This window comes from Crinia signifera, chromosome 9 (genome assembly GCF_055691185.1).
Source record: "Crinia signifera chromosome 9, ASM5569118v1, whole genome shotgun sequence".
Lineage (NCBI taxonomy): Eukaryota > Metazoa > Chordata > Amphibia > Anura > Myobatrachidae > Crinia > Crinia signifera.
In genome coordinates this window covers 128207098-128261220 of record NC_139225.1, presented here as the reverse complement: position 1 = coordinate 128261220, position 54123 = coordinate 128207098, and the positions used below count along the sequence as shown (strand labels likewise).

The 54123-nt window shown below is 46.9% G+C and overlaps 1 protein-coding gene across 1 annotated transcript; it reads right to left on the bottom strand.

Annotated features, from left to right (window-relative positions):
• Positions 1–8064: 8064 nt before the first annotated feature.
• CCNP (cyclin P) lies at positions 8065–45665 on the bottom strand. Its single transcript, XM_083160608.1, has 9 exons — positions 45533–45665; positions 40942–41064; positions 36266–36347; positions 34990–35147; positions 34816–34914; positions 30382–30537; positions 16753–16911; positions 12514–12686; positions 8065–8775 (listed from the first exon to the last, which is right to left on the bottom strand). The coding sequence occupies exons 2-9, from the start codon at positions 41062–41064 to the stop codon at positions 8589–8591; spliced, it is 1137 nt and encodes a 378-aa protein (XP_083016734.1). The 5' UTR covers positions 45533–45665; the 3' UTR covers positions 8065–8588.
• Between the last annotated feature and the right edge of the window lie 8458 nt (positions 45666–54123).

Sequence of the window (54123 nt, the reverse complement as noted above, 5' to 3'; positions counted from 1 at the left end):
GGAAGTGGTCAGGGTCGAGGGTGTAGCTACAATGGCAGCCGCGGCCCCCTCCACTGCTCCCAGGGTTTCACCGGGCACACCACAGGCGCAACGTCCTGCGCCTGGGGCCAGGCCTGTGGGAACAGGACAGACGAAGGGGAAGTGTTATGCCTATAACAACTCCTCTTGCCAGCTGGGACAGAAATGCAGGTTTAAACGTGTCTGCATCAATTGTTCCGGGAACCACCCAGCCTCCAATTGCTTTCGGGGGGGGGGCAGCCCTGGCAGGTTCCTCCTCCAAGGCGGGTCCCTCCGGGAACCCTCGATAGGGCTCATACCCCGGTTAGGGTCGAGGCGATGGCCGGCTGGCTTAGCCGATACCCAGATAGGGCGACTGCAGAGTTTTTGTTTCAGGGTTTTAGTCAGGGGTTCCAGTTGCCAGTTCAGGGCGTAGTTAGAGGGGGCTCCTTCAGAAACCTGCAGTCTGCTCGTTCTCTCCCTGAAGTGTTAAGGGATAAAGTGGACAAAGAGTTACAGTTGGGGCGTATGGCTGGCCCTTTCGATCAGCCCCCAGTTGATGGCTTGGTTATCTCCCCGGTAGGAGTCGTGCCCAAGAAGGTCCCTGGCAAATTTCGCCTGATTCAACATCTGTCTTACCCTGCGGGTTTCTCTGTCAATGACGCCATCCCAGAAGTGTGCTGTTCAGTGGCTTATCAGTCATTTGACAACGCTCTGGCTATGGTTAAGTCGTACGGCGGGGGGGCCCTTATGGCTAGGATCGATGTTGAGTCTGCGTTCCGGCTGCTCCCATTGCACCCCAATGCTTTCAGGTTAATGGGCTTTCGCATAGGAGAGGAGTATTTCATCAACAAATGCTTGCCGATGGGGTGTTCAGTATCCTGTGCCTTTTTTGAAAGGTTCAGTACCTTTTTGCATTGGTGTGTGGAGCAGTCGTCAAGGGAGAGCGGGATCGCTCATTACCTCGACGACTTTCTGTGTGTGGGGCCGGCTGGGTCCACCCGTTGTGCGGCCATCCTAGAAAATATCCGTTCTCTTTTCCATCAATTCCGGGTTCCGATTGCGGAAGAGAAAACGGAGGGCCCTGTCACGTGCCTTTCCTTTCTGGGGATCCAGATTGACTCAGTGCAGGGGCTTTGCTCGCTGCCACTGGATAAGGTCACAAAACTCGGGGAGGCCATAGAAGTGTGTCGCCAAGCCAGAAAAGTCCCATTACGTCAAGCTCAGTCTTTGCTGGGGCAGCTGAATTTCGCCTGCAAAGTTATCCCTATGGGCAGGTTGTTTTGTAGGAAGTTAGAACGTGCCACTGCTGGGGTGGCCAGAGCGCATCACCTAGTCCGCCTGTCGAGCGAGATCAGGCGAGACCTGGAGGTCTGGGCTGCATTCCTCCAGCACTTCAACGGTGTGCGGATCTGGTTGGCTCCGGTAGTGGACAATCTTCAGTTGCAGTTGTTCACTGATGCCGCAGGTTCCACTGGTTTCGGTTGTTTTTTAGCTGGTAGTTGGTGTGTTGCTCCTTGGCCCCCTGATTGGTTTGAGTCGGACCTGACGCGTGACTTGCTGCTGTTGGAGTTGTTCCCCATTATGGTTTCCATGGAAATCTGGGGGCCTCGCCTGGCAAACAGGAGTCTGCTTTTCTGGTGTGATAATTTAGGGGCGGTTCACGCCATTAACAACCAGAGGGCCAAGTCGCTTGTTGTGTTGCGCGTGTTGAGCCATCTGTTTCTTCAATGTTTGCGCTTCAACATATTGTTCAGGGCGCGACACGTGCCCGGGGTCGAGAACGAGGTGGCTGATGCCCTTTCTCGCTTCCAGTGGCAACGCTTTCGGGAACTAGCCCCTGATGCTGACTCTGTGGGGGTTCCCTGCCCCTCTTCTGTTTGGCAGGTGATTGGGCCGGAATGGAGGGGTTAGCCGAGTCCTCCCTGGCGCCTGCTACCCTTAGGACATATCGGCAGGCCTGGACGGAGTGGGAGGAGTTCTCTGGAGGGGCCATGCGTGCAGGTAGGCAGGGGTACAAGCGCTTGTCGTCCTTCTTGTGGCATTTGTACAGCTCTGGCAGGTCCAGGGCAGTGGCGTCCCGCTATTTAGCAGGGATATCCTTTTTCTGTAGGCTTAAGGGCTACCCTGACTACACAAAAAGTTTCTTAGTTACCAGAGCAATGAAGGGCTGGTCCCGTGTTTCCCCAGTCCCCCCGGACGCCCGGCGTCCTATAGATGCTTCCATGCTCCCGGCCCTGATGGATGGGGTGTGTCGCTGCGCTGACTCAGTATACGAGACCCTCTTATTTCGCCTGGCCTTTTCTTTGGCATTCCATGGGGCTTTCCGGGTATCTGAAATTGTGGCACCGGCTAAGACCAGGGAAGCAGTCCTTTTGCTGTCAGAGGTGCGTTTAGATTCTGGGACACTATGGGTAAGGCTTAGGCGGTCCAAAACAGATCAAGTGGCTAGGGGTAGATGGGTATCATTAGCGCCCGTGAGTCCGGAGGGGGTCTGCCCGGTGGCTCTTGCCTCGCAGTATGTATTAGTGCGGCCACCCCGCGAGGGCTCTTGGCTCTTGCATTATGACGAGTCCCCGGTGACTCTTTATCAGTTTCGCTGGATGTTGCGTCGCTGTTTGGCAGGAATGGGTCTCTCCCCTCGGGAGTTCGGTACCTATTCCTTTCGCATTGGGGCGGCCACATCTGCTGCTGTGGCCGGGCAATCTATTGGGGACATTAAGGCCTTAGGGAGGTTGTGCTCTGCTAGCTATAAGAAATATATTAGGCCTCACCTCCTGCCCTGAGCGCGCTGTGCTGTCTTGTTTGTTTGTTTGGATGCTGAATGATCCTTTGTTACCCCTACCCTTGTCCTTCCTACTCGGGGATTAGCTACGCTCTGCTGTTGGGCCAGCGTCCAGAGTTTTCTCGCTTTTTGCCTGACCTGACGGACTGAATTGACCTTTTAATTCGGCTATAGTCTTAATTAAGAGTCCCTCAGCAGGTCCAGTCATTTTTTCTCCGGCCGAGTACACCTTTCATTCCGCATTCCCCTTCCACGTATTTGTTACCCCCAATTGTTTGTGACTCTCCCCTTTTGTGTCCTGGTATGGCTTCAATTGTGATTGAAGCATGTCTCCGGCACCAATATGTGCCACAATCAGAATCTACAAATTTTTTCTTTTTTGGCAGATCCTCTAGTCCAATACCATGTCCCTTCTTAACAATTTAACCATACTAATGGCTTCTTTTTTCTACTCCTTTATAGGTGTGGGGTACGATAGGTTAAAGGTGTGGGTAGTGGGTCACTCCTTTATCTATTGGGCTGCTAGGCTGGTTGCCTCTGGGGGGGGGGGCTGAGTTTCCTTGCTCCCAATCCATTAGGTGGTTGGGTGTTAGGGGAATGACTTGGGGCGCCTTGAAGTCATTCCTTATGGTGAATGTTCACAGGTTCTGTGTGCCCGAAGTCCTGGTGCTTCATCTGGGTGGCAACGACCTCGGGAAAATGTCCCAATTGAGATTGCGGGTCCAGATCCTGAGTGATCTGGAGGCCATTTGTGCAGCCTGGCCACACTGTACGTTAGTGTGGTCTTTTATTGTGCCGCGTATCTGTTGGAAAGGGGTCAGAGATGCTAAGGCGGTTGACGAGGCCAGACAGAAGCTTAATTCGGCTGTTACAAGGTGGTTTTTAACGGCCGGCGGTGCTGTTATACCTCATACTCGGATTAAGTTTAAGTGCCGTCACCTGTATAGGCCTGATGGGGTTCATTTAGTTCCAGAGGGGCTGTTTATGTTTCTGGAGGATCTGCTTCTGGTTGTTGCTAGGGTGTCTTAGACTGGTGGCGGGGCTGTACCCTGGATCAGGGTTCATGCCTTGGCGGGAAAGAACGGCAGGTTAATAGTTTATTAGCCTTCATTACCCGTTTATGCAACGTATATAGATTGTTTTCGGTGCGCTCGCCTATTCATTGACTTAGGCCTTTCGCTCGATCTCCCGCTCGGGGGCAGCGAGACCACCTGGCTGGGTGGTAGTCAATGTAGTAGGTCGAAAGGATACCGCTTGGTAGGGTAGTTTGATTACGTATGCTGAGTTTGGGGGTGGAGTTTAGTTTAGTAGCCGTTCTTTCTTGGCCACCATTTATTTAAATTAGTTTAATCAAATCAAAAACTAGCTTAAATATAACTAACAGCTAACAATTTCTGCCAAACCTATGTCTCTGAGTCTTTATTTCAGGTTTAATGTTAAGATAAGTTAAGTTAAGGTTTAACATGCTAGAGATACACACACATGAGGTGCTAGGATGTTTAATGCTCGCACAGGGTCCGTGGTCACCACTTCCGGTGAATCAGATCTGAGGGAAATGCTCGCACAGGGTCCGTGGTCACCACTTCCTGTGAAGCAGAACTGTGGGAAATGTTTGTAGCAATGTTGGTTACACACTATGGGCCTGATTCAGTACAACTCACTATTCAGTGGTCGTTCGCTGCTTAGCGAGTGGCTTAACGCTGGTCACCGGGTGAATTAACTCCTGCCCCCCCCCTTCCTCCCCTCCACAAATCCCTCCAGAAGCATGCAAATGGATCTGTACACTGACACATCCATTCGCAAGCGAGTGTACACTAGTGGCCCTGCACATGTACATATTCGCACCAACGGTCCTTGGAGAAAATACGCTGGGGACTTATCACTGGTTAATCAAGCCCTATATGATCAGTCAGTCAATCACATCGCTTTCAGGTGCAGACTGTAACTATATATCGTACATACAGCATAGCCTGTACTCAGGCTGCTCATTAATCCTTCCAGATGACCTCATGAACTTGCCAACCTTTTCACCCTGTTGACCTTTTGATTGGGGGTGATCTATTCATCCACACATAGGGCAGGGCCTGATTCGGATGTATACCCAATGATTTATGTACTTGATCTGTGGATCTATGCGCAGTATCAGCACTGCGCATGTGCAGATCAGTGGATGCCAGTGACCCCTAAGTTGCACAATGTGCAGATCAGTGAATGCCGAGACGTTGGAAGCTCCCCTAGGCTACAACATGATGACATGCTTCAGACATTGGTAGCGGTGGAAGATCGGTGAGCATTTGACAAAATGGGGCCACCTCTTACCCATTTTGTAGCTGTACCGAAACCAGAGTCTTCCAATGCAGATGTCTAGCCTCAGCTGCAAGCTCCTGATCCTTAGTGACCTGAGGGTAACGCAGATGTCTGATGCAACCGTACAATGCCCAGGGGCTCTCACCTAGCGAATAGCATCTTCAACATTCCACCAAACAGCTTGTGGTGGGCCCAATTCAGACCAGCTCCGCTGCCTAACAAGTGGTTAACCACCGCCCCGGGCAGTTCGTCGGTAATACATCCAAGAACACCCCCCCCGAATGCGGCCGTATGGGTACAGAAATAATTCAATGGTCGCCAACCGTCAAATGATTTCTCTGCCGTTTAGCTGTAGATGGCCGACTGCTGGGGGGGGGGGGTTGCGGATGTCACATGACGTCAGCCGCCCCGGCCCGAGCAGGCATCGGCCTACCTGCGTCGTGTCATCACAAAATGCACCACCCTGGTGACCGCCCCCTCTGGAGCCATTCACTCCCATAAACGTGCATGTGTAGATCCCCCTCCATTGGAAATCATAAAACATTTTTTTTAAAGCGTCCTGCCTCCCAAAACCAGCTGCTCCACACACTCACGTGGTGGGTAGTGTGGCCAGGAGCAGTGCAGAGAGGCCGGGAGTGATGTGGGCGCACAGCCGGGGAGGGGACAGCCGGGCAGCCTGCTCAAACGCTGCCTGGCATTAGACTGCGCAGTGTTATCCTGAAATCCGATTCAAATCTCGGCAATTTTAGGGCGAAATCCTAGGATATTGGTCACCTTACATACAAGCATATGCAGATAGTCTGGTCATAACAAGAATCACATAAAACAGCAAACTCTGGGCATGTGGCTCACACAGGCAGCTGGAGCATCCGCAGGTCAGGGCAAACACTGGAAATTCATATATACATCATTATCCAAACATTTTATTCTGACCTGTGGTTTGCCTGCCTCCCGTGTGAGTAGTTATATTTCCAGAGCGGTTTGCTGGAGCAGTAGTAAGTGCAAGCGCTGCCTAACCGCAAGAACACAGTCTTCCTATTAACAAGGTTCATGATAGGAAATGCTGCAGATTATAGGTTTATTAGCATCACCTTGGTAGTTGGGAGTCACGTGTAAAATTTGGGGGGTCTGCAGCCATTGGATCAGAGAGCCTCTGCTTTATTTTCATAAGGTTTTTCTTTTTTTCCCACGGACCAGCTGCACTTTCCTGTACATAACACAACATCACTTCTGCATTCCTGTATAATGGATGTAATTCTCATTAATGTAACTGTGATCCTTGCAGCACCACTTCTGTAATACTGTATACTAGATGTAATTATCAGTATAGATCACAGAGCAGCACAGCACCACTTCTGTAATACTGTATACTAGATGTAATTATCAGTATAGATCACAGAGCAGCACAGCACCACTTCTGTAATACTGTATACTAGATGTAATTATCAGTATATATCACAGAGCGGCACAGCACCACTTTTGTAACACTGTATACTAGATGTTATTATCAGTATATATCACAGAGCGGCACAGCACCACTTTTGTAACACTGTATACTAGATGTGCTGCTCTATGATATATACTGATAATTACATCTAGTATACAGTATTACAGAAGTGGTGCTGTAATTATCAGTATATATCATAGAGCAGCACAGCACCACTTCTGTAATACTGTATACTAGATGTAATTATCAGTATATATCACAGAGCAGAACAGCACCACTTCTGTAATACTGTATACTAGATGTAATTATCAGTATATATCATAGAGCGGCACAGCACCACTTTTGTAACACTGTATACTAGATGTAATTATCAGTATAGATCATAGAGCAGCACATCTAGTATACAGTGTTACAAAAGTGGTGCTGTGCCGCTCTGTGATATATACTGATAATTACATCTAGTATACAGTATTGCAGAAGTGGTGCTGTGCTGCTCTGTGATATATACTAATAATTACATCTAGTATACAGTATTACAGAAGTGGTGCTGTGCTGCTCTATGATATATACAGCACCACTTCTGTAATACTGTATACTAGATGTAATTATCAGTATAGATCACAGAGCAGCACAGCACCACTTCTGTAATACTGTATACTAGATGTAATTATCAGTATATAATTATAGAGCGGCACAGTACAAGTTCAGTAATACTGTATACTAGATATACTCATCAGTATACATCACAGAGCAGCACAGCACCACTTTTGTAATACTGTATACTAGATGTAATTATCAGTATATATTACAGAGCGGCACAGTACAAGTTCAGTAATACTGTATAATAGATGTAATTATCAGTATATCTGTCACAGAGCGGCACAGCACCACTTCTGTAATACTGTATACTAGATGTAATTATCAGTGTAGATCACAGAGCAGCACAGCACCACTTCTATAATACTGAATTCTAGATGTTACCAGTATATTTTATGGAGCAGCACAGCACCACTTCTGTAACACTGTATACTAGATGTAATTGTTTTATTTATTTACAGTTTCTTATAGAGCGCAGCAGTCATAAAACTGGGAAGTAACAAACTGACAAAGGTAGGAGGGCCCTGCTTGCAAGTTTACAATCTATAGGGATAATAGGAGGGATACATAAGGATAGCAATCTATAGCATGGACGTCCCACCAGATTACAAGACAGTCCCGATGAGATGCAATCAGATATAAATGCTACTGGAGAATAATATGGGGGTTCTGGAAGAGGTGAGTTTTCAGGGAACACTTGAAAGTTTTGAGGCTAGAGGATAGTCTTAATGTGCGTGGAAGGACATTCAATAGGGTGGGTGCTGGGGAGGAGGTGGAGCCAATATGATGTGACCATGAAGGGGTGCGGCCAGGGATTTAAGGACATAGAAATTGTGCGCCTATAAACTCCTAACAAGTTAATCCTGTTCTGCATAGTTCTCCCCGTTTGCTGATAATACGGTATGGTTAAATGAGGAAACAAAAAAGGAGATACATAAAAATTATCACTTTATTAACCATGTTCCGCTTCCTTTTTTTGACAATTGTTGGAAAAGCAAATTTCTTTTTTTTTCCTATATACATTAAATGAATAATGACTGGCACACAGAGTATTAAAAAGCATGCACACACAAGCATGTGACAGACACACACACACACACGAAAAAAACAAATGCTTTCACAAACTGGAAATATATATATATGAACTCACGAAACAAAGGGCTATAATCCTCAAAGCTTGGAGAGAGAAAGTGCCAACCAATCAGATCCTGACATTTTTGAAACAGAGCCTGTAACCTGGCAGTTAGAAGCAGATTTGCTGGCACTTTATCTCTCTCCAAGCTTTGATAAATCTCCCCCTAACCTTTAAAAATAAATAAAAATAACAAAATATTATTACACAAGTTTCCATTATGTCACATTCATCACGGCATCGACCGCGCTCTAGAAGTGTGGCCATCATGACAGAGGCGACAAAAATGACAACCTTGTCAATTAAACCACATATGAACAGAATTAGCCGGTATTAGGGCACAGGAAGCCCATGCAGCGGGCAAGGTGCTTGGAGTTTCCCATGGCGGGGCCTGTGCTTACTCCAAGTTGCTGAGGGCGTGAATACTTTTGCCAGATGGATTTGGAATCGGTGCTGGCGCGGAGGGCGGCTTTAGCCATAAGATACTGGGGGCTGCTCAGTTCTGCATCACTGAAAAAAAAGAGGAGAACACAATACTAAAGAAGCAATGACCTACAGTAGAAGTTTGTTGCTGGACAAATAACAATGATGGCGCTTGACTCCGTATGATGGATGACGGCGATTTACGACCGTAATAGTTATAAACAAAAAAGAAAGAGAACGTGTCAGTTTCTTTGTTCTTAATCCAAATAACAAACAAACTCACTAGATAGAATAGGAAGATCCCGTGCATCAAGGTTTCTTTATAGGGTCACCTTCTGTGTTGATCTTACAATATGGGTAGGTAGCGTACCATACTCACAGGGGAATAGAGAAAAGGACTCCTGTAAAGGTTTCTTTTTGGTCCTCTCCAAATATTCGAGATATTATACACTGATTTTTCATATGGTAGTTTTTAAATACCAAAAAGAGAAAAAGATAATGTTTGAATCTTTCAAAACTTCCTAAATACAGTGGGGGGTATGTGGGAGAACCTATCTATCTATCTATCTATCTATCTATCTATACACACACATACATAGTAGTAGTAGTAGTAGTAGTAGTACGTTTATTTATAAGGCGCCGCAAAGTGTCCGCAGCGCCGTACATAGCAAACAAAAAACAAATGACAAGGTAACGTACAGGGTGTGTTGAAAAATACAGTATAAATAGGGGTATAGCTGGTAGAAATAAAATCAGCATCAGTTCAGAAGTAGGTGTCAAAATTGTCGAGGTGACCAAAGATGAAGTAGAGGAAGGGAAGAACAGGACAGGAGCACAGGTGAGGTAAAGAGGTAGGGTGAGTACGTGAGGCAGGAGGACCCTACTCATAAGAGTTAACATACTAAAAATAGGTGGGTGGACGAACGAAAACAGGATAAGTAGGAACGGAGGGGAACGGAGGCAGGATAGGAGGATCAAAAGAGGTTAGGAGGAGGGATAGGCTAGTCGAAAAAAGTGGGTTTTGAGGGAGCGCTTGAAGGAGGTAAGGGAATCAGAAAGCCTGATGGGTGGCGGGAGGATGTTCCAGTGCAGGGGGGCAGCGCGAGAGAAGTCTTGGACACGGGAGTGGGAGGAGGTGATTAGGTGAGAGGTCAGTCGGCGGTCAGCGATGGAGCGAAGAGGACGGGAGGGAGTGTGGATAGAGATCAGTGAAGTGAGGTAAGGAGCGGTGGAGGAGGAGAGAGCCTTGTAGGTGGTGGTGAGGAGTTTAAAGAGAACTCGGAAAGGAATGGGGAGCCAGTGAAGAGATAGACAGAGGGGGGAGGCGGAGGTAAAGCGTCGGTTTTCACATACCACATGAAAAGCCTGTGTTTTTCCCTCTGCGCCTTACTCTGTAGGAGACCTCACAGTCCCAGTGCTGCCTTGACTAGGCTGCTGCTGCTGTTATCCAGCCTGCGAAGCATGTAATGAGCTCCACCAATCAGAGCTCAGCACAAACGTCTCAGCCTCTGCCCTCTGGTGCAAAGTGTCATGGGACTTAGTCAACTCCCAGTAATGCACTGCACACTTGGCTCCCAATGCTCAGCACCATTAATCATTGTCACATTGGCAGATAGGTGAAGCTGCAGCACTACCCCACTCCCATGCACAAAACCTTTAGCTAAAAAAAAAAAAAAAAATACATGCCAACCACAGGGGGCCCCTAGCTAGAGGGGGGCCCCTAGCTAGAGGGGGGCCCCTAGTTAGAGGGGGCCCCTAGCTAGAGGGGGGCCCCTAGCTAGAGGGGGGCCCAGGGGCACTGACCCCTTGTGCCCCCATTATAATCCAGCCCTGGGTGCAACACCGTGTATATAAAAAGGTTTCTTTTAAGGGTATCACCTCAAGTGGAGCAACCCTGTATGGCAATACGTACCGTTACTTACAGCATGATATGTAAGTGAATACATATAACGGTTTCTTTTCTCTTCCTTATTTGTGCTTCTCCTTACTAGATAGACTCCTAGATGGAGTGATTTGCAAATAGGAGGGGACCGTCTTAGTACCACACTTTCTGGTGTCTTCTGCTGCTGCCAGGACTTAGTGCAGGCATGTCCCAACTGTGGCCCTCCAGCTGTTGTGAAACTACACATCCCAGCATGCCTTGCCATAGTTTTAGCATTCCCTAATAGCAAAACTGTGGCAAGGCATGATGGGACTTGTAGTTTCACAACAGCTGGAGGGCCATAGTTTGGACATACCTGCCTTAGTGTGTTAGTCCTGGCAGCAGCAGACACCAGAAATTTGTTATTTGGATTAACAATAAAGAAACTGACACATTCTCGTTCTTTTTTATTTATAACTATTACGGTCTTAAGTCACCGTCATCCATCATACGGAGTCAAGCGCCATCATTGTTATTCGTCCAGCAACAGATACCTACAAAGGAGGTCTTCCAGTGATCGACCATTAACGTTGAGGCTGCAAGGACTCTTAGTTTGCGCCTTGGGACATTCTTTTCTTTAGCAGCCCATACATGCTGCGATGCCAGCTGTGCGTTATGTGCTTTGAGGTGCGCGCTCCCGCGGCACCTCATCGCACAGTACAAAAAGTACATACTTGCACATACTTTTTGTACTTAGTTTTCATCACATTGCATCGCATTGCATGCACAACGCATGCACAGGCAAAGCAATGCGATGTGATGCGTGCTAGTTAAGCACCGAACGAACGCACGTATCGCAGCGTGTATGGCCAGCATAAGACCTACAATAGAAGGTAGTATGGTGGGTGGTTGACCGTCAATAGGGAGACACATGAAAAAAAGGTCAACATGGAAAAGGACTGACATGTTTCAGGTCAACCTCTTGACCAGGTCCACCGAATGCATGTCAATCTATGCGATGGCGTAAGTTTTTGTGTGATTAATATTGGTTCCCCCCAACCTTAAATTTTACATTATATATATATATATATATATATATATATATATATATATATATATATATAGATAGATAGATAGATATATATAGATAGATATATATATATATATATAGACATTGGATGGGCTCTGCACACACTAAATTAACTGATAATAAATAGTGGAGATTTGGTTCATGAATTGATCAATGCATTTAAGCCTGCAGCCCCCGTCAAGGGACCCCACTGTTCTGCAGGTCCTACCACTATCGCTGAAAATGGCTGCAATACACATAGCTATCACATCAATGTTTGATACCAGGCATGCTATCAGGTCTGAAGCTCACAGCAGACTTTGCTTTTATAGGTGAGCAGCTACCAACACACCTGTCACTAATCATCTAGGGAAATGGCTAACACAAGCTATGGAATCTTAGTTAAAAACAGGGTGCATGAGAGAATGTGACCACAATAAGACTAATTTAAAAAAAATTAATCTAATAAACAATATATACACTTAACATCGGCACTCACCTTTCCTAGTTTTGGGGTGCCCTATGGCTTGTGACCACATTGTTTAAACAGACTGTCTGTTTAAACAATGTGGTCACAAGCCATAGGGCACCCCAAAACTAGGAAAGGTGAGTGCCGATGTTAAGTGTATATATATATATAGATATATATATATAGATATATAGATAGAAAGAGAGAACACATATTTCAGAAATCCATTACAAAAGAGATATTGACGGTTTTCAATTAACTGATTTAAACTTGCAGGGGAGGAGAAGTGCTTCCTTGGGAGCAGGAGCCCGCGGCAGAAGACTCCATTGCCTCCCAGAGTGCTGCCTCTGAATCTGTGTGTCAATCAATAGTATTTTACCTAGACCTGTCGAACTAATGAGAGCGTGCCAGTAAGGCTACCCATACCTGTACGTATATAGTACTCCATGCCACATCTGGTCAGGACTCAGGGATCCAGACTCAAGAGAAACCTTCTGTGCCAACGTCAATGCGCCAGAAGCCAAGAGCGCCGGTTCGATCATGGCCCCATCAGCCTCAAGCAGAGTTAGCTCCATGAAGTACATGGCAAGATAACGAACCTGGATCCAAAGAGGAAGAAGGCGAGATCATTTGAAATATATATATATATATATTTTAAATGATATATTATATCTATCAGGTATACATTACAGCAGGGTATTAAAGCTGCACACATAGGGTGATAATGGCATGTACAAGGTAGTAATCACAAGCACATATATAGAACAATACATGGTGCACAGAACTAAACATAACAATAACTGAACAAAAACAGAGCACAGGTAACAATCAGCAGCACAATTATAATATGGTTTTTATTTGGGTGGTTACTGCGCTATGTGGTTTAAGCAGCTTCTTTATAACAGAATATTTTGGGGATAGTAAAAAGCGCTAAAAGAAAAAAAAGGTACTCTTTACCTAGCACGGCGCCCATCGCGGGCATTGAATGCACTAAAAAAATCGGGTGCGACGCGACCGACGCGATGCCCGCGATTTCCCATAGGGACCAATGTTAAATTTCTCAATTGACCCGATTTTTCTGTTCAATGCCTCAATTGACATGATTTTTCCATAGGAATCAATGTTAAATGGCCCACAGAGGCCAAATAGCCACCCTGAAGTGTGAAATGGCCCCCACAATTGTTAACGCCACCCCACGATCAACGTGAACCCGAAGCGTGGCGAGCGCAGCGAGCCCGCGAGGGGCGGCAGTACGCGTCCTACGACCTTTTCATACCCCCACTATCCACATCGGCGTGGAGTTGAGAATAGAATAGTGTGGCGAGCGCAGCGAGCCACCGAGCCCGAAGCGTGGCAAGCGCAGCGAGCCCCGCGAGGGGACGAGGATACCTGTGAAGCCCGCGAAGGGACGCGTTTACCTGTGAAGGTATCCGCGTCCGCTCGCCACGCTTCGGGCTCGGTGGCTCGCTGCGCTCGCCACACTATTCTATTCTCAACTCCACGCCGACGTGGATAGTGGGGGTATGAAAAGGTCGTAGGACGCGGGCTCGCTGCGCTCGCCACGCTTCGGGTTGACGTTGATCGTGGGGTGGCGTTAACAATTGTGGGGGCCATTTCACACTTCAGGGTGCCTATTTGGCCTCTGTGGGCCATTTAACATTGTTTCCTATGGAAAAATCGTGTCAATTGAGGCATTGAACAGTAAAATCGGGTCAATTGAGAAATTTAACATTGTTCCCTATGGGAAATCGCGGGCATCGTGTCGGTCGCGTCGCACCCGATTTTTAGTGCATTCAATGGCCGCGATGCCCGCGATTTTTTTACCTGCGATGCCCACGATCAAAATCGTGGGCGCTGTGCTAGGTAAAGAGTACCGAAAAAAATTCTGAAAAAATGAAATGATTAATTTCGAGTGGTACCTGAAAATGAAAAAGTGATTAGTAGTAATGTTTACACCCTTTTGGGGAATATGTAAAAAGGATTTGTAAATGGACTGTCGCTCTCCCTAACACTAACCCTTACGTGCTTCCGGTGTGATGATGGTAACTCCGTGTGCCAGATTGTGAACAGCCGGGATGCCGCCTGATGTTATTGCGGCTCTGTCCCGTCCGTTTGGCTGTATGAGCGGCAGGGCGCACTGTCAGAGTCCTCCTTACGGGTCCAACGTGTTTCGTGCGTCCTGCGCACTTTCAAGGAAAAAGTGTGCAGGACGCACGAAACGCGTTGGACCCGTAAGGAGGACTCTCACACTTGCTCCCAAGCTCACCCTGAAACCCTGCCCGGCGGCCGCGGCAAACTTCCGGTTCCACGATCTCCAACTTCCGGCAGTCAGGGACGCGCACTGAGCCAGCCGCAACAACATCAAGCGACGGCTCTGACAGTGCGCCCTGCCGCTCATACAGCCAAACGGACGGGACAGAGCCGCAATAACATCAGGCGGCATCCCGGCTGTTCACAATCTGGCACATGGAGTTACCATCATCACACCGGAAGCACGTAAGGGTTAGTGTTAGGGAGAGCGACAGTCCATTTACAAATCCTTTTTACATATTCCCCAAAAGGGTGTAAACATTACTACTAATCACTTTTTCATTTTCAGGTACCACTCGAAATTAATCTCATTTTTTCAGAATTTTTTTCTTTTAGCGCTTTTTACTATCCCCCAAGCACAATTATAATACACAATACAGCTGAGGGAAGCAGGGGAGTTTTCGGCATGTTTCAGGATGTAAGTTGTCAGTGGTAGAAATAGGGGCATTAGCAAAACCGAACGTTTTCAAACGTTTGTTGCTTTTTGGGAAGGGGGGGGGGTGAGTTTTGAAAGTTGCATATATGGTGTACTTACAGTGCGCACCGACAAGGGGGTAATGTCCTTCTTTTCTTTATATAAACATTTTAAGACTACTTTTTTCCTCCGTATGTAACTTTATAGGTAAAGACAGAACGGGTGTGGTATGTCGGCCCGTCAGTCGGGATTCCGACGCACAGTATACCGAAATCGGAATCCCCACCACTGGTACCCCGACAGGGGGCGAGCACAAAAAAGAAACTTGCGGGCTCGGTGGCTCACTGTGGTATAGTGACCATCGGAATCCAGACTGACGAGAAGACATCCGGCACCCACAGAGAACGCCTCCATCATTTGACATTATCCAGAATAAGGTTATTCCATAAACCAAAGATCCACTCTGTCTATTATGGTTCAGTAATAAGTGCAACAAGGACTCTCTCCACCTGTGAATGAAGGACCCAGAGAGAGATACCAGCGGAAGGGTCTAATAAGTGACCATTAAGCACTTTGCTTCTCCTCATGTCTAGAACTAAAGGTGCATACACACGGGTATGGTAGTCCGGCAATTGGGAGATCGACGATCAGTATCCCGACATCAGAATCCCGTCTGCCGGTACTCTGACCGGGGGTGGGCGAGCGGAAAGAAGCCCCTTGTGGGCTCACTGGCTAACTTCGTTCACCACAGGTTCTAATCTCCCTCTATGGGGATAGTGGCCCCCAGAAGGGAGAATCGCCCCTGTTAGTTGCAATCCCGACTGTCGGGCATTTAAACAGTTGGGATTCTGATGTCAGAGTACTGACCATTGGAATACAGACTGTCGGGCAGTAATACAGCACCCGAGGAATATTGTGATACAAACCAATGTTAATTTTGACATAGGACAGACTGATACAAGAGAGGGGGCACAGTGAGGAGTACTGGCACATAAAAGGTAATAACAGTGCATGGCATGGCATAAAAAAAAAAAAAATGGTCAGCCATTTTGTTTCTCCTTACAGTTACTGTTGGGATGAACGGCCGTACCCCAGTACGAAACAAAACAAACAAAAAAATTAAACATACATATAGGAGGTGTCCACATACATCTAGCCTTCCTGCACATTAAACAGCCATTCTAATTGTGCCATACCATAGTGCAGGCCTGGCCAACTTGTGCAGGTTGACCAGGACTATTGCAGTGTGACTCTGTAGTGCAGATTGTCCTTTTTCTACAATATTGTTACACAGCTTATCACTTTCCAGTAAAACTCTTGTAATGTAGCATTTCATACATTGATACAGCTACAGTAACACACGGAATATAGGCATGCTGCATAGTAACACAGAATATAGGCATGCAGCATATAACTTTAATCAGGAAAAGCAGTGTGAGCGTTTTACTGTATATGTATAGAGAGTAAAGGTGCCCATACACTAGTAAGATTTATCTGCAGATCTGGCTGGTTGGAACAAAAACATGGTTATGGATGAGTGACAGTTTGTCAGTTTTCCAGCATTTCCAAGCAAATGGTCAACTGTCATTTGCTCTCATCCATAACCATGTTTTTGTTCCAACCAGCCAGATCTGAAGATAAATCTGTGCGTGTATGGCCACCTTTAGATGCATTTTGGCAAAAAAAAAAAAAAAACTGCCTGGCAATACTACAGTTAAATGGGAACTGCCATGCATTTAGCAATGCACAGCGCATTTAAGTTAGATGTATAGATGTATGTATGTATGTATGTATGTATGTATGTATACACATCTATACCTATATTCCTCAGGTATACTCACAGAAACATTTGGGGTGCCCTCACAAAGTAGAAAAGGCAGACACTCCTCAAATAACGATGCAAAACAGCTTTAAATATCTATATTTTCAAACACACAAACCTTTTCGGGGCACTTCCCAGTGACAGAGAGCAGGCGCAGGAAGTGCAGTGGTTGGGTGTATTGCAGCTCAAAACTCAAGCGGCTGAGGACCTTCTTCTCCATTTTCAGAAGCTCCTTTTTGCTGAAAGCATCTTCCATCATGAAGCAAAGCTCAGCTGGCTGTGAGAGACACACATACTGACATCAGAACTCTCAGCGGACTTCTGCTCAGTAGCCGAAAGTGAGCCCCTACATGGGCTTGTGGCATACACGCCCTATAACCTGGGTGCCTGGCGTAGGGTTACCACCTTTTTGTTGAGAGATTCCCGGACATTGGCCCGCCCCTTGACACACCCACTGACCCATCCCAGCCCCACCCCCAGACCCGCCCCCAGACCCGCCTTATGTTGATTTTTTTTTAAACCTTTGCTTCCATTTCATTCTTGATTTTGCATACCATAATTCCAGTTACATGTTATATCACATACATTAATGGCCATTACAAGTTATGCCACACATCGTGATGCTAATTCCGTGTTATGCCATATACCGCAATGGCCATTACACATTATGCCAGGACTCAACAGAATTTTTGCACAGGATGGACAACATGGACAGTGCGCGCCGAAGGCGCGCGTCAAATTTTTGACATAATCCCGACACACCGCAAACCCATTATATAGTATACCACATGCCATAATGGCCATTACAAGTTATGCCACACATCGTGATGCCAATTACGTGTTATGCCATGTACTGCAATGGCCATTACACATTATGCCAGGACTCAACAATTTTTTTGCAAAGGATGGACAACATGGACAGTGCGCGCCGAAGGCGCGCAGCAAAATTTTTGACATAATGCCGACACACCGCACACCCATTATATAGTATACCACATGCCATAATGGCCATTACAAGTTATGCCACACATCGTGATGCCAATCACGATGTATTATTCCATGTACTGCAATGGCCATTACACATTATGCCAGGACTCAACCAAATTTTTGCACAGGATGGAAAACATGGACAGTGCGCGCCGAAGGCGCGCAGCAAAATTTTTGTCATAATGCTGACACACCGCACACCCATTATATAGTATACCACATGCCATAATGGCCATTACATTTTATGCCACACACCGTAATGCCCATTGCACGTTTTAATGAACTTTGTAATTCCGATTACTCATAAGCCCACACATGATGCCCATGACATACTATATAACACACCGTAATGCCCATTACATACTATATAACACACCGTAATGCCCATTACATACTATATAACACTGCAATGCCCATTACATACTATATAACACACCGTAATGCCCATGATATACTATATAACACCGCAATGCCCATTACATACTATATAACACTGCAATGCCCATTACATACTATATAACACTACGCAATGCCCTTTACATACTATATAACACTACGCAATGCCCTTGACATACTATATAGCACCGCAATGCCCATGACATACTATATAACACCGCAATGCCCATTACATACTATATAACACTGCAATGCCCATTACATACTATATAACACTACGCAATGCCCTTGACATACTATATAGCACCGCAATGCCCATGTCATACTATATAACACCGCAATGCCCATGTCATACTATATAACACTAAGCAATGCCCATGTCATACTATATAACACTAAGCAATGCCCATGACATACTGTATAACACACCATACACATTTGACACATAAGTGCCACTTACCTATATGCTCAATGCCAGGGGCTTCATGCCGATGCCAAGGTGGACTGAATTTGCTCGTTGCCGAGGGGGATAGATCTGTGCCTCTGTGCTCGTTGCCGAGGGGGATAGATCTGTGCCTCTGCTCGTTGCCGAGGGGGATAGATCTGTGCCAGTGTGCTCGTTGCCGAGGGGGATTGATCTGTGCCAGTGTGCTCGTTGCCGAGGGGGATTGATCTGTGCCAGTGTGCTCGTTGCCGAGGGGGATTGATCTGTGCCTCTGTGCTCGTTGCCGAGGGGGATTGATCTGTGCCTCTGTGCTCGTTGCCGAGGGGGATAGATCTGTGCCTCTGTGCTCGTTGCCGAGGGGGATTGATCTGTGCCAGTGTGCTCGTTGCCGAGGGGGATTGATCTGTGCCAGTGTGCTCGTTGCCGAGGGGGATTGATCTGTGCCAGTGTGCTCGTTGCCGAGGGGGATTGATCTGTGCCAGTGTGCTCGTTGCCGAGGGGGATTGATCTGTGCCAGTGTGCTCGTTGCCGAGGGGGATTGATCTGTGCCAGTGTGCTCGTTGCCGAGGGGGATTGATCTGTGCCAGTGTGCTCGTTGCCGAGGGGGATTGATCTGTGCCAGTGTGCTCGTTGCCGAGGGGGATTGATCTGTGCCAGTGTGCTCGTTGCCGAGGGGGATTGATCTGTGCCTCTGTGCTCGTTGCCGAGGGGGATTGATCTGTGCCAGTGTGCTCGTTGCCGAGGGGGATTGATCTGTGCCAGTGTGCTCGTTGCCGAGGGGGATTGATCTGTGCCAGTGTGCTCGTTGCCAAGGGGGATAGAAACCCCCTCCCCCGCCTGCGGGAGGCAGACAGGCTTGTCAGTGTGCCTGTGCCTGCCTGCCCGTCCCCTCACGTCTGTCTCCCCCGCTGTATTCGCGGGAGAGACGTGCTGCTGTGCTGTATGATTTTAACATTTCTAACTCCCGCTGCTGGACCGCTAGCCAATGGCCGTTCGCGGTCCAGCAGCCAATCAACTGGTGGCTGCTGGACCGCGAGCGGCCATTGGCTAGCGGTCCAGCAGCATATGCAGCACCGCAGCAGCACGTCTCTCCCGCATACACAGCGGGGGAGACGTCAGACGTGAGGGGACGGGAGCAGGGCATCGGGGGAGCGGGGAGACGAGGGGGCGGCGGCGGCGGCGGCGGGCGGGTTATTCCCGAACTATGTATAGTCCGGGAAAGCCACCCGTCCGGACTCCGGACGCCGGTCTTAATTACCGGACTGTCCGGAGTAATCCCGGACGGGTGGTAACCCTAGCCTGGCGCCACCACATAACCTGGAGGAGAACAGTAAGACAGACCCACAGAACCTATGCAATACAAAGCTCAGTACAGAACAGTTTGCATTATGTTCCCTGAGCACTTCATACTGGTTCTACTGCACATCTGGCCTGTCACAGGACAAGTGTCTATGGGCCTGTATACAGATGAAGCCACTCTCATTAGAGTGGCTCTTGGTGATCTGACCTCCATCTGTCGTCCCCTGCCCTGGTGCTCCTGGGGGCATTTATCTTCATAGTTAGAAAATCCGAATTCCGAGTAAGCAATGAAGAAGCATGAACCACCAAAGGGTTCTGACATGCCGACACTTTAGTTAGTCAGGTCATATGTAAATGAGATAGGGGTGAGCCAATCAGGGTGTTCAAGGAGGAGTAGGCAGGATAGAAAGAATCACATGCTATAGTGATCTTCCTCTTGTGAATCCACGCCCTCCCATCCCTATTTCTTCTTCTTGGCGGTGGTAAAGAACGGTCATCTTGTGTAGTTGTGCGAGCGCAACGGAATATGCTGCGCTATATAAGAAACTGTTAATAAATAAATAAATAAATAATAGATAGTGGGTGCGCTCTCCCCGGCATCGATTGTCATGGGCCATGCTTCTGCACGGGGGATGGCCGCACCATTTGCAAGAGTGGTGATGCTGGGAGAGTGATCACCAGCGGTGTATGGATGGTATGGGGATCAGTGCCGGCGCCACCACTAGGCAAATCTAGGCATTTCCCCCCCCCCCGTGCCGCGGGGGTACCTGTCCTGCGGCTGTGTATATAAAGCATGCGGCGGCGGCAGCAGGGGGGGGGTCCCTGCAGTCAATAAGAAATAGAGCGCTATCCGCCTGGCTACGCGGAAGCGCTTCTGTTGTGGAAACACTGGCCGCACGCTGATTGGTTGAGATTCAGCCAATCAGCGTGCGCCGTGCGGCCAGTGTTTTCACAACAGAAGCGCTTCCGCGTAGCCAGGCGGATAGCGCTCTATTTCTTATTGACTGCAGGGGCCCCCGTTGCCACCGCCGCCGCAAGCTTTATATACACAGCCGCAGGACAGGCACACCCCCCTCCCGGCACCGGGGTGCCCCCACCCCGACTCGCCTGGGGCGCTCCGGTGCCTTGCACCGGCCCTGATGGGGATGCTTACCCCCCCTTTCCTATCTTTGGTGCCGCCACCATTTTGATAGTCTATAATAAGTGGTCAAACTAAATTTGACATTCAAGTTTTGAAATGCCAGCACTTATGTCTGCGTCTTTATTTTAGTGTTAAGTATTAGTTAAGTTAGACTAAGTTATGGTTTAAGTTTATAAAGTGTGGGGCATAAAGATACCCAATGGTGAATTTATGGGTAGAACCTCCTGTGAGGGCCATGCTCACAATGGATATCATTAGCAAGCTATGAAGATAAATGCCCCTTAGTAATTAGTATAAAGGTGGCAGGAGCCTCCACAAAGCTCATCCACACTTGTGTGCCAGGACTGGGCATAGGCAGTGGCTGCTATTTGGTAGGGAGATTCTCCAGCACTCAAATGACTTCTGTATTGCTAAACGAGGTGGCGTTCTATAATGGCATAGCAGGTAAAAATGAATATATCTATTAAAATCATTGCAGCCATCTTACAATCTTTGTGGTAACATCACCAATAAATAGTTTTATATCCAAACATACAAACAAAACGGCAAGGAAAACTACATTACAGGGTCCGTGGGCAGGATGAACAGTGTGATGGTTAGCATTACTGCCTCACAGCACCGAGGTCATGGGTGCAATTCCCACCATGGTCCTAACTGTGCGGAGTTTGTATATTCTCCCCGTGCTTCTGTGGGTTTCCTCCGGGTACTCCGGTTTCCTCCCACAATCCAAAATATACTGGTAGGTTAATTGGCTCCCAACAAAATTAACCCTAGAATGTCTGTGTGCCTGTACATGTGGTAGGGAATATAGATTGTAAGCTCCACTGGGGCGGGGACTGATGTGAATGGTCAAATATTCTCTGTAAAGCGCTGCGGAATGTGTGGACTATATAATAATAAATAAATATTGAACATGCATGTACAGTATTAGAACATCACAGATGTTTTGAATGAACTTTACTTAAGTACTGTATATCTTGGGCTCCCCCTAGTGGACAAATGCAATCAGGCATCAACTTGCTCTTCTAGTATTTTTCCTCCTCAACTTAACACTCTAGTAACCTGCTAATGGTTGATAGAATTCCAGTGTCTAGATTAGGCAGTCAATAGGTCGGCCCCAAAAAGGTCAGCAAGGAATAGGTTGACATGTTTTTCACAAGTTTTTATTTTATTTTGGACTTTTTCATACTTTACCATCCATGTGGACTACAAATCGAGAACGGTATAACTATAAAAATAAAAGTGAAAGGCCCTGCGCTTCAGTCGGATGCAACGTGGTGCCTGCAGTACCACTTCCAGCCAAAACACCACAAATATACTAAAATAATGTGGAACCGCGGCGCTCTGCCAGTTGGGATACATATGAACTGGTGTATCTCTTTCCAGGATCTCTATAGGTCTTTTCAGACACATAGCTTCCTGCTGTGTGTGCGTTTTTTTTCTTTTGGTCATTAAATACCTCAAAAACAAACAAAATAGATCACGGTGCAGACCTCTGTAGCTCTAAAATAAATTTTTGATCATTTAAAGGTGTAAAATCAGAGTTTATCCTCCGTACTAAGTAGAGATGAGCGGGTCCGGATCCCCGAGATCTGACAGATCCGAATATCGGGAATCCGGGCCAGATCCGAGCCGGCTCGGGAGTTCCCGCCTGAATTCCGGATCAATAATGAGGCCGAACGCCATCATCGCGCTGTCGGATTCTCGCGGGAGCGGGATCTTATAAAAGACGCACGCGCGCCCCGCCATCTTCACTCCAATCTTGGAGAGGGAAGAGGGTGGTTGGGAAGCTCCGTGTGCTCCGTGCTGTGCTCTGTGCCATGTGCTCCGTGACCTGACCTGTGCCCTCACTGCCCTGTGCTGTGCTCCGTGCCATGTGCTCCGTGCTGTGCTCCGTGACCTGCCCTCACTGCCCTGTGCTGTGCTCCGTGCCATGTGCTCCGTGCTGTGCTGTGCTCTGTGACCTGCCCTCACTGCCCTGTGTTGTAGACTTGAGAGTCAGTGACTGTTTATAGGCCTGAGCCCTGTAGTGTGATTTAACTAACTAGGTGCTGCAGTGCTCACTCGCAGGGGCTGCAGTGTCCACTATCCAGGGGCTGTCCTGTGGCCCGTGTCCTGTTGTGATTTATTTAGCCCTAAGCCCTGTGTTGTGATTTATTTAGCCCTGAACCCTGTGTTTTTTGTGATTTAACTAACTAACTCAGTGCTGCAGTGCTCACACGCAGGGGCTGCAGTGCTGCTGAGTAGTAGACTGTGTACAGGGGCTGCAGTAATACAAGGGGCTGTGTCCAGTGTGACGGCCTATATCTTATCCATTGTCCAGTGTCATGAGTCACTCACGACATATATCCAGTGTCCAGTGTGACGACATATATCCAGTGTGACGACAATATATCCTGTGTCCAGTGTCACAAGTCACAACATATAGCCTGTGTCCAGTGTGATATGTAATGTGTGCCGGCATATATCCAGTGTCACGGCATATATCCAGTGTCACGGCATATATCCAGTGTCACGACATATATCCAGTGTCACGACATATATCCAGTGTCACGACATATATCCAGTGTCACGACCTATATCCAGTGTCACGACCTATATCCAGTGTCACGACCTATATTCAGTGTCACGACATATATCCAGTGTCCAGTGTCACGACATATATCCAGTGTCCAGTGTGACGACATATATCCAGTGTCCAGTGTGACGACAATATATCCTGTGTCCAGTGTCACAAGTCACAACATATATCCTGTATCCAGTGTGACATGTAATGTGTGCCGGCATATATCCTGTGTCCAGCGTGACAAATATCCATTGTCCAGTGTGACGACATATATCCTGTGTCAACTGTGATGACATATATCCAGTGTCAACTGTGACAACATATATCCAGTGTCCAGTGTGACGACATATATCCAGTGTGACGACATATATCCAGTGTCCAGTGTGACGACATATATCCAGTGTCCAGTGTGACGACATATATCCAGTGTCCAGTGTGACGACATATATCCAGTGTACAGTGTGACGACATATATCCAGTGTACAGTGTGACGACATATATCCAGTGTCCAGTGTGACGACATATATCCAGTGTCCAGTGTGACGACAATATATCCTGTGTCCAGTGTCACAAGTCACAACATATATCCTGTATCCAGTGTGATATGTAATGTGTGCCGGCATATATCCTGTGTCCAGCGTGACAAATATCCATTGTCCAGTGTGACGACATATATCCTGTGTCAACTGTGATGACATATATCCAGTGTGACGACATATATCCTGTGTCCAGTGTGACGACATATATCCAGTGGCCAGTGTGACATCTAACCATTGTGTGAGGGCATATATCCAGTGTCCAGCGTGACATATATCCATTGTCCAGTGTACAGGAGCTGTGTCCAGGGGCTGTGTCCATTGTCCAGGGGCTGTGTCCATTGTCCAGGGGCTGTGTCCATTGTCCAGGGGCTGTGTCCAGTGTACAGGAGCTGTGTCCAGAGGCTGTGTCCATTGTCCAGGGGCTGTGTCCAGGGTGACAGGCTGTGTCCAGTGTCCAGGGGCTGTGTCCAGGGGCTGTGTCCAGTGTCCAAGGGGCTGTGTCCAGTGTAAAGTAAGAAAAAGAAATAAAAGTAATAAATAAAATAAAAACAAATTTTTGGAGGATGATGGAGGAGGAAATAGTGGGAGTGCTGAAGCTGCTACCACCAGTCATGACAAGGCCGATACCTCTTTGTATTTGCTGTTTGGAGCATTTCTCTTTTTTTGGGATAGTTTATTAAACTGCCACCCTGTCTGCCCCTGCAGTGCCGCTCTGCCAGGTTGGAAGTGTAAGGTCCACATGTATGTGATGCCGACTGCTGTCGCTTAGCTTAGTCATCCAGCTACCTCGGTATACCCTTTTGGCCCAACTACAGTAAATGAAAACAATTTTGTAAGCTGTGAAGTGATCAAAATTGACTAGAAATGAGTGGAAACTAATGTTATTGAGGTTAATAATACTTTAGAGGCAAAAACAGGCCCAAATTCTGTTATTTTAGACATTTTTAGCATTTTTTCATAAAAATCCAGATCCAAAACCAAAACCAACCCCACAAGGGTGGTTTTGCCAAAACCAATCCAGATCCAAAACACGAAGGGAGATCCAGAACCCGAAAAAGTGGCCGCCGCACATCTCTAGTACTAAGTAGGGTTGGGACATCGAAAGCAAACATCAATTAAATTATGTTTTTCAACATTGGTTACAAAACATCATTTGGACCTAAACATTGGTACTCTAAAACCGATGTTTCTATATATTTTCTAATAAACTGTCTACTTAAGCATATAATACACTAATAAGCTTATGAAATGAAAAATAATCCTTCTATTGAGTTTATCCTGTTGGAGGCTTTTACAATTTACACACAGATTGAATATATGATTCATGTTTTGAAGGAAATAAAACAAATTTACGGAGGGAAAAAAATGAATTAACTAGCAGAACTTTATTGCAACAATCACAGCAGCTCACAATCTGCGTTCCGTAGCGTAAGCGGTGGCCACAAAGATGAGGAAGTACCATTTTTAACTTGATTTATAACCGTAACAGGCCAATAACTTAAGTTGAACACAGAAAATAACAAAAAAAAAAATTGTACATACAGTGCAACATAGAACATACTGTACATTGAAAAAACGTACAGTATGTTCTATGTTGCACTGTGTGTGTGTTACGGTTTTGTATCTGTTTTTAAGTTGTTAATGAATATAAAACAAGGAGGAGTGAGCTGGCTGCTGAAAGCAGTGACAGCACCACACCGTGACACACAAAAGAAAAAAAACATTGGAAAATTGAGAAAAACATCGGGGAGAAATCTTGCGATGTTGAGGAAACATTGGATCTTCAACATTGCAGGGTTAAACATTGAACATTGGAACCATGAATCATATTATGATTACCCATCCCTACTCCGTACCCTTTTTTCACCTCATACAGGCCAGATAAATAGTGTGAATCATAGAGGGTGATGTAACAGACTGCCCGACTTTTTGTTTTATCTTTTTTCCAAAATCCCTCAGGAACATAAACAGAAGCTCCTCATAGTGTAAAACTAGAACATTTATTAAGAAACAATGGACATGAACGAAAATGTGCCTAGTACCGCGTGGCGACTTATACCTAAGGGCCCTTATTCAGATCTGATCGCAGTAAAAATTTGCTCGCAAAATGGCCAAAACCATGTGCGCTGCAGGTGGCTCAGATGTAACATGTATAGAGAGAGTTCGATTTGTGCGAGTTATTTCGTTTCTGTGCAGGGTAAAAACTGGCTGCATTATTTTTACACTGCAATTTAGATTTCAGTTTCAACACACCCGACCCAAACCTCACTCTCTGCACATGTTACATCTGCCCCACCTGCAGTGCATGTGTTTTTTGTTTGTGTGTCACCTCCTTTTTGGACTCCAAATGTCACAGTAACAGGTCCATAGTCCAATACCGGGTCTTCCACAACCACCAACACATTTCAACCTTCAGGTCTTGCTCAGGGTCTATGAGGGTGATTCTGTATCCCCACTCTTACACCTGAATCAATTTCCTTCACTTCCTCTTCCTATTGTGGGTGGAGTCTCCACAGGTTCAATAAACATCTCCCAAATGTACTAAAAATTAGTGATTGACAGTCCTTCACATACATATAATGCAAACACAATTACAGATATATCTAGATAATAGAAAACAATTACACAATATGACCCTTTTCTTTTCACACAAGCATGAAGCCTGGAAGTGGTCTGCATTCCATGGACGTTGAGCGCACGTGTACTTCTGGTTTTAGAATTCCGTAATATATGAGTTGGCCACTGTTGGCTAATTGTGTTTGCCATTATATGTATGTGAAGGACTGTCTATCACAATTTTTTTGTACATTTTGGAGATATTTAATGGACCTGTGGGAGGGAAGGAAATTCATTCAGGTATAAATATGTGGGGATATAAGACCACCTCCACACAGCTCATTGGTGGTTGTGAAGGATCTGGTGGTACTAGACTGAGGACTTGTAACGGTGACATTTGGAGTCCAAAAAGGAGGCGACACCCGTTTTGTTTCTTAATATATGTTCTAGTTTTCCACTATGGGGAGCTTCTGTTTAGGTTTCTGAGGGATTTTGGAAAATGAGAAGTCGGGCAGTCCGTTACATCACCCTTCTACGAATAACACTGTTTATCTGGCCTGTAGGAGGTGAAAACAGGGTACGGAGGAAAAACAACATGACTTTACACCCTTAATTGATCTAAAATTGTATAGCTACAGAGATTTGCACCATAATCTTTTTTCGTTTTTGAGTTCTATATATGGACAAGGAAGACACAGCAGAAGCTACGTGGCTGAATGAGACCTCAAGAGATCTGGAAGGGGAGACACCAGTGAACTGTTCATATACAGTATATCCCAATTGGAAGCGTGGGGTCCACATTCTTTTTTACAATGGAGAAAAGGTAAAGCATGCCAAGCAAAGTGAAGTGAAGTGAGCCATGCTGGTCCATGTCCACATTGACACTAGGGATGGCCATCGACCATCTATGATTTAAATCAATGATGGTTTGTGGCCGATATCGAATACTTTTGCCATTGATGTGGAAGTACCAGATAGTTTCCATACATCGATGGTAAAGGCATAGCTCCGCCCCCGACACCCGGAAGTCCTGTCCCCAAGTTCTGTTTGGCCCACGGGCCATTCAGTCAAATATAATGGATTACCATCAATAGCTAAAACTACCGATGGTTATCCATCAAATAGTTTGCCACTATCGATGGCTGGATGCAGAATCGCCATTGATGGCAACCATCGATAGCATCTGCACTGATGGCCATCCCTAATTGACACCCAAAAAATTGAAACACTCAGTGTGGGAAACTCAGGATTTTTAGAAGGGGTTTCCAAATGTAGTCCAAAATCTCCCAGTAAGTACAGGAGTCTGGGGGAGCGGTAACAGCCCTGAAAATAGGTCATCTTATACACTGGATACTTTATGGAATACAGTATTAACATTTAACAGTACAGATGGTCTAGAGTATAGTCTGTTTCAAACATTTAAATAACATAAGTGGTCAGGAAAATGTTAAACATATAATACAAATACACATACATAATAGAAACAGTATAGCACTTTCTAAGCTTACAATCTCCCACTTCATGGTAAGGCTCCTGTCTCTTCCTCCTAGCAGCTACTCTCAGATCCACACATACAGTAAATGTGGTATAAGATTCTGGTACACTGGGCATGTGCAGCAGCTCTGCTCTGTCCATTACACACTGCTCAATGTGGTGGCAGCTCTACTGTGGTCATATTATATACCAGTGCTATGGTCATAATTGAAGGCACTTGCCAAGTGGAGGGGGGTTTCCGGGCAACCAGAAACCCCCCTGCATTTGCCTATGGGGGTGTTAGTAGGTTGACCTTTTGCCTAGAGTGCCGGGAAGCCTTTGGGGGTTATTCAGACTTGCACAGCTGTGAATTTTCAGGCCGGGCGATAATTGATTGACTGCGCATGTGTATGGCTCACAGTACGCATGCGCAAGGCCATTTACTGGGAGTGTCAGAAAAAAAACCGCAGGCGTTCCCAAGCCTTTTCATGGAGGTCTGTGACTTTAGCTCTGGCCCCGATCAGCCGGTTTCTTTCACACTGGCCGAGTAGGTCCTGGGCTATGCACACACACCGGGAAAATCATTCGATGGTGGGTGAATCGATTTGCAGCCAATCGCAGTCCTGCAAGGCCTTGAAAAAGCTTAATAGCGAAACGCTGCGTTGGCATCTGTCAGATTAGGGAGAAGTCCTCTCAGCTTATCATATAATTGTCATTAGGAGAAATGAAATTTATTGCATGAGATAGGACGTGGATAGACTTGAGTCAGGAGAAATAGAAGATATTGTACCAGAAATGTATCTAATACATATGTCGAACACAATGTTGCAACAGTAGTGTGCCTGCAATTCATGTGGTTTAACCATTAGGGGGCAATCTAAGCCAGCAAATAATACCACTTGAATTGCTGTATTATAGGAATTTTCACACTGAACTGTGCAATGGTTCTTAGTGTCTCTGCACTGGTATATTACCACATTGTATATTATTACTGGTATTAGCAGGTAATGCCAATGAGAGTGGCATTACTGCTACTACATCGAGGGTAACATAACCCAACTATCAGTGTCAACAGGTAATGCCAGTGAGAGTGACATTCCTGAAATAACACTAGATACCAATGTGATGATACATTACTATTGGTGGCAATCGTGTGGGGGAAGAAAAAAAAATTCTTTTCTCTATGTGTTAAAATTATAAAGGGCACCAACGGGGTACTACAATAAAGTACAACCCGATAGAGAATTAATTACAAATATCTCTGAATATTTGAGGAGTGTCATTCCAAACTCGTCCTCCCTGTGAGGGGTGAACCAGTAAGAAGGGATCACCCTTCACAATGAGTGCCCACCTACAAGTATAACACAGGAACACCACTAATCTGCCACCGCCTGTGATTGGGGACCCAGTGAGAGTGGCTTACCCATCACAAGTGGATAATTCTGGTCCTGACTGTAATACAAATCACTTTCAATCTATATTTCTCCATTGTTATTTTCCAAATATATGGTTTAAAGAATTGATCCTCAAGTGAGGGGTCTTTTTTTGTCTCTAAGTCTATCCTATAACATCTCTCCCTAACTAACAAATGTGTTTTTAACACACAAACTCTTTATTTTTCTATCACTCACTGTGTCTGTGTATTATATGTAATTTTTTAACCTCTTCATTATTTTCGCTATTTATGGAGTGCCCCCGATGTGGATATAGGGCATCTTAAAACATACCAATAAAAGTTACGTTTTAATATTTTGTGCGTTCCCCCATACAGCCTTTCTCTTCTCCTTGTATAAATACATTGTCTCTGTAGGGAACTGCACCCCCCATGCTGTGGATTCAATATTTGGGGGTCTCTCGTTCCATATTTGTGGATCAAAACTTCAAATAGGTTGTGCGGGTATATACCCAACCCTGTATAGGGTTAACCCAAACGTTCTATGGGGCATCGCCAGATTTTTCTGGCAATGCCCCCCGCCGCGGGATGCTTACAGCATCCCAAAATGCAGTAAAAACCCAGATAACGGGGTTTTTACCGCATTTTTAGCTTAGAGAATCTCCCCCATAATCTGTTTGGCAGGCACATAGACGCTGGCATAATGTGAACGGGGGCCACCATGTGGCATTATAGTGCATTGCAGTGTGTCCAACACATCTGCGGTGCTCTTATATAATACTTTAATAAAATTGCCAGCATATACTGTTGACAGTTGTATAAGCAGGTGCTGCCGTGTGCCCCCACAATCCTTTATCAGGCCTGGTATAATATGTATAAAGTTTAGAAACTCTTATTACTGCACACACTTTCTGCATTGGATGGACAAATCAGAGATCCTACATGGTCTGACCTCTGGGATGAGGCTCTCCTCCATCTTGCAGGCAATGAAGAGGCAGCTGGCACAGAGGAGTTGAAGCAGATATGTGCGGATGCTGTGGACCTTCATGTAGGAGTTCATTATGTAGACTGCAAGGTAGAGAGTTTCCTCCTGCAAACCCAGATATTCCTGGCCCGAAAAAAAAACACAAAGAGAAAGTCACATGTAGAGGTTTGCTGAGAATTATGGGAAAGTAATTTCCTGACCTGGAAGTACTTCATAACAAGTCAAGTTCTTAGTGGGTATTCAATCTCCTGCCGCTATTCCCGACGGGGGGGGAAATAGTGGCGGGGCCCTATTCAATACGGTCTTTCCCGACAGCATTGAAAAGGGATATCAGCAGATCAGGCCCGACTTAAGAATCAATCGGGCCCGTTCTACAGAGAATGGCCTGGGATTAACATAGAAACATATAATTTGACGGCAGATAAGAACCACTTGGCCCATCTAGTCTGCCCCTTTTTTTAAACATGTTACTTCAACCATATTTGATCCTTATTTTTTTGTAAGGATATCAATATGCTTATCCCAAGCATGTTTAAATTGTACTACTGTATTTGTGTCTACCACCTCTGTTGGGAGGCTATTCCACTTATCTACTACTCTTTCTGTGAAAAAATTCTTCCTCACATTTCCCCTGAATCTTCCTCCCTCTAGTTTCAGTGCATGTCCTCGTGTTCTGTTGCTCCTCTTCCTGTGAAGAATGTCTCCCACCTGTACCTTGTTAAAGCCCTTGATATATTTGAAAGTTTCTATCATGTCCCCCCTTTCCCTTCTCTGCTCTAAAGTATACATATTAAGATCTTTTAGTCTTTCCTGGTACGTTTTGTGATGTAGGCCATGCACCATTTTAGTTGCTCTTCTTTGTACAGTCTCTAATGTATTTATATCCTTCTGGAGATATGGCCTCCAGAACTGAACACAATACTCTAGGTGAGGTCGTACCAATGACCTATACAGTGGCATTATTACTTCTTTCTTTCTACTACGGATACCTCTCCCTATGCAACCAAGCATCTGACTTGCCTTCTTCATTGCTTTGTTACATTGGCTACCTGCTTTTAAGTCCCCTGAAATAGTGACACCTAGATCCCTCTCTTCCTCAGTAGTTTCCATTATAGTGCCATTTATACTATATTGAGTCTTTGGATTTCTGAGACCCAAGTGCATGATTTTGCATTTTTTGGCATTAAACTGTAGTTGCCATTCTCTTGACCATTTCTCTAATCTTCCTAGATCCTCAATCATTTGTTTTACCCCTCCTGGTGTGTCTACCCTGTTGCATACCTTTGTGTCATCTGCAAAAAGGCACATTTTACCCTCAATTCCATTTGCAATATCACCAATAAAGATATTAAAAAGCACCGGTCCAAGTACAGATCCCTGGGGTACTCCACTTGTAACCTTTCCCTCCTTTGACTATATTCCGTTTACTACAACTCTCTGTTTTCTGTCCTGCAACCACGCTCTTATCCATTCAACTATCTTAGAATCCAATCCCAAGCTTTCAAGTTTATTTAACAGTCTGCGATGTGGGACAGTGTCAAAAGCTTTACTAAAGTCTAGATAAGCTACATCTACAGCCCCAGCCGCAGCTCGACAATCCACGTCCGTATCTCACGGCCACACCCCCTTCTTGGTGTTCTGCAAGTGGGATATTGAATCCTGCCTGCAGAATCACCGTCAAGCCAGCCGAGAACGGGACAGGGTCATGGCTGTCGGGCTATTCCGACAGTCGTGACTCGGCATTGAATAATCCCTTTAAACTAAAAGAGCAGTTTCTAATCCCTACTCTGTACAATTCTTTCAGATTATGGCACCTTACTTGATCCACGCCCAACTCCCACATTGCATTCAGCTCTGCTTTCATTTACCCCCCCCCCCCCCCCAATCAAAAGCAGACAAGTCACTGCTTACCACAAAATCATCACACTCCTGTCCCGAAATCTTCTTTGCTCCTGTGAACATTGCTATCAGCTGTTTGGCTACAAGTTTTTTCTATGCCGACCAACCGAGGAACAAATAAATTAAACTACACAAACCCACATACAGTATAATTCAAAGGCACTTTAACCCGACCAACTGTGCTCCAACATCTGCCTGATGTTGGCGGGTTTAAAACTGCCATCAGAAACTAAAAAGGTACTTCTGTTATAACCTTTTCTCCAAGTCCTATAAAGGACAATAAAGAAACGGAGGTATAGGAGTACTGATGCATAAAAAAAAACCTTAGCACTTTGAATTTACCTGGATGGATCTAAAGAGCTATACATTGACAGACTACAGCAGTGGCAGAACTAGCTATGGAATCCCAACATTTTGTTAGAATTAATAAATGGACGCTAAAAAAAAAAAAAAAGCATACAATATGTTTTATGACTGCAGGGCCAATATGCAGAGCTGGGTAATGTGTAGACCTCTCAAGGGCAAACAACTCAAAGGAAATTCCAGCATGCACTTGAAAATGAGGTGTGGTTTCAAACGGGAAATATAGATATTCCATATAAAAGTAGAAACAGGACTCTGAGAATGTTCCTTTTGTGCAAGTCAATAAAGCTACACATACCAGATACAGACCAGCATGGACTAGGAAATGAGGCTTGCCTAGCTAGGACACTTCACCAGGGAGGATGTGCTAAGGGGAAACCCCCTCCCCCAGGGCAAGCATTAAGGAATGGCTGCCATCCCAAGCATAGCCTCCTTAAATACCCTTGATCTTTTATGGGGCTCCTGCGAAACGTGGCCATTAAATGTTTCCCCATCAATGGTCTGCATTGATACTTTACAATGGTAGCAAACAATCAACAGAAAACCATGAATAGTTTGACCATTAATGGGCATCATAACTGAGGGACATTATTAAATTTGCCGATGATACAACATTAATTGGCCTCATTAATAACAATGATGAAACGGCATACAGAGAGGAGATTCAGCACTTGGCTGAGTGGTGTAGTGCCAATAATCTCTTTCTCAACGCAAGCAAAACAAAAGAGATCGTGGTAGATTTTCGTAGGAAAAAATCTATCCCTGTTATGCCGGTACAGATTAATGGGACAAATGTTGACCAAGGATTTAACATGGTCAACTAACATAAAATGTTTGGTAAAAAAAGGCCCATCAACGCCTTTTTTTTCTCAGAATGCTGAAAAAACCACAATTGTCACTGCAAATTTTGGTAAATTTTTATCGTTGTGCAGTGGAAAGCATTCTAACTAGTTGTATCTCCGTCTGGTATGGGAATTGTACCGTTGCAGAACGGAAGTCAATCCAGAGAGTAATTAAACTGGCCCAACGGATAATGGGTACTACTCTCCCTTCTGCTGATGACATTCAGCGGAAACGTTGTCTGCGTAGGGCGCATAATATCTTAAAAGATGGTACCCACCCGGCTAATGGGTTGTTTGTATTACTGCCTTCGGGTAGACGGTTTAGTTGCCTAAGGAATAGGACCAGTAGGATGAAGAATAGTTTTTTTCCTAGGGCCATTTTAGAATTAAATGCTAGTTTGGGTCATGGGGGGAGGGTAATTGGGACTTTAAGTTTTATGGTAAATTATCTGTGGATCATTTTTGTATTTTATTATATGTATGTATTTGGATGGATGCTAAACTGAATTGTGTCGCCCTAATTGGGGTGATGACAATAAAGACGTATCTAATCTAAATGAAGTAGGCCTATTAGTAAAAAAAAATAATAATAATAATATTGCTGCTTTACCATTAGCGTTCTGTAATCAGAGAAACAATGGACCTTCATCAGCTATGGCCAACCACCAATGGTCATCCCATAGGCAAACGATGAAGAATAAAGTCAAATGAAAGTAAAAGGGGCTGGAAATTTTAAATGACCTAAGCGTCATTGTATCCTTTGTGTCAACAGATCAAGATAATTCTGCTGGGGATTGTAAACACGCTGCTGTTGGGCAGATAGGGCTGTGTAGTTGGCTAAAACTATGCAGATTACAACATGCAATCCCACACCAAGCGAGTTGGGCTGCAGGTAACATCACAAGAGTCTGACACACGTTTACAGAGGTTGTTGTTAAAGTGGTTCTTCCAGAATTCCATATTCTATTACCTAGGTTTAGGTTTGCTTACTTCAAGCTTGTGTTGCTCATACTAACGCCCTCCACGTTATACACTACAGAAAAGGGAATCTTAACCGCAAAAATTTCCAACAGATCATGTCTTGAGGATTTCGCTCTGTGGAACCAGGTGAGGTAACTGATGACCCAGTAAAATAGCTGAGGTGTGCATGATTAAAGCGATCCACAAAACATGGCCTGTAGGTGGTACCCACAAAAAGCTGTACCACTGCCTTAGGACAGACAAAGTAAGCCTGGGCAGTCAGCCTAAGAACATACTGCAACAACAAAAAGGAGAACTACATTGATAGGATACGCACGTGAACCTGGACCAACCAATCCACCAGCATGGTCCTCATTTCTGTGGTCACCGACTTTGGGATGTCACCTGCCCGAAACACATACTTGCACTGGTTCTTCTATGGGTTATAGACAGAAGACTGTTAGAAGAGGTACAGACAGTTTCACCTGGCCTTTCTGGGTGGTTTTCTCACCATCATACTATTGAAGATATCAATGGCGTATTCTTGCTCAACGTGCATGTCCAGATCCAAGATGGACTGAGCCAAGTCCTCCTGCCAGGATTCAAGTATGGAGGGTCCTGAAGAAGAGACAGCCACTTGAATCTGACCGTCTGTGACCTCTGGAGTGACTGAAGAGACATAAATCCATGCGTCATTAAATAGCACACCCAAAGGTCTAAGTATGTAAGACGAGGCTGTATATTAGATATATGGGGCAGATGTGTTCAGCCCTGTAGAGATATAAAGTGGTGAGAGAAAGCACCATGCAATCCAGTTCTGTTATTTTTCAGAGAGCCTGTAATATGGTAGTTAGGAGCGGATTGGCTGGTAGGTTACCTCTATACAAGGCTTAGTAATATATGTGCCCCACAGAAACTCAGCACTGCCTGATCATATACCAACAACATCATCATAAATCTCTATGGGCCAGATGCACCAAGCTTCAAAAGTGATAAAATGGAGAGTGATAAACAGCCATCCAATCACCTCCTACCTGCCATGTCAAAGACTGTGTTTGAAAAATTTCAGGCAGAAACTGATTGGCTGGTTGTTTATCACTCTCCATTTGATTGCTTTTGAAGCTTAGTGCATCTGGCACTATATTAGATACAGAGACACGGTGCTGTCTGATAATAATCATCATTGTTTATTTATATGGCGCCATAAGGGTTCCGCAGCACCTAACAATACATAAATTAGCAACAAACAACAAAATACTGAATTGCAGTACAAGACAATGTAGGATAAGTACATGGTAAATAAAGACAGTTCCATCAGGGAACAGGACACTGAAGCAATTACGATAGATATCTCTTTTTTTTTTTTTTTTAATAAAAGCACATGAGGAGAGAGGGCCCTGCTCGTGAGAGCTTACTTTCGAAAGGGGAGGGGCAGACAGACAGGGGTGACACAGTAGGAGTAGAAGTGAACATAAACAGAAGGGTCTTTAGAGCACATTTATAGTTTTGTAGTGAGGTAGTCCAGGGTTGCCTACCTCGGCAGGGGGGGGGGGGGGGAATGTCATTTAGCCCCTCCCCCGCAATGCAATGCCTGAAATACCGGCATTGCATGGCGGGGGCTGAAATGACGCAATGCTGTAAGCACGCCTCCCAACAGGGCAGCAACTGTGTGGCCACGCCCCGAACCGCCGCTTTCACTCCTGGATATGGCCCCGCCCCATGCCTTTCGGCAAGTCTGGGCAGGACTACCTCATAGGTCTCTGCATAACCCAGAAATCTTCTCTTACCTTTTCGGGATATGGAGTTGATCACTGTAGTCACAATTTTGTCAGTCACAGAGGGCTTGGAACATAGAAAGAGACTTTTCTTCTATTGGAGAGTAGAACATACAGGACATAAAACAGCAATAGGTCAGGTTTGTCAATATGATAAATGTTTCTCCTCCCAGAAGTGAAAAGGAGACATCCCATTACAATGATATCTTCGCATAAAACTTCTAATAAATATTAAAAGCATTGAACAGGGATATCCAGCTTACGAACATCTCATAGTTTGTGACACCACCCATATAAATCAAGTGGGCGGAGCAAAGGAGCAGATGTACTAAGCCTGGTGAAGTGATAAAGTGGCAGGTGATAATGCAGCATCCAATCAGTTCCTGTCCGTCATTTTCAAACTCAGCCTGTAACGGCAATTAGGAGCTTCATTATCACTTCACCAGGCTTAATACATCGGCCCCATTGGGTCTTATGCCGGTGCCCAGTATTGGCGATCCAAGGCATGCTCAGATGTATGCATCACATACACAGGGCCAGATTCTCTTAGCTGGCTGTGTATCACTCTCCATTTTATCACTTTTGAAGCTAATCAGCTCCTGCCTGACATGTCACAGACTGTGTTTGAAAAATGTCAGACAGGATTGGCTGGCTGTTTATCACTCTGCATTTTATCACTTTTGAAGCTTAGAGAATCTGGCCCACAGTGAGTTAAGAATGTTGTGTTTTCAAATAGTTTACCTTCACATCATAGAATTCCCAGTCAGTGGGCCAGATGCACTAAGCTTCAAATGCGATCAAATGTAGAGAGTGATAAACAACCAATCACCTCCTGCCTGACATTTTTCAAACAGTCTGTGACATGGCAGGTAGGAGCTGATTTATCACTCTCCATTTTATCACTTTTATAGCTTAGTGCATCTGGCCCACATGGTCTGAGATCTACCATATCAGTACATCTCATTCTCGTGAAGTTTGTGATCTGTTTTGGATTGGGAGATTAACTGGAAAAAGTTGACAGGATGAATGATTCAAATCAGCTCATACTCACTAACATACCCAGGAGCATATGCAGGTTTTGCAAGGGTGTAAGGGTGTGTGTGTGTGTGTGTGTGTGTGTGTGTGTGTGTGGTGGGGGTGGGGGTTACAGAGGGGGTGGAGAGACACACGGGGTTGAGACTGAGGTGAATCGGTATATACCTGGTCCATTAAACAAGTGTAAATAGATACAAAAAAATATATACATAGTCCTGGGCAAAGAAACTTTTTAAGCACGATTAAATCGCATGATTTCTCTGTGATTAATTGCATTGTTGGTGCTAATTAAATACATGCTCGTTGCCCAAGGGAGAGTTTACATGTTTTTATGGTACTTGTTTCCTATCTGGGCGCCCAGGTTTTCTACGTACGGCACCGTAATGAAATCGGATCGGATCGCATCGCATCGGATTCGGTACTCGATGATGTACGATGGCATACGATGCTATCCGATCCGATTTTACATTGGAATCAATGTTAAATGGTCCCTGAGACCCGATTTTACATTGATTTCAATGTAATAACTCCGCAAACCCACGATTTGTATAGGAAACCCCCCCTGATGGTTTAAAATGCGCCTCCATTGTTAACGCCACCCCAGTATTGACGTCAACCCGAAGCGTGGCGAGCGCAGCGAGCCCCGCGAGGGGCGGCGGTACGCGTCCTCCGACTTTTTCATACCCCCACTATCCACGTCGGCGTGGAGTTGAGAATAGAATAGTGTGGCGAGCGCAGCGAGCCCGAAGTGTGGCGAGCGCAGCGAGCCCCGCGAGGGGACGCGGATACCTGTGAAGCCCGCGAGGGGACACGGATACCTGTGAAGTATCCGCGTCCCCTCGCCACGCTTCGGGCTCGGTGGCTCGCCACACTATTCTATTCTCAACTCCACGCCGACGTGGATAGTGGAGGTATGAAAAAGTCGGAGGACGCGTACCGCCACGCTTCGGGTTGACGTCAATACTGTGTTTCTGTGCAGATGTGACAAGGGGAGGGCTTTGAAGGGTTAATAAATACAGTAGTGTTACAGATGGCCCATCCTATGGGCCAACCATAAAAGCGGGAACGAAATCGGATCGCATCGCATCGTTCAATATCGTATATGTGCATTTGTGGTATCCGATGCGATCCGATTTTTATACAGAGAATAGCATGGTGCGCAATTAACTTAGCGGGCGCCCAGATAGGAAACAAGTACCGTTTTTATTGTGGGGAGGAGCAAAACCGCGGAGGTGCAGGGTCTCTGACAGCATTGGAGAACCTGCGCCCCTCCAAAAATGGCTGCCGCCGCAAAGGGGACTGCCGCTAAAGGCCCTCCTGAACCTTTAGCATTAGTCAGTGTGACAGATACTAGAGATGCAGGAGTACCTCTAGCATGTCTTCTGTTAGAGACACTGAGCCTCCCCGGCACTGCTCCTCCCAGTTCATTAACACGTTAAAAATGTTTTTAATCGCCGTTATTCTGCCCAGCACTAATATATAGTGGGCAGCAGCAGCAGAGTCAAGTACTTGGAGCGGAGGACAGGACAAAGCCAAGCAGGAATCACAGCTGTGTGTTTTGGCAGGTTATCAGTTTTCTTCTTTGGAAAGGGGGCGTGGCTAATTCACTGGGGCAGGGCTTAATCGCAGGCAGTGGTTTTAAAACCTTTTGTCGTCTGTCAGGGGGCGGTACACATATTACATGTTAGAGAATACAATACAATATAGTGCACTGAAGTGTGTGTGTGTGTGTGTGTGTGTGTGTGTGTGTGTGTGTGTGTGTGTGTGTAGGTGTGTGTAGGTGTGTGTGTAGGTGTGTAGGTGTGTGTGTGTGTAGGTGTGTGTGTGTGTGTGTGTGTGTGTGTGTGTGTGTGTGTGTGTGTGTGTGTGTGGTGTGTGTGTGTGTGTGTGTGTGTGTGTGTGTGTGTGTGTGTGTGTAGGTGTGTGTGTGTGTGTGTAGGTGTGTGTTTGAGGTGTGTGTTTGAGGTGTAACATTTCAACCTCCACTTTAACCCTGCACAGCAAATCTAACAGAAAAACATTATCATTTGCAGGGGGTGCCAAAAACGGTATACGGTCCCCGAGTCAACAATATCTTGGTTGACAATCAGTATTTCGCCACCTAAGAATGGTTGACATACATTAGGTCAACAATGACAGAAGATTGACACAAGCTTAAGGTCAACATGGACATGGTCAATACTCAAAAGGTCGACACCAGTTTGGGTGGTTTTTTTTTTTTTCTTTTTAGACCAATTTGGTTCATAATTTGCCATCCAAGTGGTCAAAGAATTAGTTTATAATATCATTCCCAACGCGAGCCTTGCGACAGGACGTTGTACCCTTATACAGGGTTCATGTTGACATATGCCGACACAGACGTGAAAAAATCATGTCGACCTTTTGAGTGTCAACCTTGTCCATGTCTACCTAAAGCTTTCGTTGACCGTCGGTCACTGTGGACCTATGGTATGTGGATCATTGTTATGTGTCGACCTAGTCACTGTCGACTAACAGTGGTCGACTTAGACATCATCATCCCAGAATCCCAAAAACCCTACCACTGGCCCTGCATCATGGGGGAAGGGGTAATAATTAGGTGGCAGAGTGGAATGCTCTGGACCAACACCCCTGCGTGCTCCTGTCAGACGCCGGCACGGACCCCCCTGCCCGCTCCCCAGACGGCGCAGCAGGTACCCCCCACCCCGAGTCGCCTGGACCTTAGGGACCCATCTGCACCCATTATAAATACACCCATGGGCTAGAGGTGAAAATTAAACTAATAGCACCAATACTACAAAGGATTTTATGATCATGAATTCAACTCTTGCAGAACACTCACAAAGAGAACAGACTGAAAACTAATATAATAACCGCACCAGTGAGCCAGTTGCTGCATTTCATAAAAATAAATAGTATTTATGGGGAAAGCTTGGGGAGAGGGAGATATAAAGTGGCTTATTCAGAGCTGATCGCTGCGAATTCACAAGTCAAACGATTATCGAACAAATGCACACGCGTACGATTTGTAGTGCACATGCACAATGCCAACCAGTGACAAAGATCATTGATCCCTTTTTCTTGACTGTCAGGAACTTGGCAATTGCCCTTTTTCTGGGAGTGTCCGGAAAAAGGCGGGTGTGCCCAGGAGTTTCAAGGGAGGATGTGCGACGTCTTGATCACCCAGTTTCTGTCGCAGAGTTGTGGAAGGGTCAGAGTCTCATACGCTTGCACAGACTGGGAAAATAATTAGATGGCGAGTGAGCTGTGAATGCATTTGCAGCTGGCCGGTGTTTGGCGTGAGTTTCGCAAGTCATTCGCAGACTTGCTCAGGGCGGGTTTTTACTCTGTCTGGGCGGCAACTATCTGATTCTAGGGCTCTGAAAATGTTCTCATATTTCCAACCAGTTAAATCAGCCAGAACCTGATTGGTTACTATTTCTCTGCAAGCTTTCATGGATCTTTCACTTATTTTGAGGACTACTCTCCAATCCAACGCCTTTGCATTTTTAAAATATAGGCTACAGTATTTCCCTGGGAAATAGAGGAGGTGGACTCAGTAAAATATTTTGGGAATTTATAACTTTGATACTCTAATTCTAAAATGATTTAATGCCCATTAAAATGATGGTAAGGGGGAGCAATGGGGTCTTTCCCGCATTACAATCACTGACCTTCTTGTCTTCTCGCTTGTAAATGGGCTGCCCAGTCTCACACTCATATAACTTCTTTTCCTCTCTTTTGCACAGGATTTGGTTGTTGTCTTTGGTCTTGAAGGGCTCTCTTTTCACGTCCATCTGAAAGGGACACAATGACACCAAAAAGGGTTCAAATAGTGGAGAATAGATAGATAGATAGATAAATATAGAATATCACCTCTATGACTTCATTTGAATCACACTTGACAGTAAATAAACAGCATCAACAAGTGATAAACCACCAACCAATCAGCTCCGGTTAAACACAGCTTGCAACATGGCAGGTAGAGGTAGGTGCTGATTGGCTGGTACTTTATCACTTTTCAATTTACCACTTTCATGCTTAGTACATCTGGCCCCATGTGAGGATTGATTTCATCACTCTTCTATCTAGGCAAGTATCAAGCCCACCTATAAACTTTCCCATTACACTTATTAACTGCCCTAGTTATGGAGCCAGACACAACCCTTGGGAATTAATGCAGGAAAGTCACATGGCAGGTACCGGGGAGCCCGTCACATGCTAGAAAGATTTAGAAGCCTGCCGGAAAGTCCAATGGAAGCTGTTACCGTGGAGCCCGACACCGACATGGAGTCAAATCCTACATCATCAGATTGGGACACTGAGGATAAAGAGCTAATGGGGGAGATTCTCTAAGCTAAAAATGCGGTAAAAACCCCATAGAAGCCAATGGGCTTCTATCGCAACCCTCCGCCGCCCCGCATTGCCCCCTCCCCCCTCACCTGTGTCTGGGCAGCACAGCGCAGTGCTGCCCGGACCTGTGACCTCCTCCCTGCACTGATCCTCTTCCGGGTGCAGGGAGGAGGAGAGCCCGGCGCAGCAGCAGCAGCAGCGCCGGGTGTGGGAGGGAGGGGAGAGCCGCCGGGACCTGCTGGGACCCGGCGACTCTCACCGCAAAGGACAGCTCTTAACGCAAGAGCTGTCCTTTGCCTTAATTATCGCATATGTTACAGCATATGCGATAATTAAATATGCGATGGGCGGTGAAGGGGGGGCGGAGATTCTTAGAGAATCTCCCCCAATGTCTGATAGTCCAAGGGCTGCTATTACCGCGGAGCCCAACACAGACATGGAGGAGGAGTCAAATCCAGCTCCATCTGATTGGGACACCCAGAAGAGACAGCTAATGCCAGTAGGTGACATTAAAGGATATCTTGGGGATCTGAAAGATCAACAAACACAAAGCATCGCCATCATCTGCTTTGCTGCCTTTGTCATCACAATCCTACTTACAGCAGTTGCCATAGCCATTATCTATTACCATCATTTCCAGCAAACCAGAAGATTGGCTAGGTGGACAAATACAAGTTCCAGGCAAGATACTGATCTAGAAGCTGGCAGCGATTCCAACCCTGAATCATTGGGCTAAAATGTATTTCTGCACAGAACATCAGTGCAGAATGTATTCCACAGGCTCAACAGAGTCATGTCCATTGAATGAAGGGTTGAGGGGAAGCTCCAAAATATTCCAACTGTTCCTGATGGACCAATACCATTGGAGCTCCCATACCCACTGGTCCCATTTCATCATAATCTGAACATAAAACAAAACTGGGGATTAGGGCTACTGGCGACACCCCAAAAACAAAAACGACATTGGGCAGCCACCTCATGGGTGTGTTGGAAGAGCTGCTACACAAGGAAGGGCTATTTAGCAGCAAACTCAGAACCCCCCACCACCCAGTTGTTACCGTGTATATAAATTTCCTTGACTGTCGACCTAATGCTTGTACCGACCCTGTTGACCTTTTTCATGTGTCAACCTTTAGTGGTTGACCTTCGTAGTGTTGACCCTTTGAGCCATACCACACACTAGCGCCCCCTACCTTCAGCCATCCCAGCGGCAGCCTGACTCAGTACATTATGAGGCAGCCTCACACCTCCATTTAAAAATAAATAAAGATAGACAGCTGGGCTGACAGATCAGCAGGCAGGGGTTTTTCTAGGTACTCTGCTGCCCCCAATCCCCCCCCCCCCCCACTGCCCTGTGTGTGCGTATGAATTGTATTGCGGGGTGCTGGGAACACTCTCAGGGCGGGATGTATTAATATACATCGCCGCCCTTCACCATGCCCCTGCCGCGATGCCAGCGCATATGTACTAACATATGCGGCTGGCATCGCGGTGCGATCACGGAGGCCCCCCAGCGATACCTGTACTGTGGCTTGTGGGGGGGTCTCCGTCACCTCCCGGCCGCCTGCTTCTCCCCTACAGCTCAGCTTGGCTGTCCCTGGCACCTCCTCCCCCCTGCAGAAGGAAGGACGTCCGGCTGCGTTGCTTGGTGGAGGAAGGGCTTACCTTCCGGGGTCCAGGAGGACCCGTAAGAAGGCAAGCCCAAGGAAGGGGGAGAAGGGAAGGGAAGGGGGAGAAGGGAAGAGGAGGGGGGGGGGGGTGGTGTCGGCGAGGCGGCGGCTGGTGAAAAGAAACCCATAGGCTTCTATAGATGGCGATACCGGTATCGTTTTACCGCATTTTCATTTTAATACATCTGGCCCTCTGTGCTTACCTCTCCTTGATAGTATGGGACCTCTGTGCACTTTACGGGGAGCCTTTTTACATCAATAGATCTACTTTCCTATTATCTCCAGACAGGCGGCGATGAAGGATCCTTAGTCGCGTTTAAAAATAAGAGTCCGTCTAAACCAGTGATATTTAACCTTGACACTCCAGCTGTTGTTGAACTACACATGCCCAGCATGCCCTGCTACAGATTTAGCATGACCAAATAGTAAAACTGTAGCAGGGCATGCTGGGATGTGTAGTTCAACAACAGCTGGAGTGTCAAGGTTAAATATCACTGGTCTAATCCAAAGCACCCCATCAATTGGATTATCCAAAATAAAAGCATTAACCCCTCATCTTTCTTAGATCTATTTGGGGGAATTTAGATCTATTGACACCTTGGGGTCTATGTACTAAGTCATGGAGAGAGATAAAGTACCAACCAGCTCCTGTCATTTCTCAAACACAGTCTGTGCGGGTTAACAGAAGTACAGGTGTTGCCGGTAGCAACCAGATTCTTGCTATTATTTTCTAGAAGGTGCTTGATAAATAAGTACAATCTGACTGGTTGCTATAGGAAACATCACTTTTGTAAACCAGCACTTTAGTATTACCCCATGGCCTAAAAACTAAAGGCAGGGTAAGGGAAAAGGTAAAATCCATGAATGCCAAAAACACCAACTGGATAGGGCTGAAACAGATGCCCACGTGGCCAGCAGTTGTCCCGCCCACTGGTTTTGAAGCAAAAGGATTTAACAGTATGTGGGGGAGTAAACCAGAAGTATTATGGACACAGAAACAGCGAATGAGAGTTTGCCATTACCTATAGCAACCAGATTCTACCTATCATCTAATTTTGAGGTAGACAGCCCTAGAATATAGTGCATAAAGGTGGCACTACACTAGTACGGTATGACCCATCAGGATGATACATCTTGTGAAAAACGCCAGATCGTATAGGTTTTACCTCGAGATCCGATGTATCGTATGCGGTCCAGTTGATGGGAAGCCCGGAGGACAATGGCAGAGGTATCGCAGGCGAACTGCATGCAATTCCTCGGCTGAGTGGAGGGCCGGATTAAGGTCTGTGGGGGCCCAGGACAACATAATTGTGCCCCCCCCCCCCCCCGATACACCTGGGCAACAGGGATCCGGGCAGCGCCCCTACGATAACCTGAGCAGCACTGCAGTGGGGTACGTGCCGCACTGGGGAGGCAGTGGCGGGGTCCCTGCATCGGATGGGAACTAGTAGCGCTACTACTTTACATCTGCCGCAGGGACCCCCACCGCTAGGGTTGCCACCTCATCCCTTTAATCCTGGAGACATATTACACAGGTTCTGTGGCTGTTTAAAAAAAAAAAACGTTGAAATTGAGTCTTAAAGTGAGCCAGCCACAGAACCTGTGTAATTAATATGTCTCCAGGATTAAAGGGATGAGGTGGCAACCCTACCCACCGCTGACTTCCCATCCGCCACAGGGACCCCCTGCCCCGCTGCCTGCCACCACAACAGCGACCGCCCGTTGCTGGCTGAGTGTATTGGAGGTTTTATTCTATACATTTGGCTGGCAGAATCCTGGTACTTTCAGCCCTGGATGGAATGAGTAACAAGGTGGAAAGTGTAGGGCTGGGGTAGCCAACCCTAGTCCTCGAGAGCTACCAACAGTGAATGTTTTGTAGGTATCCTCACAGAATCACAAGTGAGCTAATTAGCTCCATCTGTGTATCTTTTAAAATGTGTCAGTGAGTAATGAGTGCAGCTGTGCAGCAACTAGGTTGTCTGGAAAATGTGAACTGTTGGTAGCTCTCGAGGGCTAGGGTTGGCTACCACTGGTGTAGGGTTTGCTAACGAACCAGGCAAGCTGCACCAAGCTAGGAAGCCCACTACCAACAGCGGAAAGCGGACTATTAAAAGGAAACATAAAATATTTTCTGGATACCATCATAGAAAGCATTGCTTATGTTACTTGGTGCATACCAAAAACACATCAAGAACATTCACCATAAACACTTTTGCATCTTCCTGTAGCAACACTCTCTTACCTGTGCTGTGAGGAGCGACTGAGTTGGGTCTCATTGCAAGGCATTGTGGGTAACTTTTTAGCACTGACCAGGGTAAAATGTGGAATGGATTGTTCAGGTTACCTGTATGAACCATGACAATTTTTTTTTTTTTTTGTTAGGTCAACTATTTAGTTGCATGGCTACAGTGCAAAGATATGTGCACATGGGTGTTGTCACATGTTATTTTTGTATGCTTTGAGGGGAAAAAAGGCCTAAGAGGTACAGATGTAGGGACATTAGAGAATCAGACATGTCCACCATTGGAAATGCTTCCGATGTGTGACAGAGAAAGTGGTCAGCCTTTCTAAGGGCTAGATGTACTAAGCCCATACTTGCCTACCTGACCCTCTCCATGAGGCATAAAATGCTCTGTTCCTGGACTTCCCTCTTAATGTATGATTGCCATCACCTGTGTTGAACAGGTTAATTGATAAGAAAGGTGTTTCACCACAGGTGATGGTGATCATACATTAAGAGGGAAGTCCAGGAACAGAGCATTGTGTCCCTCCTGGAGAAGGTCGTGTTGTAAGATATGCGCAGATGTGCTAAGTCACAAGTTCTCAAACGTAATCCTCAGGACAGCGCATGGTTCATATTGTTCAGGTCACCTATGTTTTTTTTTAAATGTAACAGTGGGTGATACAGTGCTCCTGCTGGATATCCTGGAAAACATGACCTGTGTGGGGTCCTGAGGACTGAGTTTCAGAAGTCCAGTACTACCATACTTGAGGGTTACCTACCTGACCCTCTCCTTTAGGCAGACAATGCTCTGTTCCTGGACTTCCCTGGTAATGTATGATTGCCATCACCTGTGGTGAAACACCTTTCTTATCAATTACCTAGCTCCGCACAGAAAGTCCAGGTTCACTCCAGAACCAATACAAGTGATTGCAGACTATCCTGTTCCTTTCCAGGTGTTTGTAATTATTCTTGTTAAAACATTTACAACAGGGGTGGCCAAAACCTGGACCTTGAGATCTACCAACATGTTTTCCTGAGGATCTGTAGAATGTGGCATTTAGGAATGAATGCACATTTTTGAAAATGTGACAGCAATGACTACACCTGAGCCCCATTTAGGTGATCTGAAAATGTGACAGCAATGACTACACCTCTGCACCAGCAGAAGATCTGAAAAATGTGAACTGTTGCTAGATTTCGAGGACCAGTTTGGCCAGTCCTGCGTTACAGCTAGGGATGAGCGCGTTTGGATCTCGACAATCCGAATGCTACTGATCCGAGTCGAGTTCCGAGCGCTGTTCGTCTGTTCCCATCAAACCCGATCCCGGAATGCGGCAAAACTTCATCCTGCTGTCGGATTCGGGTGGCTTTGCGCCATCTTCACTCCAGTCCTGGACAGGGTAGTCTGAGGATGCGTGTTAGGGTCTGTGCATTAAAGTGGCATGGCAACCTACTCTGCTGTATCAGTCTTGGGGTTGCTCTGCTGTATCCCTGTGGGCAGGGGCTTAACTAGTAGATTGTGGGCCCCATAGCAAAATTTTGAAAGGGCCCCCCACCATTGCCACTACAATGCCTATTGGGGGTGTCAATTTATTTCAGCACACTATGAATAGCGCCAGGAGGGAGCTCCCATGGCTAGTGGAATCAGCATGCTGTTATGTTGGAGAATGCCGGTACTCATGGGTGTTTAGTCCAAAGTACTGGCATTCTCCAACTAATGTGCCCTGCCGCAATGCTGTTTACACCGCACTAGGGCAGAAAGCAGCATTGCTGAGATAGTTTTGTCAGATTTCTGCTCAGACCTCTCCTAGAGTGTAAGCCGAAATCCAATAGTTAGGACTTGGCATCCTGTTTACTGGATCAGCACCAGGGAGCTCTCTCACAGTGCTGTTCACTGTAAGAGAGAAATGATGAAGAGAGAGAGAGAAAGAAGAGGAAGAGTGAGTGTCAGACAGAGAAAGGGAGAGACATGGACAGAGAGGTTCCCAGGGAGAGACAATGAGGGTGCCAGGGAGAGAAAGGGAAGAGAGAGGGTGCCAGGGAGAGAGAGGGGGAGAATGAGGATGTCAGAGATAGTGAGAGAGGGTACCAGGGAGAGAAAGGGGTAGAGTTGAAGTGAGAGAGGGTGCCAGGGAGAGACAGGGGTAGAGGAGGAGTGAGAGAGGGTGACAGGGAGAGAGAGGTGTAGAGAAGGTGTGAGAGAGGGTGCCAGGGAGAGAAAGGGGGACAGTGCTTGTCAGGGAGAGACAGGGGGTATTAGGAGGGGGCTAGAAGAGGGGGTAGAGGATGAGGGGGAAAGGGAAGAAAAGCATGAGGGAGGGTAAAGGACAAGGGGGGTGGAGAATGAGTGTAAGGAGAAGGTAAGGGGGTGTAGAGGATGGCAGGAGGGGTAGAGGATGAGAGGGTGTAGAGGATGGCAGGAGGGGTAGAGGATGAGAGGGGGAGAGGGGGAGGGGGCGTAGAGGATGACAGGAGGGGTAGAGGATGAGAGGGGGAGGGGGTGTAGAGGATGGCAGGAAGGGTAGAGGGTGAAAGGGTATAGAGGATGGCAGGAGGGGTAGAGGATGAGAGGGGGGGTAGACGATGGCAGGAGGGGTAGAGGATGAGAGGGGGTGTAGAGAATGGCAGGAGGGGTAGAAGATGAGAGGGGGAGGGAGGTAGACGATGGCAGGAGGGGTAGAGGATGAGAGGGGGGTTGTAGAGGAAAGGGGGGCCGTGTCCACAATCCAAGCAGCAGGAGATGTACCTTAAGCCACACAGGGCTCCCATCTTCATTGCCGGGTCTATTAAGCTCCTGGTGCCTGGCGCCAGCAGCGCAAAACTGCTTATCCCCGGCATCACAGTGCTCCCATCATCGGTATGGTGTCTCCAGCTGTGTCCGGCATTGCAGCCTGGCTGTCTGAGGGGTCCCTTTCACTGGCGCCGGGTTTTCAACTCCTGTTCCCAGTGTAAAACTGCATCTCCTGGCATCACAGGGCTGACTGAGCGTGAGAACTCCCTCACCTGCCCGGGCGCCAGCTACCAATCGTTAGCAGCGCTGATCTCCCTCTCCCCGGGCCTCACAGGGCTCCCATTTTCAGCAGTATTCTGCTCTTAATCCCTGGCACTGGCGAGTAATAGCAGGCACTGAAGACAGAGTGTTACCGCAGGCACCAGTCTGCCCCAACTATTTAAAAAACAACAAACAACATGAATAAAAAATAATATAAAAAGGGTGCAGGGGATGGCCTGCTGGGACCTCGCCCCCCCCCCCCCCCCCCAGCCGCCGGGCCCCATGGCAGTTGCATCCCCTGCACCCTCGGTAGTTATGCCACTGCCTGTGGGGGTGACCCGCTCTACTGTATCAATCTTGGGGTGGCTCTGCTGTATCACTGTGGGGGTGAACTGCTCTACTGTATCAGCCCAGTCCAATGGTGCAGTGCTGTTATATATATATATATATATATATATATATATATTAGTGCTGGGCACGTTAACGCGTTAATATTGCGTTAACGCGCCAGCACATTAACGGCAATTAAATTTATTATCGCCGTTAACACGTGGGGGGGGCGCGGCGGGATGGGGGCGTTGCCGTGGTAGGGATTGGGAGACGGGGGCTGCCGGGCACGGGGAAACGGACCGGTCTTCACCGCAGGGGTGCAGAGTCTCTGTCCACATGCTGACGGAGACCCTGCGCCCCTCCAAATATGGCCACCGCTGTGAAGGAGACAGACGCTAGAGGTGCTCCTTTACCTCTAGCGTCTGTCAGGGATGTGCAGAGTGACCAGCGCTACCCGGAAATGCAGATTCCGGGAGCGCTGTGGACCCTGCAACCCCTGGCAACGAGCAAGGAAACACCCCCTCCCCCTGGAAGGAAGCAAAAAAAACCACCACCCCCCTGGCAACGAGCAAGGAACCCACCAACCCCCTGGAAGGAAGCAAGCAACCCACCACACCCCTGGCATGGAGCAAGGAACCCACCACCCCCCTGGCAACGAGCAAGGAACCCACCTTCCCCCTGGCATGGAGCAAGCAACCCGACACCCCCCTGGCATGGAGCACAAAACCCTGGCAACAAGCATGAAACCCACTATAGCAACAAGCATGCAATCTCCCTTGGCAATAAGCATGTAATCCCACCTGGCAACGAGCATGGAACAAGATTTTAGGTAAGCGGCACTTATGTGCCTATCAGTGCGATTAATCGCAGTTAATCGCAAAATATTTCATGCGATTAAAAATGTTAATCGTTGCCCACCACTAATATATGTGTATATATATATATATATATATATATATATATATTCGATATCAGTCTATGGGTAACCTCCTCTGCTGTATCAGTCCAGTCCAGTGCTGTTTATTGAAGGGGTACCAGTGCAGCCGTGTGCTCCTGTGTATCCGCTCCAACTAAATTAAGCGGATACAATAGGGATAGATAAATAACCACTTCCTGCTGGAGCTGCTGCCACTAGTCATGAGCATGACATAGACGATGAAATGCCATCAACATCGTCTGCCAAGACGAGTTCAAGAAAAAAGTTCAGTAAAATTACCAATTTTTTTAAATTTAAATCATCTGAGGAGAAAAGTAAACTTGCCAATTCGATATATACCACATGGAGGGGCAAGGAACGGCTAAGGTCCTGGCCTATGTTCATGACTTGTGGTTCAGCTTCACATGATGATCTAAGCCAGTGGTGTCAAACTCATGGCCCTCCAGCTGGTGTGGAACTATACGTTCCAATATGCCTGCTGGGACGTGTAGTTCCACAACAGCTGGGGGCCATGAATTTGACACTACTATCTAAGCACTCCTCCCACTAGAAAATGAAAAGAGTTAAGTTGGCAAAAGCACTTAGAACTGTGCGTTCTAAGATGGTATCACAAATCCCTAAGGAGAGTGCAAGTGTGTCAGCGATTGCGATGCTTGACCTTCCCAACACTGGACAAGAACAGGTGGCTCCCTCCACCATTTGCACGCTTTCTGCAAGTGCATGAAGGAGCACCCACAGTCCAGTTTCTGATATTCAAATTGAAGATGTCACTGTTGAAGTACACCAGGATGAAGATATGGGTGTAGCTGGCGCTAAGAAGGAAGTTGAGGAGGAGGAGGAGGAGGAGGATGCTGATGTGGTTTTTTAAATCAGGCACCGGGTGAGACAGTTGTTGTCTGTGGGATGGAAAAGGACATGAACATGCCTGGACAGAGGACCAAAAGAGTCACGTCATGTGTCTAGAATTATTTCTACCCCAATCCGGACAACTGTGTCGCACCATATGTACCCTATGTAATGGACAAATTAGTAGGGGTAAGGACCTTACTTAACTGGGAACATCCTCCCTATTAAATCAGGTGCAGCATGTTCATCATAAGTCACTATCAAGTTCTGTCACTTTGGCTAAGAGCGTAAGCAATCCAGTGACCGCTAAATCTCTTTGGCCTCCTGTTGAATCCAAGTGCCTGCAATCCACACCACCAACTCCCTTATCGTCAATTCTCTCCATAATCAGGAAGGAAGTACTCCTTCAGGCCATGTCACTGTCACAAATGACTCCTCTCCCATCTGGGATTCTTCAGGAGATTCCTACAGCGCTATGCCTACTGCTGCCGCTGCTGGAAGTCGTTCATCATTCCGGAGAGGAAGCAGCAACGCTTCATTAAGCAATTGACGTTGGTGTTAGACATGCATCCGGTATCCGCCATCAGTGCAGTGGGATTTAAACAATTGATGTTGGTAGTGTGTCCAGGTACCAAATTCCATCTAGATCCACTTCACTAGGCAGGCGATACCTAGGATGTAGAGACAATCAAAAGTGTCCTTAGTGCCCTGAAAAAATGCGGCTGTACCCACTGTCCATGTTGACAAGTGGAACAGGGCAAACTAAGGACTATATGACTGCGATAGCCCACTGGGTAGATGTATCGCCTTCTGCAGCAGCAGCAGCCAGATGGTTCCAACGGGAAGCAGTTAAGATCCCGGCGGTCATGATCCCGGCGTTCAGAATCCCGAAGCCGGAATCCCGACCGCCGAAATGCCGACACTTTCTCCCTCCTGGGGTGTCCACGACACCCCTGGAGGGAGAATAAATTAGTGTGCCGAGCGTAGCGAGGCACTGGGCCCGCTGCGTGGCGAGCGCAGCGAGCCCGCAAGGGGGGGGCGATCCACGTCCCCCCCTTGTCGGCATTTCGGCTGTCGGCATTTCGGCTGTCGGGATTCTGAACGCCGGGATCCCGACCGCCGGGATTCAATACTGAATCCGGTTCCAAGGTAGGCTACATTATGTATCACACTAAGAGGCACAACACCAAGAACCTCTTACAGCAGTGGGTCCCAACCCTGATCCTCAAATACCCCCAACAGTGCACGTTTTCCAGGTCTCCACAAAGAACCACAAGTGACATAATTAGCTCCACCTGTGATCTTTTAAAATGTGTCTGAATAATGAGTGCACCTGATGGGTGACCTGGAAAACATGCACTGTTGGGGGTACTTGAGGATCAGGGTTGGGAACCACTGTCTTAGAGAAACTGCACAATGGCTTACCCCAGTTAGACTCTCCAGGGGATTTATGGTATCTGACAATGCCACCAATATTGTGCGGGCATTACACCTGGGCAAATTCCAGCATATCCCATGTTATGCCCACACAATAAATTTGGGGGTGCAACATTTCTTGAAAATGTACAGGGGCATGCAGGAGATGCTTATGGTGGTACGCAAAATTGCAGACCACTTTCACCATTCTGCCTGCCGAAGACTGGAGCACCATCAATCCCTCTTGAACCTGCCCTGCAATCACTTTAAACAAGAGGTAGTGAAGCAGTGGTACTCTACCCTCTATATGTGGCAGCGGATGGAGGAGCAGCAAAAGTCCATTCAAGCCTATACAGCCACCTACAGATGTATCGGGCCTTATTGTTGCTGGCGATCCGCCAGCAGCATGCTGCTGGCGGATCGCCAGCAACACGGCGCCTCTATCTGACTGAGATGCGCGTGCGTCCCCCACGCACGCACGTCTCAGTATCCGGGCGGCGAGGCGGACGCAATACTGTCCGCCTCCTGCTCAAGGGGGCTGGGGGGGACCTCTGGCCACTGTGTGTGTGTGTGTTGGGGGTGCCGTCGCCCGGTGTAGGCACCGGGCGACCGAGGGCAGCACCGTTGGAAGGGGACTCGCGCGCGCGTCCCCTTCCAGCATACAGATGGTGGCGGGGCAGGGGATGGCGACGCCATCGCCAGGGGCGGATTGGCCCACCGGGAAACCGGGCTATTTCCCGGTGGGCCGGACAATATTGCACCAGAACCGGCTGCCTCCCCCCCCCTGGCTGGGCCGCGTTATGCCAATATCCAAAATGGCCGCGGGAGGGCTGCTGTGCATGCGCGGCCGCACGCAGCTCCTCCCGCGGTACTTTGCTGCCCAGAGACGGAAGAAGGTGGGGGCTCCAGGGTCAGTATTGCCCGGGTACCCCCCTCTGAAAGTCCCCCCCGCCCGCCGTACACCAGATGTCAGCTCCGTCCGTGGCGTCCGGCCTCCAGCCTCTCCAGCGCGCCGCACACTCACAGCTGAGTGACGAGCAGGCTGCAGGCTGCACGGAAGAGGAGGTCCCTGCTGAATTGTGCTCGTCGGAGGAGAGCACTGAATTCACCTGAGTGTCCAAGCCTGCAGCGAATAAAAAAGTAAGGCTGGACCAAACATTCATGCTTCATACATTATATATATATATATATATATATATATATATATGTGTATATATATATATATGTGTGTATATATATATATATATATATATATATATATATGCATGGGCGGATTGGCCCACCGGGATACCGGGCTTTTTCCCGGTGGGCCGGCCCATTTCAGCCATGCAGCGGCCGCTCACCCCCCCTGGCTGGGCCGCAGACCGCCCGACCGCCTTCTCCGCGGTTAGCGACCGCGGCCACAGCACTTTTCCCTGGCAGCAAAGATAATGGCCGCGGGAGGGCTGGTGCGCATGCGCGGTCGCACGCAGCAGCTCCCGCGGCCCCTTTGAGTGTGTCTGTGCGGCTGCTAAGTTGCATGCTGGGGATCAAAAACAGGAAGGGGGCGGCGCTGGCAAAGCAGCAGAATTAAAGACTGAGCAGCCTCCTCCCTATAGCAGCAGCAGCCTGGCAGCCACAGCCATAGGAAGAGCCAGCCAAGCATGGGCAGAGCCTGGAGCACCTCTACAGCTAGCCAGCCAGGTATATAATGTGTGCTGGGGATGGGCATGATATGATGGGCATCAAGGTGTGTGGCATATGTATAATGGGCATCAAGGTGTGTGGCATATGTATAATGGGCATCACGGTGTATGCCATATGTATAATGGGCATCACAGTATGGGGCATATGTATAATGGGCATCACGGTGTGTGGCGTATGTATAATGGGCATCACGGTGTGCGGCATATGTATAATGGGCATCACGGTGTGTGGCATATGTATATTGGGCATCACAGTATGCGGCATATGTATAATAGCATCATGGTGTGTGGCAAATGTATAATGGGCATTACGGTGTGCGGCATATGTATAATGGGCATCACGGTGTGAGGCATATGTATATTGGGCATCACAGTGTGCGGCATATGTATAATGGGCATCACG

What these genes read in the sequence shown, in the direction of transcription:
- CCNP (XM_083160608.1), bottom strand. Translation starts at nt 41,064, where the DNA reads ATGGACGTGAAAAGAGAGCCCTTCAAGACCAAAGACAACAACCAAATC. An exon ending in ATATCTTCAATAGTATGATG is followed by an intron (nt 34,915 to 34,989) that starts GTGAGAAAACCA and finishes TATAACCCATAG; the next exon opens with AAGAACCAGTGCAAGTATGT. An exon ending in ATTGGTTGGTCCAGGTTCAC is followed by an intron (nt 30,538 to 34,815) that starts GTGCGTATCCTA and finishes TTTTCGGGCCAG; the next exon opens with GAATATCTGGGTTTGCAGGA.